This window comes from Mercenaria mercenaria, chromosome 6 (genome assembly GCF_021730395.1).
Source record: "Mercenaria mercenaria strain notata chromosome 6, MADL_Memer_1, whole genome shotgun sequence".
NCBI lineage: Eukaryota > Metazoa > Mollusca > Bivalvia > Venerida > Veneridae > Mercenaria > Mercenaria mercenaria.
Genome location: NC_069366.1, coordinates 13,241,498 through 13,302,445, shown reverse-complemented (window position 1 = coordinate 13,302,445; position 60,948 = coordinate 13,241,498). Strand labels below are relative to the sequence as shown.

The 60,948-nt window shown below is 36.0% G+C and overlaps 4 protein-coding genes across 4 annotated transcripts; 2 read left to right on the top strand and 2 right to left on the bottom strand.

The window, feature by feature from the left end:
• Nucleotides 1-1,743: 1,743 nt before the first annotated feature.
• Nucleotides 1,744-8,148, top strand: LOC128557602 (apolipoprotein D-like). Its single transcript, XM_053545138.1, has 4 exons — nucleotides 1,744-1,893; nucleotides 3,397-3,527; nucleotides 5,988-6,070; nucleotides 7,643-8,148. Exons 1-4 carry the CDS (start codon nucleotides 1,774-1,776, stop codon nucleotides 7,879-7,881), a joined length of 573 nt encoding a protein of 190 aa, XP_053401113.1. The 5' UTR covers nucleotides 1,744-1,773; the 3' UTR covers nucleotides 7,882-8,148.
• A 56-nt stretch (nucleotides 8,149-8,204) lies between these two features.
• Nucleotides 8,205-13,590, bottom strand: LOC123549638 (uncharacterized). The gene is made up of 4 exons (XM_045337891.2): nucleotides 13,446-13,590; nucleotides 12,685-12,863; nucleotides 9,690-9,825; nucleotides 8,205-9,097 (listed from the first exon to the last, which is right to left on the bottom strand). Exons 1-4 carry the CDS (start codon nucleotides 13,574-13,576, stop codon nucleotides 8,848-8,850), a joined length of 696 nt encoding a protein of 231 aa, XP_045193826.2. The 5' UTR covers nucleotides 13,577-13,590; the 3' UTR covers nucleotides 8,205-8,847.
• A 527-nt stretch (nucleotides 13,591-14,117) lies between these two features.
• On the bottom strand, nucleotides 14,118-16,776 carry LOC128557601 (uncharacterized). Its single transcript, XM_053545137.1, has 3 exons — nucleotides 16,618-16,776; nucleotides 15,794-15,854; nucleotides 14,118-15,322 (listed from the first exon to the last, which is right to left on the bottom strand). Exons 2-3 carry the CDS (start codon nucleotides 15,834-15,836, stop codon nucleotides 14,118-14,120), a joined length of 1,248 nt encoding a protein of 415 aa, XP_053401112.1. The 5' UTR covers nucleotides 15,837-15,854; nucleotides 16,618-16,776.
• Nucleotides 16,777-28,411: 11,635 nt separating this feature from the next.
• Nucleotides 28,412-50,003, top strand: LOC128557600 (DNA (cytosine-5)-methyltransferase 3B-like). Its single transcript, XM_053545136.1, has 5 exons — nucleotides 28,412-28,543; nucleotides 42,857-43,005; nucleotides 45,284-45,454; nucleotides 46,385-46,506; nucleotides 49,483-50,003. The coding sequence occupies exons 2-5, from the start codon at nucleotides 42,964-42,966 to the stop codon at nucleotides 49,649-49,651; spliced, it is 504 nt and encodes a 167-aa protein (XP_053401111.1). The 5' UTR covers nucleotides 28,412-28,543; nucleotides 42,857-42,963; the 3' UTR covers nucleotides 49,652-50,003.
• The last annotated feature ends 10,945 nt before the right edge of the window (nucleotides 50,004-60,948 follow it).

Here is a 60,948-nt window from a genome sequence, read left to right as displayed (position 1 = left end):
AGTCAGTTAATTTGATAAATTTTAGTCAGTAAGAGATATTGTTGGTGGATGTTTACTTATTCAAACATCAAATAAATATAAATCATTATTAATTGATTTGTGATTTATTTAAAACACTCAGTCTAAACTGTAACGATTTATATATAAACTAGAACCATTGTATCATCATGTTTTGCGAATATACCTTTATTATTAAAATGATGTACAGGTCTACTATGTTCTGTTTTGCTATATTTCAAGTAGAAAATCTGCAAAAACTGTTGCAAAATACAAGGCCTTGGGTATTGACAGAGCATACAGAAAAAAATATGTCTCTTAAAACGTATACTAACGAATAATTCATTTACTTTTAAGCACCCGATCAAGAGCAAAAAAATCGGTTTTGGGACATGGTGTATGTCATACATTGCCGAGGCAACTGTTTCAAGTTAGTCAGACCTTGTGATCAGCTTCTTATGAAACAGGCCCCGCCAAAGTAGGGTTCACCATTAATCCATTTTCCACCGACAGATTGCTGTTACACCTCACAATGAAGCTTTAAATTTTTACGGAAGGATTGTATTTACAGTCGCAATTTTCTGTAAAGCTTTAAAGGTGGTCAATCACATTTAAACAACATTTAATGACATTTTTTACTTTTTGTATATTCTGGTAGAGAATTATTTAAGGAACAAAAAGACCGATTACATAGAGTTAGATTCCTATTTGAAATGTATATTTTATTATTTTTATAAAATTTTGTAATTACTCCCCTTTAATATGAAAGTATACAAAAAGCTGGGTATTTCTTTTTTATTCGATACAATGTCTAGTTTTACATTTGCATTTGATAGACATATCAACTATTGAACAATCTGAACCAAAATGCAAGTTTAAAAGCTGTGTGTAGCTTCTGAATTCATTGATTTCCAATCTATCTTGGTTGCGCAACCAAGATAGGCAAAGGGAGGTAATAATAATTTTTCAAACTTGCGTTTCTAATGAATTCCATCTAAATACATAATTTTTAATGCAAATATTTAACAAATGTATTACAATATGTCTAATATTTAAACATTTCCTTAGGCAAAGTATGTTTATCAAATTTATACTTATGATAAAATAACTCTATCTTGGTTGGGCAACCAGGATAGGAAAATGAAATTTTAAAAATACCTCCAGTGAAAATCTAATTTGTATTAAGTGTTAAGTGAACATAAATGAGTGTAAATGATCAGATGCTAAAGTTTCGAACAAATCCGTTACATCGCCAAAATCTGATTATCCACCTTTAAATACGTATTAGAATAGTCTCTATCATTCCTAACGTTGTAAGAAGCACTTTAAGCAACACTTTCAGGTATATGGAGCTGATTAGCAAGTCAAGATCAAATTAGAAAATAATTCAAACATTAACGGAAACAGTTTTTATTATATTTCTCGATATTAATGTGAATTATTCCTCGACATTCCGTTTGTGTTTGTGTTTATGGTGAGGTATACGGTGAATATTTTTACGTTTAATGTGGCGGACGCTGAACATTCAACATCCCTGACTAAGCATAATTTGGGTCTCTTACCAGTGACCCGAAAAAAAATGTTCACAAGATCTCCGTCCATTTAATGTAGCACTGCCACGACCTAGGCACAGATAAACAAGACGTTTAAATTTTAGAAACGTGGTCAGTTACGTAAAAGTTGTGTAATAGCCTTATCACAATGTTCCAAAACGACTGAAACTATATAAAGTTTAAAAATATCCAATCCACTTAAAAACTCTGTAATTGTTTGAAGATGTATGCAGTATGCACCTTAGTACATGTGTCCTTGCTGACAGTAGCCGTTATTGCACAAGTGCCGGAAAAAGGGAAATGTCCAGATGTAGAAGTTCAAAAAGATTTTGATCCAACAAAAGTAAGTTGCTGTAATAGAAAATGCGTGATGACTCAGCAATATGGCGTACACAAATTTTCAAAATTGTTTAAATCATAGTATCCGAGTAAAACCTATTTATTTTTTATGTCTTCATAGAAAACTGCTTAAGTTTGAATAGTATGCAAAACGTACTTTGGCCACAGACTTTCAACATCAAGGTTTGGTGTTTTGTTTCTGGCGAACGTGTGTTTATAGGAACTTTCTTCAAGGGGATTTTGTCTACTCCCATTGATAACCAGGTCACACATATCTTATGATCTATATATGGATCTCGAGTGGTTCTTAATAAAAACAAAAAATGCCTTTCATTCATTACAAATGATATGAAAAATGAAAACATTTAAAACGACGCTTAATTATATTTGCAAGCATGTGCCATCGAAGGATGTTCAACTATTTCGATCAGGAAGTTGATTCTTGATTTTAATGGTAATTTCAGATGCTTTTTATTACCTCTGTATTTTTGTTAGTAATCCTAATGCACCATGAACATTGTTCCCGTTATAAAATAATGCACGTGGTATGCTTTCTTTACAGGTAAAAGCTGTCATTTTATTTCTTGAAATTAATCTTTCTTTGCAGTTCTCTTTTGTTTGTTATGTTCAGTTGTAGAAATCTTTCGCTTATAAGATATGATAAGACCCACTTATCTCGCCTGCAAAAACGAAAGTTGGCTGTCTTACTAAAACAAGTTTCACTTGTTTAACGTCAGTTAAAATTGTATAGATGAGCAATATATAATAGGCCTATCAATCTTAGATATATAGAGGATATTTGTTTGTTTTAAGTGAATATGGTATATACATGTATCTCACTGAGAAGTGAGAAAATTTCAAATATTTTCACGAGCTTTTATTTTATGCTAACTAATGAAATACTGTATTCTATCAGTTAAATATTTTCATATTTCATCATTCACACTGTAAAAATATGAAATCTATATTTTCACACTGTGAGAGATATAGCTCCGCCCCCTCATTACATTGTGTATGAATTTTAAATTATTTGCTTAAAACAGGATGAAAATTGTAGCCGCACTTTATTCTTTATAGTATATTTCTCGATTCAAATTATTTTACTTAAAGAGAATTTCATACCGTTATGCAGCAAGAAATAAAACAAAATGGAACTTTATGTTGCATGCGTCTTTATAACGTCACAGCACGTCTGACGTCATGTCTGTTTACGCGCGTCTGTTTCCCGCGCTGAGATTAAAATAGTTGCAAAATGCACATCTCAACGTAATTGAGCATAAAATAAAAAGAAAATTTGTTTGTTTTTTCGTGAATATAGAATATATGTCACCTCGAAGTGAGAAAATTTTCAAATTTTCACTCGCGCTACGCGCTCGTGAAAATATTTGAAATTTTCTCACTTCTCAGTGAGATATATTCCATATTCACTCAAAACAAACAAATTTCCTCTATATCATCCATGTATATGCAATTTAAACACAAGTAACACTGTATTTTTGTTTTACAGTATTTTGGAAAATGGTACGAGATAGCAAAATTTTACACGAGTTTTGAAACTGGACAGAAATGTAATACTGCTACCTATACACCGAAGGTTAACGGTCATTTTACTGTCTACAACACTGGTTTGGACTCTAGGTAACATAAATATATTTTATATCCATCAGCAAAGAGAAGTAGTCGCAACATGTAATCCCTGAACAAATTAGATCTGTTGTGCAGGAGCAGGTTTAAATTGGGATCCAATAATTTAGCGGGTTGAACGGAAAACTGTCATAACTCATATTGAATAAAGAATGAGTTACGGTATTATTTTCGTTCAGCTCTTGAAATAGTATTATTACAAATTGTCGTTTGCATTATCTCAGTAAAATAATTGCTTTGCTACTACAATTTACAACAATCCCAATATTTTAATATCAGCCGAAACATTCTTATTAAAAAAAGTTTATATGTGTATTTCAATACTTTCATATATAGACATATATTGAAAAGGGCTTTTGTTAACTTTCAACCAAAGACTTTGGGGACTATCAGGTTGCAGTTTGAGATCATTGCATTCTTGAAAACGTGGCTTATCATGCAGGATATGTCCTTAATAATGTTTTCATGATTTACAATGTCCTGTAAATTGAACATGGTGGAGGTTAAGACGTGGAGTTTGGTACCTGCCTTCAACCGGTTGAAACTCTCCAGAATTTTCTTTATTTCCTTATTATTTGATTACTTTGCTTACTGCAACGGATGCTTATTGATACAACTTTACTCAGGAAAATGTCAACCTGTTTAGCTTTCTGTCAAATCCCTTTCTCACTGTTATTGTAAATTATTCATGAAATGACTGAAATGAAATTTGAGCCGCGCCATGAGAAAACCAACATAGTGCGTTTGCGACCAGCATGGATCCAAACCAGCCTACGCATCCGCGCAGTCTGGTCAGGATCCATGCTGTCCGCTTTCAAAGCCTATTGCAATTAGAGAAACCGTTAGCGAACAGCATGGATCCTGACCAGACTGCGCGGATGCGCAGGCTGGTCTGGATCCATGCTGGTCGCAAACGCACTATGTTGGTTTTCTCATTGTGCGGCTCAAATATGTTTAATAGGGAAAAGTGGAAACTTCACAGGTCGCTCAACACGACAAAAACGAAAATGTTGCAGGCTCGGTTTGATTGAGCCTGTTCATGGACGGTAGTGGAAATGCATGCTACCGTCCACGCCCTCTAGCCCCGGGTTGGGCAGAACTCAACATTTACACATACTATGCTAAAAGTACAAAAAAAAGCAATTTAGAGACCTCTCTAGTTGCTTAATTAAAATTGCAATTGGCTGTTTGAAACGGTTGCCCACTGTGTTCCTTTTATTTGCTTTTTTGTCTTTGCTGTTTAACTGTTTTACTTTGTCTAAGTGTTATGTAGTATTTTATGTAGATGTCAGTCATTTATGCGGGAAGTCAGCGTTCTTTGACGCATCTATATCTACAGGATCTCTGTCTTTCTAAACTATTTCTAAACAAACCGCCTTGGTAGCCTAGTGGTAGAACGCCCGCTTCGAAAGCGGGAGGTCGGGGGTTCGATCCTTGGCCGCGTTATACCAAAGACGTAAAAATGGTACTAATGACTTCCTCGCTTGGCGCTCAGCATTAAGAAGATAGTGCTAGGACTGGTCGGCCCGGTGTCAGTATAATGTGACTGGGTGGGATATCATGTCACGTGTCTACGGCGTGATATGCCAGTGAGGCAGCACTATAAAGATGGGCATTGTGCTCACTGCTACAAGTAGATACCGTCGTTTGTATGACTGAAAAAATGTTGAAAACGACGTTAAACCCGAACACACACATTTCTAAACAATATATGAAGTGTTTCGATAACAAGCAAGAAGTTATCTCTAAGGCGTGTTTCAAAAAAAAAGGGGGAATCTAAATATGTATGTATGTGTGTACACTGTAACAACGAAAATACATTCAAAAGACTTTTTATTTTCATCATTTGAACAATATTAACTTCAACTTATTTACGATGACACCGACAAGAAAATACTAACTCCGGTCATTTGTTTTCGGATCATCTGTTTTGGAATATAATAGGAAGGTCGTATTTGTTGTTGGAGTTAACCCTAACCTGCTAAATTTCTATAATGAACTTGTCCATCTTCCAATTTGGACAGTACCATTAACTGTTAAAAGGGGTGCTTACCAAAAAGATACTGGCTGAATAGCGAACAGTGCAGATCATGATCTACACTGGTCGCAAAGGCAGAATCAGTCGTGTCCAGCATGGTAAGGGTTAACACACAAACATGTAAATAATTATTGAAACATACTTTTACTTTGGTATTACGCTTAAAACGCCTTATAAGTCTGCATTTTTTCGAAATTTGTGCAGTAAATACAAAGCATAGTTCTATGCAAAATAACATACAATACTTTAGCATTAAAGTTCAATTTGTGGTACCTCTCACATGACATAACTCATCCTCATCATCGTCATCGTCATCGTCATAACTGCATTCATCTATTTCTGACATGACATTATCATCATCGCATTTATCGTAAGCATCATATAGTCATATTGTATTGTAACCATTTCTTTTACAGTGACAAGGAAGTGAATGCAACTGGAGACGCATATAGTCCTGATGAGAACGAAAAAGCGAAGATCAAGGTCCAGTTTAGTGAAAGTATGTACTTATAGCGAGCTCGAAGAGCAGGCCCGAAGGGCTTGCTCGAGAATCGAGCTTTACGGTAACGCAAGTATACTTGCACACTTGGTGATGGATTTGAAAAGTTTCGTCGGAAGTTTTTAAAAAGCGCACCCTAGCGGATAGGTGCTCACAGGAAGTACTTCTTTCCGGAGTGAATACAGAACTTCATTCAATTGCTAAAAAATATTCACCACTCAACAATAATGAAAGAATGCTTTCCAGTTGTTTGAAAAAAAATATTATTTTCATTTAAAAGAGCAAGCATCGGCCAGAAAATGGATAAAATGTCATTATTAGGCAGAAAGAAACGGGAACGCGGTAATGACGTCACCGTGACACCGGCTTCCCATAATTTTTGCAACGTATGATATTCACTGTTACAGATATGGTGACACTAAATGTAGACTTTTTCAAGTGAATGGTTTCTCCTGAATTCTTGTGAGTAGGGAATAGTTTCTTTGTGACAAGAAAATGATGCATAATATTTTTAGCTAAATCCGATTTCTTTGAGCTCGCTTTGAGGCTTTGCCTTATTTCATATTAGGTTACTGGATTTGTATAGAGCAACATGCACGAGTTCTGTAGTGGAAATATTGCGGGACTTTAGGATCGCGGAAGAACGAGTGCATATATGTAAATATTTTTTTATTATATATGCATACAACACTTATAATTGTTATATTTAATTACAAATTTGTTTTTAGCGCGAGTTCATAGAAAATATCCTCGTTAAAAAACTTTTAAACGCGACAACACACATAAAACCGCCGCCACAAATGACGTCACACATCCGAAACTTGAACGTCAATATCGAAAAATATTGACGTTTCAGGTTCCAGTGTAATTTAACAGAGTTCATAAATGAATGAGTATGTTAAATATTTTACTTGATTCGCTTGATTCTAAAATCATTCTTGTGTCGTGATACTGGCGTTATCAGATAAAAAAAACTCTTAACACCGTGGTATGGTTGTGATTTATGATTGTACGGCCTAATTTTTAAATCTTTGCTGTAAAAAGTCTCCTCGAACTTTGACTCAGTATTGTTGTATTGTCTGAGCGGCTATGTGATAGAATTCCGTTTCAGCTACTGCTACTGCGTGAGTGTGTTGCAATGTTTATTACCTCTCATGAACAGACTCAATGAAACCGAGTCGGCAGACCTTTTTTAAATATGCGCATTGCGTGATCGTGTAAACATGTTACGGCCCCATGACGGATTATTCAAAAGGAAATTCAAGTCAACGTGATCAAACAACGCTGAAATTCCCACTCATTTCATAAACATGAATGATGGACAATATATTCAGTTACAGCATTTTGCTCGTTTTATGCTAGAATAGCGTTAACGCAAGTTTGTTTCATGTTATAATATCAGCAGAATATTTCTGGATACGTTTGTACCGTCGCCCTACCGGAATCGGGCATCAGTCAATCTCTCAGGATTCTGCGGATGTTATAACACGAAAAAAACATAAGTTATCCCTACATTATATTCCGAGTTTGACATCTTTTTCCACTTCTGAATGATATTTTTCCCTGTTACAGAATCACCGTATGCGGATTACTGGGTGTTGGACACAGACTATGAGACGTATACCTTGATCTATTCTTGTATCAACATACTTGACGTCACCCATCTTGATTTCTCTTGGATTTTGAGCCGGAAGCCAACACTAGATCCGGAAATCAAAGCGAGACTCTTCCAGAAAGTGGAATCATACGGAATTAAATCGAAAAACTACAAAGATGATGACCAATTAAGCTGTCCGTGGAATATTTACTGAATTTATTAAAATTACTTTTCATATATAACTGCTCCGCTTGTAAATGTCCTTGAAAAAATAAAACATTTATTCTGACTTGAAAATGTCAAAACAAACAAAAAAATATTGTTTACTAGTGGTTTATATTTTGCTAAAAGGTACAAAAAACATGGAAAACTTTATTTTGATCGACTGAAATGTAGCCGTGAACTAAACTTTTATTTTTGTCATCATTTCCTTTGTAGTGCAAATTTACTGTCGGAAATGTGCATACCATTTATGTAATAAAAAGAACGGCAACCTAACATTAATATATGATTCGTAACAAAGACTGTATCCATTTAATAAAACAGAGAAAATGAAAATTCTGCATTTTAAAGACTGTAAGATTAATTTAATTCGCAACAACGTTCCTATCATATATATCTCTACAAATGATATTATCATCGTCTTGAATTTTGAAGATACAAATGTATCTTAAAATAAATTTAATTGTATGATCAAAACTGGGCAAAAGTTTGACCCACGACAATCATAAATAAAATACAGTATTTTTTTTTACATGAGCTATGCTAGGATATCCTGCAAGGCTATAAGTATCCAGGAATATAATGTTTATGGTGTCAATCTTGCAGCTTTTCGAAATATATATAGTGGAATACCGTAACAAGGATGTTTCAATGATTTAAAAGTTCATCATTTTCTATAATCGCCTTTGCTATCTCTAATGGTAGTACGTAGTAATCAGGCCTAACCATGTTACAGAGTACGTAAATCATGCATCAAAAATGTAAAAGAAAAATGAAGACTGTCTGGAAACATTAAGAACAGCAAGTATAACCAGAATAGAACAAACAGCTTACCATTTCACAGGATACTGTCGATAAAGCCTAACCGTTAGTTCAACATGACATGACTCGAGTTATGAAAAGAACAACAGCATATTTATATAAGAATGAATACCCATTTATTCCGATCCATTTAATATCACAATTTTCCTGCAAGTTTTTCTTGCACGACATAATTATTGTATATATCACTTTTCATGTCATTAAAGAAACCCCTAGTCAAAGATAACTTTCCTATTGCATTTCTAAGTGTTTTCTTAGCTTCATTCATCAAATAGCTTTCTGATGTAGCCAAATCAACAATCCCTAGTGACTTTGCTGACTCCGCATCTAGACGTTTACCAAACACTAACGCTTCCCGTACTGCAGCGCCATTTTGTACCTTAACACTGAAATATAAATTTATATTAAGTTAACGGAAGTAGGAATATACAAAGAGCAATTACAAGTTTATTTTGCACACGGAGCTTGTCGAACGCTTTAATTTAAACAGAAACCGAATGTTTCTTCAGACGCCCATAGCTACGAAGAAAATGTTTCGGAATGTACTTTGCATATAAGCTGTCTAATTAATTTATTAAAGCAACTAATAACGTTCCAAGTAATACTCAGAGTATGTGGCCCGTTTTTCCAGAAAATTGCTTTCAATCTCTTTATCAAAGACTGATAAAATATGTAATAAAATAATGAAATAACAACTTAAACATCAGGCACTGCTCTCTAACAGTACTGTTTCCAACAGCTTTTAAGATAAATGTTTTACAGGATTTTCCCCCAGTGAACACCTTCAATACTGGATAATGCTTCGACTCTGTTTTCTGACTATATTTCAGTATACTGTTATTTGGCATTACAATAATTCATGAAAGTTTATGAAATGCACATGATGTTATTACCCCCACCAATAACGTCTACACTAAAGTTCCAAAATCATAGAGGAACGTTTCTAAAACAGTCATCATTTAATAAAAAACTACATACCGGAAGAGATCAATCATTGTTTTTGTGAAAGGTAATTTCACATGTACCTCTGGCCAGTTGATCCAGCACCGACCCTGTTTCATGATCCTATAATCATGCATAAGGGCAATAAACGCACCTTCCGCTATAGCATGACCTGAAATAAGTCACGGCATTTTAAAACAATCCATGATGTTTTTAAATACGCCACACTATTTTGAAATATGTCGCAATACTTTTTAATACGTTAAATAACTGCATGAGAAAACTTTATATCAAGATTCAAGATGAATGCAAGGCCATTATCTTATTCTGCAGCATTTTGTGCCAAAGAGCAAACCACTATTGCAACCTGCGGCAGTCGTGGATACATAGATAGATAGATTTATTTCAACATAAAATGTACAATTTACATGGCGACTTATAATTAAAACATACAATCAAACAATAAACAAACATGTATGAATTAATATAGCCATGTCAATCAACATTATATGTTAAGGATTACACAAAAAAGAGTTAAAATAAACTCTTATTTCCATTGTGGTCCTTAAGATATAGTATTGTATGACATAGGAAGAATAATTTATCACAGTAAAAAAATAATCACAGAAAAATACCCGAAGATAAGTTTGTATAAAAATCCTATGCTTAAAAATGATTGACTAGTTTAAAAAATGATTGACTAGTAAAAAAACACAATGCAAAAATCTATCTATAATGCAATCTAACTAAAAGTCATATTAAGCTTAAAAAATGTTCCTTAACCTTACGTTTAAATGAATACATGGTTGTGGCATCCCTAACATTTTGTGGCAGACTGTTCCATAAACAACAACCATTATAAGCAAATGTTTTTTTTCCCAAAACCTTTGACCACTGGGAGAGCATATCTCTTACTATCTGACATTGAAAAACCTGTACCATCAAGGAGGCATTTGCCTTTGCTCTGAACCTTGTGGATAATCATGAACAGTATTGATAGGGGTAAAGTGTTCACTTAAATATGAAGGAGCAATATTAGAATTTATTTTATAAACATGACAAGAGTTATTTGATTAACTCTACTTGAAACTGGTAACCAGTTAAGACGTGAAAAATGCTCAATTCCAATGTGTGACATGGGATTTAAATTCAACACAAAACGTATAAGTTTATTTTGTGTGACCTGTAACTTGTGTTTTAATTCCTGTGTTAAACTATTAAACCAAGTAGAAGAGGCATAGTCGAAATGACATTGTACAAGTGATGTAACTAAGAGCTTTTTTTGTGTGCAAAGTGAGGAATTCACTTTTACGGTAGAGGAATTTTAACCGAGCATTGGATTTCTTAATAACAGACCTAGCCACTGACTCAAATGACAAACTTTGATCAATGGTTGCACCAAGATATTTAACTGAAGATTTGGATTCAATAGTTTGACCATTGCAATTTATATCAAGATTACCATGTTTTTTAACCTTTGTACTGACCCAAATAAAATAGATTCTGTCTTACCAAGGTGAAGAGATAGTTTATTACATACAAGCCATTGACTGACAATATTCAGATCCTGACTTAAGAGATTTTCAATATCACACTTGTTTTTGGCAGACACAAGAATTGCTGAGTCATCAGCATAGAGAAGCAGCTTGTTTTTTACAACAGCTGACATGTCATTCACATAAATAAGAAAAAGCAGAGGCCCTAATATAGATCCCTGGGGCACACCACATGTTATATTGGCAGAAGAAGACAAAGTACATGATATTTCAACCAATTGGCGTCTATCAGACAAATACGAAGAAAACCATCTGATAGAGGACTCTGTGAGACCCAATGCTCTTAGTTTCATTAAAAGAATTGAGTGGTTGACGGTATCAAATGCCTTTTGTAGATCTAAAAGAACCATACCCACAAGATGACCTTTATCCATCTGAAAACGAATATAATCTGTGAGGTGAATAAGGCATGTATCAGTTGAAAACCCATGTCTAAAACCTGACTGATATTCATACAAAAGACTATTTTGCACAAGGTACTGTTCTAACTGATCATAAATGACTCGCTCAAAGATCTTAGATACAATACTAAGGATAGAAACTGGACGATAATTCCCAACATCCGTCTTATCATTCTTTTTGTACAAAGGCACTACACGAGCAGACTTAAGTTCATCAGGGACAGTACCTTGTATAATTGACAAGTTTATAACATGTGAAAGTGGACCAGCAATAATAGAGGCCGAGTCTTTAACAAACGTGAGGGAATCCCGTCTAAACCTGTCGCCTTATTTGGACAAAGATTGTTTAGGTATTTCAAAACCTTATTTTCAGAAACAACTGAAAATGAAAAACTATCAGGCTTTACACCTTTAGAAGAATAAAAATTAAAAACAAAATTCATACCAAAATTATTAACACAGTTTGGTAATTTGCTCACAAGTTTATCTGCAACAGAGGTGTAAAATGAGTTAAATTTTTCTGCCACCTTAAGTTTATCAAAACAAATGTTACCATCAATGGTCAGACCAATATTACTTGAGCACTGATTATTCTTACTTGGTAAACCTAGATCTTTTAGGCTTTTCCATAAAGACTTAGAGTCATTTTTATTGTTTTCAAGAGAAGATTTAAAGAAGTTCTTTGTTACCAAAAAGTATGTCTCAGAAAGGTCGGTATTCAACTGGGTACAAAACATATTTGTTTTTGTTGGGTTTTAGGTCACACCGACACACATTTAGGTCATATGATGAATTATTCAGCTTTAGGTCATGGAGGAAGACCCCAGGCCAGGTATCCTAAGTACCTGTCATTATTTCAGCACAGGCGGGCAACCGGGTAAAATCATCTAAATTCCATAGGCCAGACAAACGGCTTCCTCAAATGAAAGAATTCTACACCCAAGAAAAGTTTCGAAGTCAAGGAGTTGAGGGACGAATGATCCGAATTTAGCGATCTTAACAACTGGGTCATGCATCTCTATTTGCCTTTCCTAATTTGCACATAAATAAGCAAACATGTGCCGGGTAGCTTACCATTTATTACCGCCACCGTAGTTAGTCCAAGGGACATAAGGCGTTTATAAAGCTTATGAAGTTCGTCATGATATTCATCAAGAGTTGTCGGACTTTGTGTTTTCAGCCAGTTTATATCGAGTCCTGTACTAAAAGCTCTCCCTTCGCCAATTGTTATAAGCCCAGTTATATCTTCATTTCTAAAATTAAAAAAAAATCATGTTATGTGAAAATAAGTTCTTTATCAATTACCAGTGATTAATTTCTGATGACATCTTTAGATTAAGTGTCACAAACACAAAAGTATATTAATAAATAAGAGATTTTTAATTGAAAATACCTAAAAGCACCCAAAACAATTGCTTCTATTAATTGCGAATTCTGCACTACTAAAGAAGCTGCTCATTACACAAAAGTCTGAAACTACATGTATATCATGTTCAAATAACACTGTTACCCCTATTTCAAGTGTCGGCCGCTCAATCCAGGGGTCGTGGGTTCAAGCCCCACTGGGGTCACGATCAAGACTTCTCATATGACACCAGTACTGGGTTTTCCAGGAAGCGGACTCGAGAGTGGTTCCAATTAGCTTAAAGCTTTCATCACAATCGAGCTAAAACAAATTAGTATAAACTAAACTACTCCTATTTCAAATCAATGACATCACAGATGGTTATTGAAAGATCGGCGTGAAATTGGCAGTACAGCAGTAGCAGCAGTAGGGAGATTCTTCTTACTATTTTATACTTTACACACAGTAGAATGAGTGACTTATAACTTACTTTTCGATGTCGTCCAAAACTTGATGCCATGTTCTCACAAAGTCCATGGTAAATTTGTTATCGCCATTACACATTATAACCACAGCAATTCCATCTGTGTCTATTTGCAACCGTATTCCATTGTAGTCCATTATGTCAACTGATGTTTGTCAACAAGTGTTTAGTCCTGTTATTTTTATTATTCCCTTGGTAAAGGATATTGAATATTCCGCTCGCAGCTACACCATCCACAAATCTACTTTAAACGCTTACCATTTAGTAAGCTATTCATAGTATAAATAACCTATATGATACATTAAAATTTTGCTTGATAAATTCTAAATATTGACCTCCCTGTGTTGATATGATAGCGTATTTATTTACAATTTATAATGTATGCCGCTTCGACTGTCCGCAAGTTTTTCTATCGTTAATCTGCAAACCACATGCAGTTTTATGATTATCAACAAGTTTTGTACACACAGTCGTCAAATCTTCCTTAACAATGTTGATAACGGTAGCCGGAAACATCTAGTTAATCTCACTCCTGACTTTGTCTATACGCCTTCACGGTAGGTTTTCTAAGTTTTTATCATACTTGTTTCATTCTTATTTTTATTAGGTTAAAAGTCACATTGAAAAAGTTTAAGGTCATTTAACGACTTTTTCTTCTTTTAATAAAGACAATTTAGGTCAGTTGCAATACTGGCTGACCATTCTATCACCTAGGACAAAAGTGTCATTCACAAAGTCCGTGAACTTTTCAATACATTCAATAAATCCTCTATGATATGGAAGATTGATTTTATAAATATCCATAAGTAAATTGGCATTGTGATTGACTGTATCACGCACGTGTGATCTGTGATTATTTTCGTCTAAACTCTGGTGGAGCGCTGCAATAGTCCTAGATGTATTTATCGTCAGATGTTTCTTGTCTCGTGCATTATAAACCAACCAGTTGTCGTAAGCAATTGATCCAACGACTATTTCAGGAATATCTTGCCACGGATATATCTTATTTGTAATGAAATAATCCTCGGCAGAGGTTACAAACACTTTTCCTCTACTTTTGATCAGTGCTTTTAAGTTCTGTCTTGGTGATATTTCATTTCCTAACACATTAATAACGTTCCACCTCAGTCCTGTCAGAAACACTGGTGTAGATGATAAAATATCATTGTCTAACTTGTAGACAAGGTGAACAAGTGTCTGTACCAGCCCGTCGTCAAACAGGATATCAGAATTTGCATAACAATAAAATGTTGAATCAAAGTTCTTTATTACATTAATGTACATATACTTCAGCACCGGTAATCCATTGTCTGCTGTCTTTGTTAAAGGCGTAACCGTCCATCCGGCTTTTGCAGCATCTTTCGCTAAGACCGAGTCGTTAGTGAATAAAACGGGATTTAGAACTGGCTTGAAACTGGCCCAGTTTTTCAGCGTGTTGTTGTAAATGTTAGATTTGTCTTCATTTCTACTCCATGTTGAAAATATAGTCAGCAGTGAGGTAGACTTAAGTGTCCGGTTTGTTGAATATTTTGTTTCCATGAAACTGTCTTTGGCGGCCCACTTCTTATCTATATTCATTTGCTTTAAAGTAAGCTTTATTTCATCTACATCTTTTGTCATGTTGCCAATAGCGTCCAATATTTGCTTTAGATTACGATCAGAATTATCAACACTTCGATGACTATCATCTGCTGATGAATGCCCTGAAGGTTTTATGTAATCAGATGCGAGATAAATCTGACTGGTGCGACCTAAAGTATTGTTTCCAGGTCTTTCTGTGATGAATGTTCTTCGATTGATGAAATAGAAGTGGTACAACAATAGATAAAAAACCACCGCAGTTATCGTTATTATAAACAGCGGCCTCATCTGGGTCCCTGATTCTGGAACGGAATAAATTTGGTGATGTTAGACCCACATAGCATTGGCAAAATGTTCGTGAAATTTCCCACCGTGTACAATAAAGAGTAGAAAAGATTAATTAAATCTTGAGAATGTAAGTTTGTAGACAATAGATAAACATTTTCTAAATGTTATTCTGTATTTGGACTAGCTATTTACACATGTAAACACCATATACAAATAAACATGTTTTCATTATTAATACTTTGCATACATGTACAGTTTATAACAATAGTTTCTAATGGCATTAATGATTTCCTTATGTGTATTATATGTCCGAGGCTCGATCCCGGGGCCTCTCCCTTACAGGGCGAGTGCTCTACCGACTGAGTGACACACATTCTCCCCTTACATGACCAAGTCCGTACCGTGACATACATGTATTTATATCTGGTGTAAAATTTTAATGCTTATAAATGGAAATAGAAAAGAAAAAGCAAAAAGCGTTATACTTGCACAGGAGTTCAGACACCGGCGACACTGTGACGATTCCATATCCTCAACAGATTATGTCTGCAATTATTAAACCATTGATAACAGTTAACGAAGTAGTGTTGTCAATTAATCTTTTCATGAATAAATGTGCGTCGTTTGATAAACACAGATTTTCAATTCATTTCATAACTATGATAACATTGTCTAGACATGAAATAAACCGCGGCGATTTGTTTGTTTAAATCATTTTCTAACTCGTTCAAATACATAAAGCGGACATTTTTGTACGCCAGTCGAACGAAAATGGCCAAAGGTATAGCCTGTCATTGTGTATTGAGTCGTGACTGGACTTTAAATATAGACAATTTTTGTTTAAAATAAAAGCGTCTAAAGGTAAGGAGGGTAAATTGACACTGTTAAAAGAATGTTAGACCTGATAATATCCGTGTACCCGTCATGTATGAAAACGAATCGTAAAGGGAGGTCAGTATTGAAAACTTTTAGTAGTCACATATACGGTCACATTACACGGTCTTTTTTTTTTTTATCTCAAACAAGATTAAATTTATGTTCACAATAAAAAAATTGACAGCCCCACGATAAACATTATGGGCATTATGACCCTTTAAGAAGCAGCTAGTGCGCGATGCCCTCGCAAACGACAACTTTTTAATCTCAGTATATATTAATCTTATGTACATTCTCACTAAAGCGTTAATAACAAGATATAGATACCTTTTGTATAAACCATTTTGCTTGTTACTTACGATTTTTCAGACAGTCTGAAATAGAATAATAATGCAGCTTTAAAACTACCAAAAGGAAAAAGACGTGTTCTCACCTGGCGTACTTAAATATCCTGAAAAAGAGTTCCTCATTAGCTAGGAATCCTGTATTATGCGTGGGTTAATGTAATATGTCCATATGTTATTTATCGTCTTAACGATAAATCAATCCGCTTACTTAATTATTCAACCCCACATATGTTGCACTGATCTTCCGTTGAATGTTTTTCAATCCCTGTGGACAATCTGCTCGCTATTTATCAATTTTCACATGATTACGGATCAACAATCGATGTCTTGGATGTGCTTTAAATCGATCATGCCAGTTATATTGAAAGATTATACTAAATGTGTTGTATGTAGTAAATTCAGGGGGGAAAAAAGACTTGATAGTTCGCTTACATATTTTATTTAATACATGTATTCTTATTAAAACAACAACAACAATAACAGCACAACAACTGCACCATTTCATGACAGCCAAGAAGAAAAATCATTTCGAAAGTTTTCCTGTCTTTATCATCTATGTACGATTGTATTGCATACCCAGTGTACGTTGTTATTTCAAATTTTCTAAGAGCAAAAGCTTCAGAAAGCTGAAGTTTAATCATCATTTCTACAAGAATGATACGACAAGAACATTATGAACCCTGATAATTTATTGGTCCCTACAGAGAACAAGGTATGGTAGCCTATACACATTCAAGAACATTCAAAGATCCATACAAGTTCTTATTCTTTCCAAAGGACCGTTAGCCAGTGGAACATGTTGCCTATTACATGAAGGAGCCACACGCTTAAAACCATCGTCACTGTCCCTGTTATTGTCTGAACCATAGGACATTAAACAGCAACTATTTGTATCCAAACATTTAAGAAAAAACTTTTAGGACTTGTACTTTAATGTCCGTACGTACAAACAAACACCATACAGTTATAGTCTTTTAATTCACCAGCGCCTACACATAATCCTCATTGTTATGTGAGGGAGTGTAGAATAAAGATACACTAAATTTGTTTGATTACACCTGGAAAACTTGTACAGAACGTCTATTGAGATTCCACAGAGAATTCGCCGATTTGGATGTGTCCTATTCCCGTCAGTTTCACTGCCTATATCGAAAAGTTAATTGGAGCTTGGGCATCTAGGGCCATCTTAGAATAAATTGCATGCCAAAAATCGGGGTCCGAAATTTCGACCCAAAACTGCTATTCTTCCTGACCCCCCTGGTAGGAAATTTCGCCGATTTGGGAGGGTCCTATTCCCGTCAGTTTCACTGCCTATATGGAAAAGTTAATTGGTGCTTGGGCATCTAGGACCATCCTAGCATCAGTTGCATGCCAAAAATCGGGGTCCGAAATTTCGACCCAAAACTGCTGTTTTTCCTGACCCCGCTGGTAGGAAAATTCGCCGATATAGGAGGGCTTATTCCAGTCAGTTACACTGCCTATATGGAAAAGTTAATTGGTGCTTGGGCATCTAGGACCATCACAGCATCAGTTGCATGCCAAAAATCGGGGTCCGAAATTTCGACCCAAAACTGCTATTTTTCCTGACCCCCCTGGTAGGAAATTTCGCCGATTTGGGAGGGTCCTATTCCCGTCAGTTTCACTGCCTATATCGAAAAGTTAATTGGTGCTTGGGCATCTAGGACCATCCTAGCATCAGTTGCATGCCAAAAATCGGGGTCCGAAATTTCGACCCAAAATTGCTATTTTTCCTGACCACTTGGTAGGAAAATTCGCCGATTTGGGTGTGTCCTATTCCCGTCAGTTTCACTGCCTATATGGAAAAGTTAATTGGTGCTTGGGCATCTAGGACCATCCTAGCATCAGTTGCATGCCAAAAATCGGGGTCCGAAATTTCGACCCAAAACTGCTATTTTTCCTGACCCCACTGGTACGAAAATTCGCCGATTTGGGAGGGTTCTATTCCCGTCAGTTTCACTACCTATATGGAAAAGTTAATTGGTGCTTGGGCATCTAGGACCATCCTAGCATCAGTTACATGCCAAAAATCGGGGTCCGGAATTTCGACCCAAAACTGCTATTTTTCCTGACCCCGCTGGTAGGAACATTCGCCGATTTGGTAGGGTCCTATTCCCGTCAGTTACACTGCCTATATGGAAAGTTAATTGGTGCTTGGGCATCTAGGACCATCCTAGCATCAGTTGCATGCCAAAAACCGGGGTCCGAAATTTCGACCCAAAACTGCTATTTTTCCTGACCACCCTTGGTAGGAAAATTCGACGATTTGGTAGGGTCCTATTCCCGTCAGTTTCACTGCCTATATGGAAAAGTTAATTGGTGCTTGGGCATCTGGGACCATCCTAGCATCAGTTGCATGCCAAAAACCGGGGTCCGGAATTTCGACCCAAAACTGCTATTTTTCCTGACCCCGCTGGTAGGAAAATTCGCCGATTTGGGAGGGTCCTATTCCCGTCAGTTACACTGCCTATATGGAAAGTTAATTGGTGCTTGGGCATCTAGGACCATCCTAGCATCAGTTGCATGCCAAAAATCGGGGTCCGAAATTTCGACCCAAAACTGCTATTTTTCCTGACCCCCCTGGTAGGAAATTTCGCCGATTTGGGAGGGTCCTATTCCCGTCAGTTTCACTGCCTATATCGAAAAGTTAATTGGTGCTTGGGCATCTAGGACCATCCTAGCATCAGTTGCATGCCAAAAACCGGGGTCCGAAATTTCGACCCAAAACTGCTATTTTTCCTGACCCCGCTGGTAGGAAAATTCGCCGATTTGGGAGGGTCCTATTCCCGTCAGTTACACTGCCTATATGGAAAAGTTAATTGGTGCTTGGGCATCTTGGACCATCCTAGCATCAGTTGCATGCTAAAAATCGGGGTCCGAAATTTCGACCTAAAACTGCTATTTGTCCTGACCGACCTGGTAGGAAAATTCGCCGATTTGGGTGTGTCCTATTCCCGTCAGTTTCACTGCCTATATTGAAAAGTTAATTGGTGCTTGGGCATCTAGGACCATCCTAGCAAGAGTTGTATGCCAAAAATCGTGGTCCGAAATTTCGACCCAAAACTGCTATTTTTCCTGACCCCTCTGCTAGGAATGTGTCTTAACGCGTTTTGACAAGACTGTGTTTGTTTCTGAATTTACATTTATCAGTTGATACATATATCGAATCCAATCGTCTCTATATTGAATAGAATTGTTGAATTCCTAAGAAGCTGGTATTATTGGGCAAGGGACAGTAAATTTGAAAATTCCCCAAATCGGCGCTGATACCAGTGCGAAAAAAATCATGAAAAATTCCAGGGAATTTTTGCGCGGATGTATTGCATATACTTAGCATTTCTTCATGTGACATTTTCAGCCTTCCGATTCTGTTGTTTCTATTATAAAAACGAGTAAAACGCCGGTTACAGGACACTAAATTTTCAGGCAAAAATGGCCCAAAATGTACACCTTGCGCGACATGTGTCGTATTATCTGCAAATGACTGACCTAAAACATATGTATATTTTAAAGCACGTGACCAGACGGAAATAATGGTGGGAAGAAAACGTCTAATAACCGTTTACTTTTTCCGCAATTTTGAGCTGAATCTGGATGGATGGATGGATGACCGTTTCCATTTCGTCTGACTTCCGTTACCTCAGGTAAGATTTTAGACCCGGCCGTTTACACGGAGCTAGGAAAATCGATACAAGCATATATGGTTAGAGACCACCAATTGTTTTCCCATAGACTTACATTGTAACATTATGGCGGGTACGGCCTTCCATACATCGAAACATGTATATCTAATTACAAGTTTTTCAAGAACTATCTTAGTTCTACCAAAATATCGGACGAAAAACATATGAATAGTGATACTTTATTTAAGTAATTTTCGTGTGAATGAGACGACCCCCTGTTTACACCATTGACATGGCGGGAGAAATTCGTTTGATAAAACTTTTTTTCAATACACATAAAATGTAGCAAAGTTTGTCAAAATGTATAATAAAATACTGTAAATGCAGTGAAAAAATATGAATTTTGATAAAATAATCACTTCCTGGGTTTGTTTACATGACTGACCAATCAGAACGCACAGACGTTACCTTAATTATTCCCAGGTATACACTTACCTCATTCCCAGTAAGTCCCCTGTACTTTTTTGAATTGGTGGTATCTGACCATATAGGCATCCTTAGTTCTATAAACATCATAAATAACCGGTTGAATATAAATGCCTTTAAAGTGCATCTGTCGATTTTACTAGTATTTAGAAAACGTACCCGGGCCAAATACGTAACTGTCCCCTGCCATTATATGTTCTATATTTTACTATATCTTCTATGTAGACACTGGACACTATTGCAATTTTACAACCCCTAAAAATACTTGAACTCAACAGCACTATTCAAGAGAGAAAAAAATCCAGCCATGGGGTTGACCGGCTCTTTTTTTCCACCATTTTGAACCAAATCACATGCGTATGAAGAATACTCTCTAGATGGCCGCAAACAGGCAAAAGTCATGCTATGCATATTTTGACATTCTCATTCTTACAAACTGTACATGTACCTACATGTACCTACTATTTCATATCTCTTCTATTCAATTATGCCAGTTATTGCAGGTCTTTCACTCAAAAATTCACCAATATTCACCGCCAAACAGAGGAACTATTTTCCGCCTAACAACTTCCTTATTGTGGTCGACCAAGGGCAAGTAACTGTGATCTTGTTCCAGGTTACACTCTACCAATTCAAGTCCTTATTTATTTCATATTAATAACAAAACATTCAGACCTCATTTTCAGCACTTTAGAGCATTTCAATGATATGAAAACCATATATGGTCATTTAGTATAACATGTCTTCTTATCAAAAATAGAAAAATATTGACATGTTATGTTGAATATAAGAAAAATAATCTGTTCTGAGAAACATCACCCTCTAAAAATGCCCCCATGAAAACAGCCGTTTAGCAGTTACGCGTAGGTAGACATTTTCGCAAAGAATAAAACTTATCCAAAAATTTACAATGAAAATGGTTAAAACCTATGATAGAACATGTCTTCTTATCAAATAGAAAATTTTTTGAAAAAAAAAAAATTTCTAGAAAACCTAAAAATCCATGAACACTAGCATTCGCAGTAACATTCGCAGAAATATCAGAATTTACAATGAAAATGGTCTAGATCTATTCTCAATACTATAAGCAATAAACATAAGCCAAAAATTTAACTGTCACCTCCTCATGTCACTCATTATACCAGATTTCATCCATAGCATGGAACTACATTTTGGACTACTTCACATGTAACACTGAGTAGTCACTTCCGGTTTGGTGTAATCCGTCCTTAAAGAAACATTTTTCATACTCAAAATGTGTTATTTTCACTTAAATTGTACCAGTAACATAAATGCATGAAAAAAATACCAGTTTCAGTTTGATACAATCAATTTTCAAGGTTTTATGGCTTTTTCAGTAACGTATGCTAGCGCGCCAAATTTCCTGGAAATTAGCTGTCGCGACATCATTTTTGACCACTTTTCCTTGCTTGAGCTTATTTTTGCCATATTTTATCAAGTTTTACCATAAACTGAACTCAAGTCACACACTGTTACTGTAAAATATACCCAAACTCACCCCTGACACCTAAAACATACCAATATTTAGTCAATAAATATGCATTTTTTGACAAAAATACACCCAAAACAGTGATTTTGAAATATTTTTAGTTTTTCTTCTTTTTCTCTGCTAAATTGCACTGAAATTGTCATCTTCTATCATAATCTGGCCAATCTAGCCTGTTTACAGCCACATCTAAACAAGTTTAAATTTTTACCCCTGCACAACTTATAGGTTACACTCTACCAATTCAAGTCCTTATTTATTTCATATTAATAACAAAACATTCAGACCTCATTTTCAGCACTTTAGAGCATTTCAATGATATGAAAACCATATATGGTCATTTAGTATAACATGTCTTCTTATCAAAAATAGAAAAATATTGACATGTTATGTTGAATATAAGAAAAATAATCTGTTCTGAGAAACATCACCCTCTAAAAATGCCCCCATGAAAACAGCCGTTTAGCAGTTACGCGTAGGTAGACAATTTTCGCAAAGAATAAAACTTATTCCAAGAAATTTACAATGAAAATGGTCTAGATCTATTCTCAATACTATAAGCAATAAACATAAGCCAAAAATTTAACTGTCACCTCCTCATGTCACTCATTATACCAGATTTCATCCATAGCATGGAACTACATTTTGGACTACTTCACATGTAACACTGAGTAGTCACTTCCGGTTTGGTGTAATCCGTCCTCCACCTGCTGTATTTTTCTCCCAGTCTAGTCTGCGCCGTTTGAAAACACGAGATGCCTGGCGAGAATTTTAAGCCTTAGCCGCTCGATTTTTTTTCAAGATTACCGAATCGGACAGCAGTTACTTTTCCTGACGTTTCTTTCAGCTAGATTGTGAGGAAACATAACACAAATGCAGAAATAATTGTCTGTCTACGAGTTGCCGATAAACCGATATGCAATCAAATGGATCGACTAACTGACCAAAGAAACTGATTGAATTAATTATGAAACAAGTTTTGTGTCGATTCCATAGATGTCGATCTTTCTTACTATGACATATGAAGACAATCTGCGCAAAACTTATTTGTCGGTGATCATTATACAAAACAGAGTCGCTAGAATTAAATGCCAGACACCTTTTTCGTTATGTTTTCATTTTGTGTAGGTTGATTGTAACTCATTTCAAATCCAATACATTCGAAAACACTTCATAATTATGTGTGCGATTTTTATCGCATTTCGCCTACAGTCAAACTTGTTTTAAAGACCACCTCCGAACAAAGACCACCCTATGAATAAAACCCAACTGGGATAAAACAGTGCACTATTCATTTAAAGTAGAAGCACATATGAACAAAGATCACATGTCAACAAAGGCCGCTTCAGCTTCTTCCGGAAAGTGGTTTTACTGAATTTGCAAAATGATAAAAAACGAAAGGGAATGACAGAAGACTATATATTTGGAGTAAGGACACTGGACAACTTGAGTAATCATTATCTCAATTACTATGAACATACATATCCTTACCTAGACTTACAGTCTGCTGAGACCAAGTAATCTGTAATAAAGTTTATTTCTTTCTTCATAATGACACTGATAATTTCTAAAACACACACACACACACACACGCACACACACACGCACACACGCACACACACACATTTTTTTTCTCTAGGTTCATCTCAACAGACTTTTTAAATGCGATTCTGAGGTTATATAACGTATCTTGCATATATACATATGTCCTTCCTTCTTTAGCAAGGTTGATGTGGTTCTAAACATTCAGAACCTGTGAAATGCATTGATTTTGGAGCTTTTCTTGCTGTAATTTTGTTTATATTTTCAACAGCATTTGTTGACTGTAAGCACTCGTAAATTAACGACGGAAAGTAATGTTGGGAAACGTAACAGCGAAAAATCTTATGCACTGACCCCATTTTTTTCGTTTATCATTTTGTTTATAAAAATGTAGTCAGTGCTGAAACTATCTACGGATTCAAATCAGCACTGGCTGCATCGATGTTCCAACCATAATTACTATATATACTTGCTTTTATCCTGTTTTTAACCCTACTTATATTTCCCTTTTCCTGCACAACAGGTTATGTATGTACATGTTTTACATTTAGGGCTATAAGATGTTAGGTTTTGCGCCTTTTTATCAACAACTGTCGGGGAATACTAGGTGGACCGAGTAGCTTGGGAATCCTGATAGTCTTTCACTTCTTAACCCCGGCCCCATGCATGACCAAAATTTATCAGTAAATTAATTGAACGAGGCCATTATCATAAAAGAAGAAGAAGAAATATGACCCTGTCTTGAATAATATTTAACAGTGGATCTTTTAGCTGGACCTTTTATAGATCTATTTAATTTGGCAAATTCATGGTTTGCAACAATTTTGTAATAACTGAATATTAATGGCAACGTGGAGTCGGAGAAATTAAAGAACTAAATACCCAATTCTTGGGTGGGGCGTGATGGGTGTTGTACATTTCATTGCCTCTTAAGAACAGACTCTGCAAAGTTTGCCTAAACGGAAGCGGTTGCTGTCGCACCCGCCTCACCCCTTTTGAATAAACCCTTGCAGATGAATTATATAATGTACAGATCCTCGCAACATGTTCAGTAAGGAAGCAAACGCGAATAATTCAAAGGAGCATTACAATGAACCCCTTTCGAGGATGGAAACAGGCTGATTCGGACCATGGCTGATTCGGACCAGGCTTCGGTCCAAATATTGGCTGATTCGGACCAAATAATCTGGCTGATTCGGACCACCTACTTTGAAATAAAAGTAGAGAATGTGCATATATTTTAAATGATTCGGACCACGTATTTCGAAATAAGAGTAGATAATTAGCATAAAGGTTGGCTGATTCGGACCACATACTTTGAAATAAGAGTACATAATGTGCATATATTTGTACTGATTTTGAAATTATAGTAGATAATTAGCATAAACGTTGGCTGATTCGGACCGTCTACTTAAAATTTGAAATAAGAGTAGATATAATGAGCATATATGTTGGCTGATTTAGACCACATACTTAAAATTTGAAATAAGAGTAGATAATTAGCATATATGTTGGCTGATTCGGACCAAATACTTTGAAATAAGAGTTCATAATGTGCATATATTTTAACTGATTCGGATCACGTATTTTGAAATAAGAGTAGGTAATTAGCATAAAAGTTGGCGGATTCGGACCAAATATTTTGAAATAAGAGTAGATCTAGATGATTAATGAGCATATTTGCCAAGTTGGCTGATTCGGACCACGCCTTTGGATTTTTTTATCTTGGATCACAACTCACTAGATTGTTAAGCAAAGAAAAGAAAAAGGTTTATTTCAATAAATTTTATTTCTATTTATTATTATTTACATAATAATCATAATGGATCCCAGCAGGTATGCAAATTTTGATTTCATACCTCATGTTTTTATTTCGATGTAAATGAGATGTGGAACCAAAATTTGTAGTCCTGTTTGGCGCCATATAACCTATACTGTGTTGGTGCGCCGTAAAACCCAAATAAATAAAACTCTTTATCTGAATATTGAGTAGATCTACTAATTTAACCATATGAAATGCTTTATTATCAAGTGGATGATCCGTTTTACATAAAAAATAATACTCATCACATTTGACTTGTTTTCAACACTTTTCGGCATTTTTCTTTACGCAAGTACATCTTTTATCGACTTGAGATCAAAATCCGAGTCATTAGTTCAAGTGCTAGCTGATGATTTTTAATTACACGCAGTTCGCACCTACCGAAAACAAGACAATTTGTAACAGATTTACATCAGTGTGGGACCAATAAAATTTTCTAAAGGTAAGCAATTAGCGGTACTTACTACAGGGTACGATGTCATCACCATAGCGATGTACAATATCGGCACGCTAATATACAAAATGACATGTCTGACAGCGACAGAAGCCATTTTCGCGCGTATTTATAAGGAAAGCGGATTTTGGCAAATTGGATAAACGAACATTTGGTTCTTTCATTTGGCTTTTATTTATTTCTTATGATCTTATATTTTTTCCCAATATTCGAACAGTGAAACCTTATTCGAATATTCATGTCTTGAACGAATATTCAAATACTCGAATATTCATTGCCATCCCTAATTCTTGCATATTGTTATAGACCAGAAACTGTAAAGTTTAGAGTCTAATAAAATATTCTTCTTCTTCTACATTGTCAACTTATCAAAATTATGGCCTCACTTAAAAGCCATTATCCTTAATTAGTGAAAGGATATTCTAGCACTAATACATGTACATCTTTGACTTTTAGGTGAAAACTTTTACCATAAAGACTAGAGAGTGCATGGCCCGAGTCCACAGGTCCATGACCTTGAGTCCAAATGGACATAGCCCACCAGTCCAGCCTTGGTTTTTCAGCCTGCCATCTGAGACTGGTCAGACAAAAGCACAACAGAATAACAGTCAAATCAACCTTGTTCATTTAGTATCTCCAATATGTCAATAAAGTCCAATAGTGTACATCTCCACACAAAAAAATCTTGTTGTCACTAATTCTTATGAATATCAAATTGGTCATTACCCTACAAACTGTTAGGTCATTAATTTATGTGGAAAGGTTATTGAACTTTATATCATTTGAATGTAAGCAATAGCAGTGTGACGTTAGTTATGTATTATGGTTAGTTATTGAAAAAATATGTGTGCCGGCTCATTTGTGTCTAATGAAAATAAGATTTGAAAGTGGAAGGTGGTTACAATCAGATATATGTGAAGTCAGAAATATTTGTGGGGGATGAAATATTGCGGATTATGTTGTTGCAAAAAGTGACCAAGGTTTAGTCTGAACAAAACAAACAAATTTCGCATTTATTTTACTATCAGAATTTGAAATCAGGGAACTCATATTCCCACAAAATAACAGTTTTGATCAAAACCACTAAATTTCATGCCTATGGGATTAAATGATGGGAACACATTCAACACATCATTTTATTACTTGACTATTACATTTCTTTAATGTATGATGTTAATGTGGAGTTATGCTCATAGCCCTGTCTGTCTGCTCATACAGACAATGACCTTTCTTATTGCCCCCCAAAGGTGGGCATATTAAAATCGCACTGTCGGTGCTTGCATCCGTTCGTCCATCCGAATTCTTGTCCGGGCTGTAACTCTGCCATCCATAAAGGGATTTTGAAATAATTTTTACCATAATGAGACGACATGTCATGCACAAGACCCAGACCCCTAGCTCTAAGGTGAAGGTCACACTTGGGTCAAAGGATAACAGGGTCTGTTTTGTGTCCGGTCCATAACTCTGCCATCCATGAAGGGATTTTGAAATAACTTGGCATTAATGTTTACCATAATGAGACAATATGTCATTCACAAGACCCAGACCCCTAGCTCTAATGTCAAGGTCATACTTAGAAGTCAGATGTTAACAGGTGTCCAGTTCATAACTCTGCCATTCATTAAGGGATTTTGAAGTTACTTGGCATAAATGTTTCATAATGAGATGCAAGATCCAGCAGACCCCTAGCTCTAAGGTCAAGGTCACACTTAGAGGTTAAAGGTTAACATTGTTTGTTTCTTGTCCGATCCATAACTCTGCCATTGATGAAGGGATTTTTAAATTACTTTGCATAAATGTTCCCTATAAGGAGATGACATGTCATGCGCAAGGCCCAGACCCCTAGCTCCAAGGTCAAGGTCACAATTAGAAGTCAAAGGTTAACATGGTCTGTTACTTGTGTGGACCATAACTGCCATTTTTCAAGGAATTTGAAAATAATTTGACACAAATGTTAACCATATTAAGTAGGTGTGTTGCACTCAAGACCCTGGCCTCTCAGGTCAAGCTCAAGGTCACAAAGTGATTCATAACCAAATTATTCTGGCATATTTTGAGCAACTTTAGCTTTCTTGGGCATGCTTTGGGGGCATTTGTCACTAATAGTGACAGTTTGTCTTCTCTTATAGAGATTTTTTTACAATAATGATTTCTAATATTTGTATCTTAGCATAGTGATGGAGCGCCTTCTTTAAGAGCCGTCATAGGTTCCCTCCCAGGCAGCGTCATACCAAAGGCGTGAAAAATGGTACTTGCAGCTTTCTGACTTGTTTTTAATATCCATAACTTGGGGGCACAAATCAACAACTCTACCAAAAGCATACATTCAATGTTTTTGAACAAATTTTTTATTGCGTTATTGCCAACTTGACATTAACCAGATTCGAGCTGATGCTATACAAAGGTTTATCCCAATCCTCTGATTTATCCCAGCATCAAGTAAATACAGTTAGTTTTCTATTTTACTTTCAGCTTGAGACGTTATGTCCTATAGACCTTGTACTTGGAGGACCGCCATGCAATGATTTATCTATCGTAAATCCAGCCAGGAAAGGATTCAGTAAGTTTCTGTAAAATTATTTCTGAATAGAGTATTATTTAGTTATGTAATTGCTTTATATCCAGCAATTTTTCATTTTCCTACCTGGAAAGCCAGCAATGTAAACATATTCCTAACTGTATACTGCTCGTATGCCAAGGCTGTGTAGTTTCATATGATAATTGTATGCCACAAGTATATGTTATAGTCTTGTAGTTGTTTGTTTATTTATTTTATTTTGTTGGGTTTAACGTCGCACTGACACAATTATAAGTCATATGGTGACTTTCCACCTTTGATGGTGGAAGAAGACCCCAGGTGCCCCTCCGTGCATCATTTCATCACAAGCGGGCACCTGGATAGAACCACCGACCTTCCGTAAGCCAGCTGGATGGCTTCCTCACATGAAGAATTCAATGCCCGAGTGAGGCTCAAACCCACATCGATGAGGGGAAAGTGAAGTCGAGGACCTTATAACCACTCGGCCATGGAGGCCCCTCTTGTAGTTGAGGAGCTGTTAAGGAGTTTATCATGGAAGCATTATGCAACTAAATTTCAGATAGTCATCACATGTTGAATAGTCAGCCTTTCCAACTATATATCATAGAGGGAAGCTCACGGCAGCCATCACACTTTGTGCCTTTAGTCAAGATTTATATGCTAATTTGTTATCCCCCGACGAAAGTCGGAGGGATATAGTTTTGGCGTTGTCCGTCCGTCCGTCCGTCCGTCCTTCCGTCTTTCCGTCCGTCCGTCCGGAGCCATATCTAGGAAATGGTTGGTAGTATTTATTTAAAACTTCATATATGTGTTCACCACTATGAGTTCTTGCGGCCCGTCAAGTTTCAGTCAGATTGCCCAAGTAACACCAGAGTTATGGCCCTTAGAAGTTTCTAGTGTTAACTGTATAGGGTACTATAAATATGGCAATTTTTGCATCATAACTTTTGATATATTTGACCTAGAACTATGAAACTTAAACAGAATTTAGATCACCATAATGTGGTTTTGCACAGACAATTTTGTACGGATTTCTTTTGTAACTTCAGAGTTATTGCCCTTTAATTGTCTAAAAATCCACATATTTGTACATAACAAAATTACCATTTGGCAGAATTTCATTAAATTTCTTTCATTCTTTTCTGTGAACATTTATTATAAACATGTGAAGTTGTGTACCCACACCTGGTCACCCCCTTACCTTGATCACACACCCCCCCCCCCCCCCCCCCCCCCCCCCCCCCCCCCCCCCCCCCCCCCCCCCCCAGTCATTCCTTATTTTAGATTTTTTTCAAACAAACTTCATATACATGTTCACCACTATGAGGTTATGGGGCACATCAAGTTTCAGACGGATTGCCTAAGTAACACCAGAGTTATGGCCCTTAGAAGTTTCTAGTGTTAACTATACTGGGTACTATAGATCTATAGATATGGCAATTTCTGCATCATAACTTTTGATATATTTGACCTAGAACTATGAAACTTTAACAGAATTTAGAGCACTATAATGTGGTTGTGCACAGACAATTTTATACGGATTTCTTTTGTAACTTCAGAGTTATTGCCCTTTAATTGTCTAAAAATCCACATATTTGTACATAACAAACTTACCATTTGGCAGAATATCATTAAATTTCTTTTATTCTTTTCTGTGAACATTTATTATAAACATGTGAAGTTGCGCACCCACACCTGGTCACCCACTTGCCTTGGTCACACCCCCTCCCCCTTCCAACCCCCCCCCCCCCCCCCCACCAAAAATATTTTTTTTTTTTTTTTTTCATTTATTTTAGATTTTTTTCAAACCTACCAAGTTGTACCATTCCCCCACCTCACTTCTCCCCCCAGTCATGCCCACCACTGATCATGCATCCTCTGCCCCCCCCCCCCCCCCCAACTTCCCCCTTATACCCTTTTTTTTTTTTTTTTTTTTTTTTTTTCATTTTTAATTTTCAATCAATATTTATAATCAACATGTGAAATTTTGTTTCCTCTCCCGTTCCCCTGCACCCCCTAAAAAAATAAATATGTACATATATCTATATATATACATATATATATTTCCATTCCTTTTTTTTTTTTTTTAAATGTTCAAACCTTCAACATGTTAAGTTGTGACTGCACAAACCTTGCCCTCAGCCATGTTCAAGATATCTTACCTGTGTTCTCTTAAGGACAACTGTTCTTTTAAGTTCAAATGTACATGTTAAACAGCAACACCTGGTGCCAAACCACTCGAAGACAATATTTCGTTCCAGTTAAACTTCAAGCTCACATTTCAATTAACTGCATTTAATTTTAAAAAGCTAAGCTTATTACAGTAAGCATATCCCATCAAAATAATTCTTTAGTCAGGATCAAAGTATCATGCATTTATTATGTACTCTTTAATTAAACATTTGTTTCTGTTAAATTGATTTTGACTAATGAAATTATTTGCTTCTTATTAACATCCTTAACTTTTTGCCGGATATATCTTTTTGCCATTCCTCACCACAGACCTTTTCGGCGGGGGATACCAATTCATCGAATTTGCTTGTTCCATTTACCTTTAGCCTGCTAAATTTCTAAAATGAACTGGTCTATCATTCAATTTTGGCAGTACCATTTATTATTTGAAAGGCTGTTCACCTTTTAGATAGGAAACTGGGGTTTGCACATGACACTTGTCTCATTGACGTAAACATTCATGCAAAATATAAAGTATTACTCCATGATGTCTGGACAAAAATGCAAACTCAAGAAAACAAAAGAACCCAGGTCACTGCTGCAATAAAGATTTTTCTTCTTACTCAACACAGGAATACATTGCTTTCCTTTTTCAAAAACATATCACTTACTATGAGAAAAATTTATCTTCAAACCTTATTTTACATAATAATGATATCAGCTGTCAATTTGGGATTGAAAGTATTCAACCTAGATACTATCTCAGCAGTGAGTACCAGTAACATTAAAGGCACTGACCTCCAGATCATACGACAACAAAAAAAAAGAGAAAATTTTTAGGTGCTCTATTCCTTAAGAAGGATTTCAAACTTAGTTCTGACAGGTTATATCTTATGGAAAACACATAAGTTCTAGTTGTTTATACCAATTTTTCCATCCAAAATATGTGACCTTAGGACAGCAATTCTTATTTCTTGTGTTAAGAGCAGGTAGACAATTTTACTTATCTAAATGTCACAGGATTGTTGTCTGATCAAGCATTAGGGGTTTATCACAATTTGTTACCATTCTTGCATACCAGACGGGGATAACTGGTATTTTCAGCAGTTCTGTAAAACAGCATCTTACACCCGATGTTGAATGATGATAATCATGGTGTAAATAAGATTTTACAAACTGCATATACTGTATAGGGGGTTTATTCACGGTGCCAAATGATCGCGATTTTTGAAGAGTTTTGAATTCACGGTGTCTTAATTTCGTGGAAACTACTTTGACCGCTAATTATAAACCTTAGTTGTAAACAACAGAAAGGGAGGTCACTCTTCCTAGTCATGCAAATAATAATATACACGCGAATAAGTCTGTCGTCATCTAAATAGAGACATATAGCATATAATAATAATTCAACACTTGTGCGAAATTAAGTTCTGTAATGCATTGAAATAAAATCTCACCACTGTTTTACAGATTTATATGTAAATTAAGAGTTATTGCCCTTTAATTGTATAAAAATCCACATATTTGTACATAACAAACTTACCATTTGGTAGAATTTCATTAAATTTCTTTCATTCTTTTCCACGAACAGTTATTGTAAACATGTGAAGTTGTGTACCCACACCTGGTCACCCCCTTACCTTGATCACACCCCTCCCAATCCCCCGACCCCCTCCCCTCGAAAAAAAAAAAAAAATCATTCCTTATTTTAGATTTTTTTCAAACAAACTTCATATACATGTTTATCACTATGAGGTTATGGGGCCCATCAAGTTTCAGACAGATTGCCCAAGTAACACCAGAGTTATGGCCCTTAGAAGTTTCTAGTGTTAACTATATAGGGTACTATAAATATGGCAATTTCTGCATCATAACTTTTGATATATTTGACCTAGAACTATAAAACCTAAACAGAATTTAGATCACCATAATGTGGTTTTGTACACACAATTTCATTCGGATTTATATGTAAAATAAGAGTTATTGCCCTTTAATTGTATAAAAATCCACATATTTGTACATAACAAACTTACCATTTGGTAGAATTTCATTAAATTTCTTTCATTCTTTTCCACGAACATTTATTGTAAACATGTGAAGTTGTGTACCACACCTGGTCACCCCTTACCTTTATCACACCCCCCCCGACCCCCCCCCCCCCAAAAAAAAAAAAAAAATCATTCCTTATTTTAGATTTTTTTCAAACAAACTTCAATATACATGTTGAGGTTATGGGGCCCATCAAGTTTCAGACAGATTGCCCAAGTAACACCAGAGTTATGGCCCTTAGAAGTTTCTAGTGTTAACTATATAGGGTACTATAAATATGGCAATTTCTGCATCATAACTTTTGATATATTTGACCTAGAACTATAAAACCTAAACAGAATTTAGATCACCATAATGTGGTTTTGTACACACAATTTCATTCGGGTTTATATGTAAATTAAGAGTTATTGCCCTTTAATTGTATAAAAATCCACATATTTGTACATAACAAACTTACCATTTGGTAGAATTTCATTAAATTTCTTTCATTCTTTTCCACGAACATTTATTGTAAACATGTGAAGTTGTGTACCCACACCTGGTCACCCCCTTACCTTGATCACACCCTCCCCCCCCCCCCCCCCACCCCCCCCCCCCCCCCCCCCCCCAAAAAAAAAAAAAAAAAAAAAAAAATCCTTATTTTAGATTTTTTTCAAACAAACTTCATATACATTTGACCTTGAACTATGAAACTTTAACAGAATTTAGAGTACTATAATGTGGTTGAGCACAGACAATTTTGTACGGATTTCTTTTGTAACTTCTGAGTTATTGCCCTTTAATTGTCTAAAAATCCACATATTTGTACATAACAAACTTACCATTTGGCAGAATTTCATTAAATTTCTTTCATTCTTTTCTGTGAACATTTATTGTAAACATGTGAAGTTGCGCACCCACACCTGGTCACCCACTTGCCTTGGTTACACCCCCTCCCCCTCCAAAAAAAATTTTTATTTTTTTTCATTTCTTATTTTAGATTTTTTTCAAACCTTCCAAGTTGTACCATTCCCCCACCTCACTTCTCCACCCAGTCATGCCCACCACTGATCATGCATCCTCTGCCCCCTACCCCCCAACGTCACCCTTTTACCCTTTTTTCTTTTTTTTTTTCTTTTTTTTTTTTTTTTTCATTTTTAATTTTCAATCAATATTTATAATCAACATGTGAAATTTTGTTTCCTCTCCCGTTCCCCTGCACCCCCACCCCCTAAAAAAAAAATATATATATATTTCCATTCCTTTTTTTTTTTTTTTTTTTTTTTAATATTCAAACCTTCAACATGTTAAGTTGTGACTGCACAAACCTTGCCCTCAGACATGTTCAAGATATCTTATCTGTGTTCTCTTAAGGACATCTGTTCTTTTAAGTACATGTTAAACAGCAACACCTGGTGCCAAACCACTCAAAGACAATATTTCGTTCCAGTTAAACTTCAAGCTCACATTTTAATTAACTGCATTTAATTTTAAAAGCTAAGCTTATTACAGTAAGCATATCCCATTCAAAATAAATTCTTTAGTCAGGATCAAAGTATCATACATTTATTATGTACTCTTTAATTAAACATTTGTTTCCTGTTAAATTGATTTTGACTAATGAAATTTTTTGCTTCTTATTAAAATTCTTAACTTTTTTCCGGATATATTTTTTTGCCATTCCTCACCACAAACCCTTTCGGCGGGGGATACCAATTCATCGAATTTGCTTGTTTAATCACATATCGAAACACATGGTAGGTAGCTTCTTACGACACACTCATACAAACTCCCTTGTTTATATATTATTGAGCAATTACAATGAAAAAGAATAGAAATAAAATTATCTCACCACGTCTGCTAAGCCTATTATTTGACTGATTAATAATCATGTATCAATACGCATGACAAATTGTACTCGTACAATTTCCCTGTCTTTGGTGAACGTGTTTGTGCTGATAACTTATTATGCCTCCCTTCGAAGAAGGAGGGGTATATTGTTTTGCAGATGTCAGTCGGTCGGAATGTAGACCAATCCGTTTCCGGATGATAACTCAAGAACTCTTGGGCCTAGGATCATGAAAGTTGATAGGGAGGTTGATCATCACCAGCAGATGACCCATATTGATTTTGAGGTCTGTATGTCAAAGGTCAAGGTCACAGTGACCCTGAATAGTAAAACGGTTTCCGGATGATAACTCAAGAACTCTTGGGCCTAGGATCATGAAAGTTGATAGGGAGGTTGGTCATCACCAGCAGATGACCCCTATTGATTTTGAGGTCAGTATGGTAAAGGTCAAGGTCACAGTGTCCCTGAACAGTTAAACGGTTTCCGTATGATAACTCAAGAACGCTTAGGCCTAGGGTCACAAAAGTTGATATGGAGATTGGTCATGATCAGCAGATGACTCCTATTGATTTTGAGGTCAGTATATCAAAGGTCAAGGTCACAGTGACCAGGAACAGTAAAATGGTTTCCGGGCAGTAACTCAAGAAGGCTTGGGCCTAGTATCAGGAAAATTGTAAGTTAGGTTGGCCATGACCAGTAGATGACCCCTATTGATTTTGAGGTCAAAAGTCAAGGTCACATTGGCCAGGAACAGTTAAACGGTTTCTGATCTTTTTGTCCAGAGCCTAGGGCTTTGATATTTGGTATGTAGCACAATCTAGTGGTCCTCTACCAAGATTGTTCAGATTATTTCCCTGTGGTCAAATATGGCCCCACCACGGGGGTCACATGGTTTATATAGACTTATATAGGAAAAAACTTTGAAAAACCTCTTATCCAAACCACAGGACCTAGGGCTTTGATATTTTGTATATGAAATCATGTAGTGGTCCTCTACTAATTTTTCAAATTATTCCCCTAGGGTCAAATGTGGCTCTGCCCTGGGGGTCACATGGTTTACTTAGACTTATACAGGGAAAAGCTTTGAAAATCTTCTTGTCGAAACCACAAAGACTGGCTTTGATATTTTGTAATGTAGCATCATCTAGTGGTTCTCTACCAAGTTTGTTCAAATTATCCCTCTAGGGTCTAATATGGCCCCGCCCCAGGGGTCACATGGTTCATATAGACTTATATAGGGAGAAACTTAGAATCTTCATGTCCATAACTTACATCATTCATATTTGGACCACATGTATAGTTTTGAGTGGCAAGATGAACCTTGACATGATTTGACCTTGATCTTGACCTAGTGACCTACTTTCACTTTTCTGTAGCTACAGTCTTCAAATTTGGACCACATGCATAGGTTTGTGTACCGAAAAAACTTTGACCTTGTTATTGACCTAGTGACCTACTTTCACATTTTTGAAGATACAGGCTTCAAATTTGGACCACCTGCATAGTTTTTTGTTCCAAAATAAAATTTGACCTTGATTTGGACCTAGTGACCTACTTTCACATTTCTCAAGCTACAGCCTTCAAATTTGAACCACCAGCATAGTTTTTTGTACTGAAATGTACTTTGATCTCGAGATTGACCTAGTGACCTACTTTCACATTTCTGAAGGTACAGGCTTCAAATTTGGACCACTTGCATAGTTTTGTGTTCCGAAATAAAATTTGACCTTGATTTTGACCTAGTAACCTACTTTCACATTTCTCAAGCTACAGCCTTCAAATTTGAACCACAAGCATAGTTTTTTGTACTGAAATGTACTTTGATCTTGAGATTGACCTAGTGACCTTCTGTCACATTTCTGAAGGTACAGGCTTCGAATTTGGACCACTTGCAAAGTTTTGTGTTCCGAAATAAAATTTGACCTTGATTTTGACCTAGTGACCTACTTTCACATCTCTCAAGCCACAGCTTTCAAATTTGGACCACATACACATCGTTTTGTACCGGAATGAAATTTGACCTTGATTTTGACCTTGATCTAGTCTTGAAATTTGGAACATTCAAAAATGGCTCAGTGGATGGCTCCAAGATCACTCTGTAATCTCTCGTTAGGTTAATAGGTTAAAGGTCAAGGTCAGATTAGACCAGAATGGTAGAAGTTTTGTTTACAGTGAGCATATAATTTCTGTTCCTATTGCAATTACTGCATGCATCAAGGAGGGCATTTCGTGTTCGACGAGCTCTTGTTTTTATTTTAGTTGCTTTGTGCACAATTTGTATGTTTTTAACACTGATATTGAAAGTCCTTTATGCTAGGGCAAAAAGACAAGTTTTCTTCTTTTTTTTTGTAACTGCTATAATCATAAACAGACAATACTATGAATAGAAAGTTGTTTGTAAAATACAGTACGGTGATTGTATTAATCAAAGTACTAATAAACTTTGATAATGTGGCAGTTGAGTCCAATAAGTCCAGGGGTGTCCAAAAATAATCCATCATAGATCTATTGTAAAGCAAATATTAGATTTACCTGTATTGGAAAATAAACAGTGTCGATTGGATTGAGGTCAACTGCCACATTATCAAAGTTTTTTAGTATAATAGCGTAAGATGCAATTATCAAAAATCGATTTGTAATGTATAACAGCTGTATAACAATATGATGTTTTTCCCAGCTTTATTTCTCATGTGCATAATTTCTATATTTGTAGGATGGAAAGGGAGTATTTGGTGAATAACATTGATTACATGTATTATATTTGTGTTTCTGTTATTGTGCTCCATCTATCATACTGATTTTCTTTTCAATAAATCAATGGTTCATCGTCTGTGAGAATGTTTCGTGTTTGTCAGGGGAAGTAAGAATGAGTAAAGTTTGTACTAGAGTTTTCTCCCTTAGTGAAATATGTATATTCCCGGTAACAAAAAATCGCGGTGTTTAGATTTCGCCTTGCCAATATTAACTGCGAATTTAGCGAAAATTAAACCTCTGTGAATTTAACCTGCTATACAGTATTTATTTTATTTCATAAAACATAATATAATCCAGTATCTTGATACTTTCTCTTTGTTTCTTACAGCATATTTCTCAATTCAGTTTACATTATTTTATCCAAAATACATAACATGATGCTACAAACACAACTGGAATTAAGCATTAATATTTGTCTTTATAACATGACGTCTTTCCTGTTTACGGACATTGGTTAATGGCACTTTGTTTCATTATGCTGCCTTTATAAAATAGTTCTGAAAAGAAGGTCGTTAGTTTGCTTTCATGTTTTTTCAAAGAAAAGGATTTTATCACTGATTGTAGCTGCAGATGGGAATATATGATTCTTGGGTAACTATTTATGCAGTAACTCGGCAGAGCCCTGTTACCATCTTAAACAGTTACCCTTTAGCCAGATATTCTCATATGCACATACAACCAGTGAAAGAATCGTATATTAATTTATAGGGTTAACCTAGATATTAAGCCAAAACTGCATTTATTTATTTCTACTGTAATTCCAGTTTTATTAGCTCGACTATATGAAGTATAAGGAGAGCTATCCTACTCGCCCCGGCGTCGGCGTCTTTCCGCGTCCCCACCTTGGTTAAAGTTTTGGTGCACTTTCTCTTTTTTCAACTTGTCTCTGTAATTACTTGATGGATTTGATTCAAACTTGAAATACTTATTCCTCATCATCATCCACATCATCTGACATAAGGGCCATAACTCTGGCACCAATATTTCATGTATTATCCCCCCTTTTCACTTAGATTTTCAGGTTAAAGTTTTGATGCACTTTCACTCTATCTCTGTTATTACTGAATGGATTTGATTCAAACTTAAAATAGTTGTTCAACATCATCACCCACATCATATGACACAAGGTGCATAACTCTGGCACCATTTTTTCATGAATTATTCCCCCTTTTACTTAGAATTTCAGGTTAAAGTTTTGGTGCACTTTCACTCTACCTCTGTTATTACTGAATGGATTTGATTCAAACTTAAAATAGTTGTTCAGCATCATCACCCACATCATATGACACAAGATGTATAACTCTGGCACAATATTTCATGAATTATTCCCCTTTTTACTTAGAATTTCAGGTTAAAGTTTTATGCACTTTCACTCTATCTCTGTTATTACTGAATGGATCTGATTCAGACTTAAGCAATTGTTCAGCATCATTACCCTTATCATATGACACAAGGTGCATGACTCTGGGACCAATTTTTCATGAATTATTTCCCCTTTTTACTTAGAATTTTAGGTTAAAGTTTTGATGCACTTTCACTCTGTCTATGTTATTACTGAATGGATTTGATTCAAACTTAAGCAATTGTTCAACATCATTACCCACACCATATGATGCAAGGTGCATAACTCTGGCACCAATTTTTCATTTATTATTCCCCCTTTTTACTTAGAATTTTAAGTTAAAGTTTTGATACACTTTCACTCTGTCTCTGTTATTACTGAATGGATTTGATTCAAACTTAAAATAGTTGTTCAACGTCATCACCCACACTATATGACACAAGCTGCATAATTCTGGCACCAATATTTAATGAATTATGCTCCTTTTTGCTTAGGACATACTTATATAGTGTTGTGGTACATTTTCTCTTTACCTCTGTTATTACTTAAGTTGATATTTTTGACATAGACTCAGGCTATTGTGCAATATCTTCGTCCACAATTGGAGTCATTAAACACTCCATTGACAGCTCTAGTTTCCTCAGATGTGCCCAGTTTCACTATCCAGCATCGAAATAGTCGAGCGCGCTGTCTCCTGTGACAGCTCTTGTTGTATTAGGAGAAGAAAGATGGTATATATATAAAATTAAAGAAATTGATAAGCTATATATTAGATTTTGTAAATGCATTTTAGGAGTAAGAAAAACAAACACCAAATTTTACTGTAAATTTAGAGCTTTGTAAGTGTTTTGTCAGTTCTGTTTAAAGGACGAGCACATATATTTCGACGTAAGAATACTAGTTCTGCAGCATACACTGTATGTTGATGCAACATACACTGTATGTTGATAATTATAATACAATGTAGTTCCAATCCCAAGTCTTGGTGTAAATTTATATAATAAGTTATTGACAGTATCATATTTTTCTATTATTAAAAAGGCATTAATCCATGTGTAAACTATATACAGTCTAACCTGTCTTAAGCAGCCAGCCAAGGGAAGCAGACAATTTGGCCGCTTAAGCCAGGTGACCGCTGATTGGAGGTGCAGCCAGTATATGTATTTTTCAGACTTCTGACCAGTTTAGCCTTTAGGTCCATTTGTTTTTGGGTTTTCCATTATTATTTTTCCAGAATACAATGACGTGCATTTGCCTTCGCAATACGAATGGTCTTCTTAGCAATCTAAAACTGACCAGCGTGGTTTTTTTACTACACAAATAGTTACAGACAATTTTCCAACTTCAAAACAAGTTTGTTTACAATTTTCGCCATTTTGGTAAGGGAAACTACTCTCCGCGCTTATTGTCTACGCTAAATCTAAGATTGCCGTTACGTTCCGTAAAAGATAGAGTGATTTATTTATTTTTATTCAAACACAATTAATTTCATATAAATTTAGTAGTATTTTGATGACAGAAGTATAAAAAAATCACAAATATTATGCTACCAATTAGTTATCGAGTATTATCTTTAACCGAGGTCAAACTGTAAACAACAAAATTGACACTAGGTGACATGCTAATTGCCAATAATTACTGGCCATTTGATCATAACAAAAAGGGGACTACACCTTTGGTCCTTCTTGTGGTGAAGTCACACGAAACTTAGCAATCACATGCTTCTCAAATATCGGGTATCTTCGGCGATAATTGCCTAAAAATAATTGGTTTTGGAAGAAAAATGGCCGCTAAAAGGGGTCAAATACGGCGGTCGGGAGGCAATTTCGGTGGCCGCTGACCGGGGACGGCAGGTGACTGCTGAATAAAGTGATAAAATAGAATATCCATCGGGGGCATCATAAAATGGCCGCTGAACGGAGGTGACTGTTAGTACAGGTTAGACTGTATATTTATTTGAAAGACTATTAAGGGACCATTTCAGTATAAAACTGGCTTTTCTATCTCTGATATATCGAAAATTGAATACTGTAGAAAAAACATATGTGTTGGGCCAAATTCTTAACTATCATTAAACAAATTCTCATCAATTATGTCAACAAATAGTAAGAATCTGTTGTTTCAGAGCGTAGTCCACTAACTTCATGCCCTGCACAAAGTGAGTTGTATACTATGAGCATGCAAGTACACATCATGAGTATTGTCCACTTTCTTTGTGCCAGACACAGTCTTGTGATATGAGTAGTATACAGGTAGGAATATGTTAACATTGCTGGCTTTCCAGGTAAGAACACAACCTGAAAAATTACAGGTTATGAAATAATTACATAATTCAATAATTCACTGTTATCATTGATCTGTTCAGATACACGATAAAATGCATATAAAAAAATGTTTGTTTAACCCTTAGCCTGCTGCAGGCGAATTTAACAGCCTTTGCAAACAGCTTGGAACCAGATCAGACGCCGATTAAATCGGCGTCTGATCAGGTTCCAAGCTATTTGCTACTCTGACAGTATTTCTTCCAATTTTGGAGCAAATTGAATGAACTTTACAATTTTAGCAGACGACATTTCCAGCAGACGACAATTTATCTAGCATGCTAAAGGTTAAGGTGAAGATTTATTTTCATAAAGGAAACATTTCAAACAAATATAATTCAAGTCTAAAGCTGTAAAAGTAATACATGTTAAAACAAGAGATTGATTAGAAAAATTGTGAATGAACTTAATTTGAAATAAGGGCTGTCTTTTTTAATCAGGAAAAAGATATTCTGACAGTACAGACAAGTTGATGAAATATCTATACAGAATTAAATTGGAGAATTGGTACTATCAAATATGAAAAAATTAGCCCAGATTAGTGGAAGGAAGCAAAGAAGTTTCTCCTTGATTTTCAAAAGAAAAAAAATACTTTAAAAACATGTCGGTACACGAGATATGCTTGCTTTATTCAAAATTTCTGTTGGGATTTTAATTGTTAAAATGTTTCCCTTTCTTTTATGGTTTTGTTTCAACTTGTCATAAGTTCTGCTGCATGCCTAGCGCAGATCTATGGATCATGGGGTAGTGAGTTCGATCCCCAGGTGAGGCGAATGTTCTCCGTGATAATTTGATTAAAGACATTGTGTCTGAATGATCCATCCTCCACCTCTGATTCATGTGGAGAAGTTGGCAGTTGCTTGCGGAGAACAGGTTTATACTAGTGCAGAATCCAGGAACACTGGTTAGGTTAACAGCCCACTGTTACATAATCTGAAATACTGTTAAAAATGGCGTTAAACTGAAAACAAAACCAAGTTCTGCATACTAGTACTCTGATATATTGATATATCATGTATACTTGCCAGTTGGTGTATCTATGCAAAATTTTCAATCAATTACAGCCCTATTTAAGACCCTTGTAAGTACCTAGTGTGATTTCTGTGGAGAAAATCGGTCCTAATGGATTGGTTTATAGGCTCACATTTTCCTCACCAGGCCTTGGTTACTTGCATCACATGATCACACCCTAGGTTATGTATTGACTGGGAGGGACAATATAATGCCATTGTAGTTTTTGCATAATACTTTGCCAGAACATAAAATTCCAAATTGTAAATCTTTTAACCATCTATCTATCTGTCTGTCTTTAAAATTGTTTATCAACTGTTTCCACATTGTATCAAGTTATTTGTGTTTAACATGATGTCAGTGCAAATCATTCCTAAAGCTCATACTTGAACAGTTAAGTTCATACATACTTTTTGCATTAGGAAGTTAGAACTTTACTCAATACTTTCTTATTAACCGGTTTTTTCCCTGACATCAAGCAATTACAGTAAATGTAACTGTACTAAATCATGAAATAACATTGCTTGAGTGTTCGCATCATTAGTACAAATTGATAAATAGGTTCAGTATAGAATGACACTATTTTGTTTTACATTATTGTTAACCCTTAACGTGCTGTACACGCTTGATTCTACCTTTGTGGCCAGTGCAGATCATGATCAGCCTGCACATTTGTGCAGTCTGATCATGATCTGCACTGTTCGCTATTCAGTCAGTATCTTTTTGGTATGCACCCCTTTTAACAGTTAATGGTACTGTCCAAATTGAAAGATGGACAAGTTCATTATAGAAATTTAGCAGGGTAAGGGTTGAATATTTGCAAACCAAGAGTGTAACAATTTATTTTGATATCGCAGATGGGACAGGAATACTGGTGCTGAAGTTTCTGTCCATACTGAAGGACATTGAGGCCCTGTGTAGAGGAAAAAGTCATGTATTTTGGTTGTTGGAGAATACAGGCTCAATGCTTACTGAGTACAAAGAGGTCATTTGTAAAATGCTTGGGGTAAGTTATCTTCACTAAGGCTTTTCCATAGAGAAACAGTGTCTCTAATTCCAGGAACTTTGTGATTGTATGTAAATTCCAGTTCCAAAGTAATTTAATACATTACTTAGCTTTGTCTGTCTTTCTTGATATTTATAAAAGTCCTTTTAGTACATATAAGTTGATGTTTTAGGCATATTTACATAAATGTACCCCCACCCCCCAACAATGAAGTTGTAAGGGGCATATACTGGTTTCAGGTTTGTCTGTCCCTAGACACAGTCCTGTGTGCACCAACTCTCCTCCTGATAATGACCCCTTGACACAATTTAATGAAATTTCACACAAGTGATCAGTAACAACAGTGGTTGCATTTTAGGTTCTTTCAGGAAAAAAAAGTTGCAGAGTTATGGGACTTCGTTTTTTGTTACTAAACTATATACATAGAGTCTTCATAATTATGCAAGCTTGTGTGCACCTAAACTCCTGAACCCATGCACACAATTTAATGAAACTTAATACAAGTGATCAGTAGTAACCCTAGTTGTGCATGTAAAATCCTTCACAGTTATGGGACTTTGTTATTTGTTAATATACTATATACATACAGTCTGCATATGCAATCTTGTGGGCGCCTGATCTCCCGAAACCTTGCACACAATTTACTAGTAATTAAACTTAACACAAGTGCTCAGTACCAGCTCTTGTTGTGCATGGTTACGCTCTTTAGATAAATATTCTGCAGAGTTACGGGACTTTGTTTTTTGTTACTATGCTATATACATAGAGTCTGCATATGCAGTCTTGTGCACCCTAATCTCCCAAACCATTGCACACAATTTAACCTTACTTGTGCATGGCAATTTTTGTTACTATACTATATACATACAGTCCACATAATTATGCAATCTTGTGTGGGTCAAATTGCAATGTACTGTCAGTGCGTGCGAGGGATAGATTCATCACCTTCAGTGATAGCTCTAGTTTAAATTGTCTTATTCCTCTGCCTCTGAGTACAGGTCAGGAGTCTGGTAGACTGTAATGTTGACCTCAACAAGTGGTGAAAATCTTATCCTCTCATCTAAAATATTTTAGTTGCTCAGTCACTTTTTGTCAGTTTGTAACATTTTTTTTATTGAAACAGGATGGGTGAACTGTTTGCTCTGTAGTTCCATGGTATACTTGCTGATAGAATAGTAGCTGTTTTGAAACAAGAATTTTGGATGATCATTTAACTAAGATGTCCTTGGATGAATTCTTAACAAAAACCAAGGACAAAAGTTCAAACAGGAAAAGCTACATTCAAAAAACAAAGCCACACATACAGCCCTCCACATAGATATAGGGGTATAATATTATGTAAATTTGTATACATGTATATTGACTTAAACACCAAGAGAAATGCTATTGAGGGCATGACTAAGCCAGCCGGGTGACAGTTATCAAACCAGTTCATCACTGTGATGGATTTCAGAGCTGATTGTCAGGGATCCCTATCATCAAATAGCTCTTTTTCAATTGGTCTAAAGTTTCCCAACTAGTCAGAAGTATTGTCTCAGAAGCTGAAATCTGTGGAGAAGAGTTTGCGTCACCTGAACCTTGGAACAATTTCTGTCCAGTAACTTTGAAACCACTTGATCTAGAATGTTCAGACTTGATAGGGTGATTAGGCTAAGTAGATGACCTCTATAGTTTCGGGGGTCAGTAGGTCAAAGGTCATTAAGAGGTCACAGGGGCCGTACTTTGAAAAAGGTTTATGCTCAAAAGCTTGAGAATCACTTGACCCAGTATCTTCAAATTTGATAGCCTGATTTGGCTTAGGAAGTAGATGACTCCTAATGCTTTTGGGATTAGTAAGTCAAGGTCATAGTGATCATTGGACTGGAAATGGGACAACCTATCATGGGATGTAGGTGGGGAGTGCTACATGTATTACAGGCAACTCTTGTTTTACAAAAACTTTACATTTTCATGTTTAGCCTGCCTAGAGAATATGGATAACAACATTGTGTTACAAATTATTTTCTACTTTTTAAAATGTTTGCTGATGTTCTACATAAACATGTAACCATAGAATGTTAGACATGAAGGTAACTTTGCCTGCTTGAATATAATGTAATAAGAATTTTTCATTCTGTCTTCTAATTTAACTTCTGCTTTATTAACTAAATTCCATTATTTATACCTGCTTAACATTTTGCTTTACAGATTGGGAACCAGTGTTAAGGAGTTACATGTCTTTAGGCTACCTGCCTTATAAGTCTATTCATGTTTACTTTAAATTTGTTTCCTTTTATAGATGGAACCAGCTGTGTGGGATGCTAAACACTTTACTGGACAGAAACGAGCGAGAAATTTCTGGGGCAATATCCCAGGAATGTACAGTACAGCCCAGTATTGTAGACATCTTGACAGGGATAAGAAAGATCTTGACTCGGCCCTCATATCCAACTGTAATAGAAAAGCTCGGGTATGATAGTTTTAGTTATATTACAAAAAGACACATTTCAATAGAAAAAAAGCAGTTTATTCTTATTCCTGAAATTTCCATTGTACAATTTTTACTTTGAGAGAAGACAAAGTTACATTCGATAAATTTTTAGCTCGACTATTCAAAGAATAGTCTGAGCCTACACACCCTGGAGTCGGTGTCAGCGTCACACTTTGGTTAAAGTTTTGCATGCAAGTATGTATAGCTATCATTTAAAGGCATATAGCTTTGAAATTTATTTTTTAGCTCAACTATTCCAAGCTATTCTACTCACCCTGGCATCAGCGTCACACCTTGGTTAAAATTTTGCATGCAGGTACATATAGGTCATAATAAGCTAAATAGTTTTCCCTATATATTCTATATAAAACTGACCTTTTTTAAAGAGCTACCAAACATAACTAGACCCATTTCAGAGAACAAATCCTTACCTCATGTTAAAGAGTTATGATAAAACTGATATAAAATGAAGAGAAAAGTAGGGGTCATGTATCTTCTAAGAGAGATTTTTCTGGTCACATTTGCTTACTGTAAACTGACATCAAAATCACACTGCTGTGACCTGGAAGTACTACTCATACTAAAATTGAGCTTGACTTCACCAAATACAACCTGCTCTCCCATTTTTCCTACCAAAATGTCAAAAATACATCCACAATGAAATTTAAACAGAAACTAGCTTCAATTTAGACCTCTGTTGCCATGCCAAGTGAAAAATTAGTGTTCAAATACCTGGCAGCCATTAGGCGACTAGACCAGATGGCTCCCACGCTGGTTCCTATAGTTTAGTTAGGCCTATAGCTATCACTTAAAGCCTTTGTCTTCTAATGTACTGTTTAACATGATTTAAAGGAGCTCTTGGGGTTGTGATATTTTGTGATCTTATGATTGGTATGTGTTTATTGTTAGGTGTCTCACAGTCGCACTATCACAACATCACGAAACTCGCTGACCGTTACAAATGGCTTTAATGATGCACTGGTTTGTATGAATGGAGAAGAGGACCACATCTGGGTGCAAGAAGTAGAGAGGTAAGTAGCTAAGATTAATGTACATGAAATTTAAGGAAAATAGGTAAAATATAGAGAGAGGTTCTTCTCCCTGTTTCTGCAGCTGAAGTGTTTGCAGTTGGTATATGTAATTGCGTCCTATTAATGTGGACGCATTGGTCGAGAGGGCTAAGATTCTTTCCTATGGAGGTGAAGCCCCGAGTTCGATTCCTGGCTACTCCCATTGTGGTGTGTCCTTGGGCAAAGCACTTTATCACGATTGCCTCAGTCAACCCAGCTGTAAACCAGTAAATTGCTGAGGGTAAGGTATAAATGGTTTTAACTGTTCTTAAAATAGGGTCACTCAAAAGCTCTACAGAGCTTATGTTCATTGTTTCACAAGGTGTCGGTAAATAAATTAAGCTTTATATCTCTGGCATGTTTCAGTTCAGTGATCTTCAGCAGAGTTATGACCCTTGATATGTCATATTTTACAGTGTTTGCACTACTTTCTGTATACTGTTTGTCTGAATTTCACCAAACTTCATGAATGATAAGTGTGAAGCGACTAGTTGTGGATGTTATCGTCATGTTCTGATAAATTTGAGTCATGACCCACTATTTGTTAAATTCTTTGATCTGTGCTGCTTCTCCTATACTGCTGGTTGGAATTCCACAAAATTTCACATCACTGCCAGGTCTAATTGTGTTTGTTGGAATGTTATGATTCAGTGATTTTCCTGGAGTTATGGCCCTTAGATTTTGGCATTTTTTACAATTTCTGCATGGTATGTGTTGGGAGACGTATGTTTGTCATGAAAAATAATCTCTAGTTTTTCTTTGATTTCTACCAAACTTATTCAGAATACGTTATGTAAAGTTTGATAAACAGTTATTTTCTGCTAGTGTCTTAATACTTGTGGCTCTTGAATTATCGAAAATTGCCAAAGTTTTAATCTTATGGCCAAAGGTATATTGTATATGTCAATATGCCAATAAATCTGAAACTGAAACTTGATAGTAATTTATTTCCTAATTGGTCATTTCAAAATGATACTCTTCAAGAATAACAACACAACCACAGAATTAATATTCCATTTGCAAAATTAAAGTAAATTGCTATGATGGGCTATATTGTGACATTTTGGCAGTCTTATTTATAACTAAAAGTAACATTACCATGATTTGTGTTTATTACAGTCTCCTGTTTCAATGAAATGTTAAACTTTTCTGTTGTTTTTTTCATTAAAATGCTATATATAGATTACAAGTTGATCCACTGTTGTTCAGATGTCACCAGCTGCGTCTTGTAAATGTAGAATTGTAATATGAGTTATTATGTATTCTAATTTCCTGTAGCTATGACATCAGAGCTTCTAAAAATATTTTTCTTCTAATGTGTAAGTTTAGAGACTATCTGAGGTATCTTGTGGCAACAAATTTGTTAATCATGCTTTGACAAGAAAACAGTCTTGCAGTAAATAATTGATACAAAAAATGGTTTCTAATCAATAACCTGAGGAAGCGTGTGCCCATGGCCTTCAAACTTCATGCTATGATTGATTGTGGTCAGTAGATGAGGGTATGTAGGTCAAAAGTTACAGTTGAAAAGGGTTTCTGGACAATAGCTGGGACCAATTATGTATACAACTGTCAAAAAATGAAAGTTGGTACATGACTTATTGTGTTTTTTGAAAGTAGGTCAAAGTTCTATGTCACAGTTATCTTGAGATTGAAAAATTATTTATGATCAATAACAGGAAATTCTTGGATCTAAATCTGTTAAATTTCATTTTTGTCAAATAGCCTTATTTAATTAGGTCAAGGTCACAATTAGGGTTCAAATGTCATTTAAGAGTTTGTCCGTGTATAACTTTGATAAGTACGGACTCAGAGCAACCTTTTTTGTTTGGCATAGATGTTCACCTCCACAAGTGTTGCTGGCAAATCCCAGGTCCCTATCTCAAAGGTCAAGGTAACAGGGGTCAAAGGTCATTTTGGAGCTTGTAATGCAGTATTTTTGACATTCATTGAAAAATCTTATTTTTGTTTGGCATAAATGTTTGCCTCAGTGAGACGGAGTGTCATGCACATCCCAGCTATTCTGAAGGTCAAGGTCACAATTAGGGATCAAAGGTCATATAAGGTCTAATTTTGGTTTAATTGGTTGAAATGTTTGAGTTATTCAAGAGAGTTAATGAGAATAAGTTTGGACCATATAACATCAAAATGCATGTTATCAGTAAGTCGTATGGCATTACTGCTTCCTTTGACCTAGAGTTTTTAAGACTCAAAGGTCATGTTTACAGGAACACCACAGCTGTTTCATGTCTGGAAATTTTATTCAGTATTGTCAATATGGTGCCTTATTCTTCAGAAAACTATGTTTGATATTTGAGCTGCGCCATGAGAAAACCAACATAGGGCCTTTGCGACCAGCATGGATCCTGACCAGGCTGCGCGGGTGCGCAGGCTGGTCTGGATCCATGCTGATCGCAAAGGCCCTATGTTGGTTTTCTCGTGACGTGGATCATTTCTACATAGACGGTTTACAAGTATACAATAATATCTCTTAGGCCTAACAAAAAAATGTTTGTTTCCGGTAATATGCTCGGAAAAATTAGGGTAGGTAGGTCGGTAAATTTTATGTGTGTGTGTGTGTGTGTGTGTGTGTGTGCGTGTGTGTGTGTGTGAACTTTTCAGAAATTATTTTTGTGTCAAAAAATGAATAAGGGGGTTATGCCTTTAGAGCATCAGTAAGTTGATTTCTAACATCACTGACCATGTTTAAAGCATAAGAAGTGCAGTTTTGCAACTTTTTGTTAAAAAATCGAAAACAAATTTCTCCAAGGCCATAAAAACATTTAGGGTTGGGCCAAAAAGTAAGGGTAGGTTGGGATACCAGAAACAAACAATTTTCTTAGGCCTTATGTTGAGATTTTTGCACTCTTTGTGTCTGGATGTTGAAGTATTTTTTTGCAAGATTTAATCACGTATTCATGTGCCTTATTCTTTCAGGTTGTTTGGATTTCCTACACATTATACAGATGTTGGTTACCTGACACATGAGCGTAGAAGGAAACTTCTTGGAAAATCCTGGAGTGTACCAGTTATCAAACACCTTCTTTCACCTTTAAAACAGTATTTCAAAGTCAAGGACAAAAAGGAAGATGTGCGGAATCCATGATTAAACAGCTAAAAGAATGTAGACTTGTTTATAAGCCAAACCGGACTGAATTACATGCTGGTGTTTTGGCGTTGATGCCATTTTCTTGTTGAAATGACTAAATTGTATGTTGCTGTTTTGATGTTAATGTCACTTTGTTTTTCAAACTAAGAATGATGCGAAAGCTTAATAATCGTTATTGTCATGTTCCCTGAAATAATTTTCCACAGTGCATTAATCTGAATTCCATCCATCCTTTTTCTAGTGTAACTGTGAATTACCAATGATTTCATCATATGTGGCATTTATAATTAGCACAAATGCCCAAAAATAATTGCACATGGTTTTCTAGATGTATTGGTTTTCTGCTTTCTATCTGTTCATCCATCTGTCTGTCTGATACAAAGCTTTTCCAGAATACTCTAAAGCTACTGATGAGATGTTAACCTATCTAGAAAGTTAGTTGCATATTTCCAGCATTATCTTCTTGAATGTTATTTAGGATTCATTAGTAACATGCCTGATTGTGCATATTTGTCTCTCCCCACTGGGGGTGGGGGGGGGACATATTGTTTTTGCCCTGTCCGTCCCGTTCCGTCCGTCACAATCCTTTCCGATCAGTAACTGGAGAACAATTTGACCTAGAGCCTTCAAACCTCATAGGATGGCAGGGCTGATGGTGTAGACGATCCCTAATGTTTTTGGGGACACTCCATCAAAGGTCAAGGTCACAGGGGCCTGAACATTGAAAACCATTTCCAGTCAATAACAAGAAAACCGCTTGACCCAGAATATTGAAACTTCATAGGATGATTGGAAATGCAGAATAGATGAATGTTTGTTTTGAGTACTAAATGGATTTGAATGAAATTTAGGATTCATTTGTAACATGCCTGATTGTGCATATTTATGTCTCTCCCCACTGGGGGCGGGGGGACATATTGTTTTTGCCCTGTCCGTCCCGTTCCGTCCGTCACAATCATTTCCGATCAGTAACTGGAGAACAATTTGACCTAGAGCCTTCAAACTTCATAGGATGGCAGGGTTGATGGTGTAGACGATCCCTAATGTTTTTGGGGACACTCCATCAAAGGTCAAGGTTACAGGGGCCTGAACATTGAAAACCATTTCCAGTCAATAACTAGAGAACCGCTTGACCCAGAATATTGAAACTTCATAGGATGATTGGAAATGCAGAATAGATGAATGTTTGTCTCGAGTACTGACTGGATTTGAATGAAATTTAGGATTCATTAGTAACATGCCTGATTGTGCATATTTATGTCTCTCCCCACTGGGGGGGGGGGGGGGACATATTGTTTTTGCCCTGTCCGTCCCGTTCCGTCCGTCACAATCATTTCCGATCAGTAACTGGAGAACAATTTGACCTAGAACCTTCAGACTTCATAGGGTGGCAGGGCTTATGGAGTAGACGATCCCTAATTTTTTTGGGGACACTCCATCAAAGGTCAAGGTCACAGGGGCCTGAACATGGAAAACCATTTCCGATCAATGACTTGAGAACCACCTGACCCAGAATGTTGAAACTTCATTGGACGATTGGACATGCAGAGTAGATAACCCCTACTGGTTTTCGGGTCACTCTAAAGGTCAAGGTCACAGGGGCCAGAACATGGAAATCCATTTCCGATCAGTAACTTGAGAAGCATTTGACCTAAAACCTTCAGACTTCATAGGGTAATAGGACGTACAAAGTAGATGACCTTTATTGTTTTTTTTGGGGTCACTCCTTCAAAGGTCAAGATCACAGGGGCCGTGCGTTCGTCAAACTTCATTTTCTATCAATAAATGGAGAACCATTTGACCTAGAACATTCACACTGCATAGGATGGTAGACTTAAAGAGTGGATAACCCCTATTATTTTTTGCCCTACTAGATCAAAATCAAGGTCACAGGGGCCTGAACATGGAAAATCGTTTCTACTCAATAACTTGAGAACCACTTGACCCAGAATGTTTAAACTTCATAGGATGATCAGACATGTAGAGTAGATGACCCCTACTGATTTTTGGATCACTTGATCAAAGGTCAAGGTCACAGGGACCAAAACATGGAAAATGGTTTCCGATCAGTAACTTAAGAACCAGTTGACCCAGAATGTTGAAACTTCATAGGATGATAGGACATAAAAGTAGATGACCCTTATTGTTTTTGGGGTCACTTGAGCAAAGGTCAAGGTCACAGGGGTCAGAACATGGAAAACCGTTTCCAGTCCATAGCTTGAGAATCACTAGGCCCAGAATGTTGAAACTTCGTATGATGATTGTGTCAGGATACGAGTTATATGACCCAGGGAAGTGCCTACGCCTTTTGGTATCTTGAACAATGAAATGGGTCCAATTGCTAAGGTGACTATGTCTTAAACTAGCTGACAAACGATGTAGAATGTCCTTTGTTAAAACGTATAGCTGGTGAGACCAAATATCTCATACATAAATTTTCCTCTGGCTACCTTGCCTAAATGATTCATGTACCAATGATTCTTAAATGATTTAAATAATGAGCTCGATAATTTCAGGGATCAGGCAAATCACTAAATGTTTCAAACTATCAGTCTTCAATTAACAATAATTTGCTCAAACTCCTATAGGCTGGACTCTATACTTGACTGGTCTTTTTGTTGAAGTTCCCGTCAGACAATGTCTTTGTATCAACAACATACAAGTCCAATCGAATAGATGCTCGGCCTCTGTCCTCTTAAGTGAAGTTATAACTTTATATGAATGCCCTGACTCCTGGAATGCTCAGCACCTATATGCTATCATATGTAGCATTCAAGTACCATAAAGGTATATCCCCTATGCCTTGCCTGTACTTTGCCAATAATGCTGAACCGTTTATAAGCTGGAACTCTCCTACTATCTCAGTAGATGACCAAACTCTGGGTCTCTGTCTCAGCTTTCTGATGCTCAGCCTATATTTGCTATCGTCTATAGCATACAACTAACCTTAAGGTAAAACTCCTATGCGCTGGCCCTATAGCTCGAAACCTTGTTGAAATTCTGCAACTCATCTTTAGTTTATGAACTTAAAACATTTTCTTTTTAATAATTTATCCATCCTGACATTGTAGTTGCAATAACTTCCTTATCAAGGTACTGGGACAAATTATTAGTTGAATCCTCGATGTGTCTTCTTCAATCTCTGGATACCGAGCACGGCATATCTTCTCCATGATGATTTTATAAAAGACATTCTGTCTGAAATCCTTCATCCTCCACTTCTGATTCATACATGTTGGGAAGTTTGCAGTTACTTGCGGAGAACAAGTTTGTACTGGTACAAAATCCAGGGACTTTGGTTAGGTTAACTGATTGAAATATGACCTAAAAACCTAAAACAAAACAAGCATACAAAACAAAAGGATTTCAATGAAATAGGTAGAATTGTTATAAAGAACATGGCCCTGCAAGTTTTAATTGGATTGCTTGAGGAAGACAAGATTTATGGCCCTTTGTACTTGTATATACATATATGGTCTGCCATGCTTTCTACCTGTTTATATTTTGCTCCATGAAATTTGACAAGCTACTAATAACAACATGTACTAAATAACCTACAGTATAACATAATGTTACAGACTTTTGAACAATAGTTTTCGATGAGGTGGCCTATAAATTTTACAAATATTTAAATCACGAGACACAAGTCATAGACTTAAAATTTGTTAGCCTTACTTAATACTGATTATCATAAGCTAATAAGCTACCTACATGTGACACAGATGTTTAATACATATGTAAATATACTAACTAAAAGTCGTAGTCCTATAATGGTACTAGATTTAGTTGATATTGGATATCTTATTATCAATACTGATTCTTAACTAATATGCCACCTGTATACTGTTTACCTTGTTCTTGATACTGATTCATAACCAATAGATGCAATTCTACAAAAGACAGTTTACTATTAGTTTTAAAAACCTTGAGTTATATAATAATATGAATTGTTATATTATTAAACGGCTTTCTAAAAAATGGAATTTTTTGCAAAGATGGCAAAAAAGAGACAAAAATATTTAAATATACTAAAAAAGTAAGTCATATAATGCTAGACTTAGCTCAAATAGGTTACTATATGATTCATAATCAATAGAAAATCTAAATGTAAACTTTCCAAACTAAAATTTCACTTTCCCTGTTCATCAGCTAAAATGCACTTCCTGGCTCACCGGCCGGACGTCATCGTCCAAATCGTTCATGTTAGCCTTGGCATGAATGTACTTTTAATTAACCCTTCAATTTAGTTTGATGCATGGTACTTAGAATTCAGTTGCCTTACTAGCAAAAAGTAGTATTAGCAATGAAGATTTATGTTTTTAATATCCAGGATTGAACTGAAGCATTTCATTCACATTGCAAGTCACATCTCTCTCTTTTTCAGATCACAGTGGGAACACCTCGTAACTTTTTATCAGATTTAAATCTGCCTTCAGAAAACATGAAGCCAAACAATTGTGGGGGGGGGTGCTCAGCATTATGTTATTGTGATATCTGTGGACAGAATGAAGTCCAGCTGCAAATAATTTGTATTCCATAGGAATAAATCACAGGTGTGTACCATTTGTAGTAAATCGCTTTCATTTGACATTGGTCACAATGAAAGTAAAAACAAAATCCGCTGTTTATGGATATGTCGGTGAAAATGCCAGAAATGAAGACCACAAAAGTAACCGTTCTTCGAGATTCTATCACTCCTGAAAGTATGCTGCAATAAGTGCAGACACGGTTTTAAACAGTTCACTGTTACGTGTGACCATTGCTGCACAGCTACAAACAGTTTGTATTAGATCAAAACTGACCTATTAAAACACGTGAAATTAATGTATGTTTGTCTCTTAAGAAACATGTTATTTTTTCAATGGAAAAATGCATAGAAATTTGGTACAGTAAAGTTTGAAAGTAGAAGCCAGTTAAAGTGAAGTGTTGTATTTTTCCATGGCAAGATCCATTATATTGCCATGAAGAACTTTTTTAGAAAAAATTGAAGGTGACTGACTACGGTACCCTATAAAACTATAAGAACAATTGTAATTTTATATAAACTTCCTTTTTTGTCTCGACTGTATATGTTGAAGTCACAGAGCCTTGTCAGTGCCTCTCGTTCCTTCTAAAACAACTTGACAGATTTTGATGAAACTTGACAGCAGTAATATAATTTATATGAAATGTTGTTTACAACACAGTCTACGAAACTTTCATGGCTTATATCAAAACATTGCCACTGTCGACAGGGTTAGCTTTTTTGATCCCATTTTGTCCATCCGTCCTCCATTCACAATTTCTTGCGAACACGATAGAGACCACATTTTGCAATCAACTTTAATCAAACTTGCACACAACTTGTACTGGCATAATATCTCAGTTCCTTATGGCCACTTAAAGGGCCAAAATTTGCTAATTTGGCTTTTGCAGCCATTTAGAGACTTCATTTATGGTTTGATTTGATACAAACTTGCAAAATATCTTCAACAACAATAAATCTTGGAGTCCATGATGAATCTGTCGGATCCAATCATAGGTTCCGGTGTTACGGCCTCTGATAGACCCCTGAAAGAGCCAAAATTTGTTAATTTTTACCTTGTGAACACTATAGAAGTGACATTTTATATTTGATTTTAACCACACTTAAACACAACTTAAACTATAAGAAATCGGTTCCTTTTGAAAACCGGCTAGAGTCCATCATGGGTTCTGAAGGTACTGCCCCCGAAAGGGGCAAAATTTTCTAGTTCAGCCCTTTCAGTCATATAGAAGTTTCATTTATGCTTTGATTCGATACAGACTTGCACAGAATGATTATCTTGATGATTTCTAGGCCTGGATTCAAACTGGGTCATGTCTGGTCAAAAACTAGGTCATCAGGTCAAATCAAAGGAAAAGCTTGTTAACAACCTAGAGGCCACATTTATAACCCTATCTTCATGAAACTTGGTCAGAATGTTTATCATAATGATTTCTAGGCCAAATTCGAAACTGGGTCATATGGGGTAAAAAACTAGGTCACCCAGTCAAATCGAAGGAAAAGCTTGTTAACACTCTTGTGCATTTAATTTGCATGAATCTTGGTCAGAATGTTTGTGTGCATGAAGTATCGCATGAATTTTTAGCTCCACTATTCGGAGAATAGGGGGTCTGTACTATTCGCCCCGGCGTTGGCGTGACCCTTCTTGGTTAAAGTTTTTCAGCAACCTTTGTTTTTCTGTCATATCTTTGTTACTATTGCTTATATCTGACTGTAACTTCAAATAAACATTGTCCAGTATACAAACAATGTATGTGTATGGTCTGAAATTGCTTATTGAAATGAGAAAATATCTAGACCATTAAGATGGGCCAGTGGTCTAGTGGTAACACGCTTGACTGTACTTTCTTTCCAGGAATGACGGCTTCGCGTATATCGGTGCTATACACCGGGCACGTTAAAGAACCAGACTGTCTATTTGCAAAGAGCTAGGCTAAGTTAGCCAGACATGTCTGTATCTAAAAAGTTCTCTCTGGCTGTTCTGGGGGCTTTATCTCACTCTGTCCCTCTGGTCAGATCGCTCTGTGTCTGTACTAGAAGAGGATGAATTTCGCGCCCTGTGTGGTTGTGTTTGCTATAATGTGTAAAGCGCATTTGAACGTGTTTATCATGAAAAGGGTGCTATATAAATCTGGTATAATAATAATAATAATAATATTTTTCATTGTGAATTTCCAGGCTTTAGTTTTATTCATTTAGAAAATGTCTACATACCAACTTTTTTCATGGGAGCATTTTCAGAGAGTGATGTTTTTTCAGAACAGATTATTTTTCTTATATGTAATATAACATGTCAATACTTTTTTTTTAATTTTGATAACAAGACATGTTATATTAAATGACCATATATGATTTTCTTCTTGAAATGCTCTAAAGTACTAAAAATGAGGTGACTTATTGATATAACTGATAACTTTCTATTTCAGGTTATTCCTTCCCTTGTATATGACTGTTGACATTTACTTTGACATTTTCTTCCTATCCATTCAGTATGCAGATGGTGACAAACGTCCATTTAAAATAAAAACACCTTTAATTTTATTATAGCTTAGAATGTTGTCAAGGCTATTGTGGATAAAAATATCTTTCGCATTAAGTTTTGAAATTATTGTTTGAGTTCCTTGTTGTGTCTAAATAGATGTATTTCCAATTGTTGAGAATATGACATAGAGATGTGCACTACTTCTTGGACAATTAGAAAATTAGGACAATAAGTGAGTAACTGGTATGACAGTTATGCAATCTTAATTAAAATGAAGATGAATTTCATTTTGTCCTTAAATGCAGAGTAAAAAAAAATCCCCTAAGGAAATATTATAGTTTGCAGTGAATTGCGATCACGCCGCAAATATCGGGCGATTATGCTGCGAACACTTTTGATACAATTGATGCAACATTCATGGGACGTTTGTTTGGTGTTCACTTTTCACATGCATATTTGATTTGCCGTAGCTATGAGCTTCCTGCGAACAAGTTGCAGCAATCATCCTGCGAAGTAGTTGCTGTGATCATCCCGCAAACTATAGTTGCTGCAATCATCCTGTTAAGTAGCTGCAATCATCCTGCGAAGTAGTTGCTGTGATCATCCTGCAAACTGTAGTTGCTGCAATCATCCTGCGACGTAGTTGCTGCTATCATCCAGCAAACTAGTTGCTGCGAACTAGCTGAAAATCATGACTACCAAATAGCATGCACAGAAAAAGTGCAAAAACAAATAAATTAACAAGAATCAGTGATATAAATTTATTGAATAAACCAGCATTGAGGCTGTAATAAATTCAAATTGTCAATGTATGGTAATACTTGGTATATTTTGAAATTTAATGATAAAATATGTATGAATTATAACTGTTAATTGTAATTTAAATAACAGTGTCTCAGTGCATGTATTCATTTCATCCCAATGTTTTTTCTTCACACTGCATGCTTACAAGTTATATGTATATGACTACAAATCTGTCATAGTTTTACATCTTACTTATCAAACTTAGGAAGCTAAAATTATCATTTTTATATTTCCTTTTAGATAATCTGATTCAGCTTTGCAAAAGTTCAAGCATCTATTTCATTTTCAAAATTCCTCATGTTCACGGTGCCTATACCACGTGATTTTTATGGCTATGTGTGGGTATAAAAAACATAAACAGTCGTCGATTCAGGTAACATTTTTCATGATTACTTTCTTAATCCTGCACCAATTTTATTCAAATAAAGACGAGGGCCCGGCCATAAGAAAGATACAATCACGGCCCATCAGTTTGAAAAGAATAAATTCGTATTTTTGTCGAAAAGTGCAACCGCGCATTTTTTTGTCAGATTGCCGACGTGCTATGTGTGGGTGCATTCTGTTAAAATCGTTTATAAAACTCTTAAAAATGCGTTCAGCGACAGGGCAAATGGAACCGAGAATGTAATTTTACCTTGTTTGACAGTTGCAAAATGATCGTTAAGAAATATAGCGTATTCTTCTCGTTTTTTAAATAAATAAAAACATGCTATGTGTGGGTGCCGCTAAATTTATGCTATGTGTGGGAGTAAACTCATAAAAATGATACCGTTGCTTGAGATACTTGCACTAAGTGAGTTTTAACTTACTCGTGTTACGTTCATAGAAGAAATGAGTATATATCCATCTAGAATAACTGATCTTTTTTATATTTATTTAGAAAGTCGCTGTGTTATAGAGAATAGCGCGTCAGATTCATTGTTGTTATTGATTACGAGCGCGTGTTATCAAACATCTTTGTAGGGATAACGCATGTTTTTTCGTGTTATAACATCTGCAGAATCTCGAGGGATTGGTTGGTATCCGAGCCCGTTACGGCGAGGGTACCAACGATTCCCAAGGGATTCTAAAGATGTTATAACACGAAAAGAATATGCGCTAACGCTATTCTAGCATAAAACGCGTTAAAAACGGGAAAATGAATATATTGTTCCTCAATGTCATTGAATTTCCATGAAATGCGCGGTAAAGTCTACGTTGTTTTGTCAGCTTGACGTCATTTCATTTTGAATTATCCGTTTTGGGGCTGTAATCAGGTAATGCGTTACGCTCTGCCATGGAACGTGCATATATATAAAGGTGTTATAACAGCACGTGAGCGCAAGAATCTCTCTCTTAACACACGTTTTCTCTCCTGTTAAAACACCCCCGAAAAGTGACAATAACAGCAGTTTTATTCTAGAATAAACGGTAGTTTTAAAGGGCAGTATGTGTGACAATATAGTGTAGAGCATAGATCGTAGCCTTGGATGCTGCTCCATTGTAAATTCCACTGCTCACCTAGTTCGTGGTTAGTTGCAGCTAAAATGGCATTTATTGTAGCTTTGCGCTATACGTTTGAAACAACACAAATTACTACTACTTCAGGGTTGTAGTTCAAACCACTTTTCAAGCATAAAGAAAGGGCTTCAATCCCTCGAACGAAAGTAAAGTACCTGCGGTAGTGCATGTAAAAAACTGCTATTAAATTCATACCACACACATAACACATGGAGTCATTTCATCAGAGCCGCTAGCCTAGTAAAATTACATTCTCGGTTCCATTTGCCCTGTCGCTGAACGCATTTTTAAGAGTTTTATAAACGATTTTAACAGAATGCACCCACACATAGCACGTCGGCAATCTGACTGAAAAATGTGCGGTTGCACTTTTCGACAAAAATACGAATTTATTCTTCTCAAACTGATGGGCCGTGATTGTATCTTTCTTATGGCCGGGCCCTCGTCTTTATTTGAATAAAATTGGTGCAGGATTAAGAAAGTTATCATGTCAAATGTTCCTTGAATCGACGGCTGTTTATGTTTTTTATACCCACACATAGCCATAAAAGTCACGTGGTATAGGCACCGTGATGTTTATTCAGACATAGTTAAGATATTTAACATAAATTTTCTGACTTGCCACAAATAAGAATATATTCCTATCATCCTCTAAGAATCACCATTTACATATGAAAAATGTCTGTAATGCATACAGATTTCCCTCTAAACATGCCCAAAATATCTGGTTGTAATTAACTTATCAGACTCGTACTGTGACTACAAATTAATTGATCTACAATTACCTGCTCTTATCAAAGCTCTTCATGAACAGTTTACCAAAAGATTACAATCTTCTAAGTTCTCGCAAACAAGTATCAAATCAATTGATCATGGCATGATCGCGGGTAGCACTGAATATCACGCAAATACTTCCTGCGAATAGGTATGTTCGCGGCATGTTCTCATCTTTTTTGTCATTTCGTAAGGGTTATAAAGAATTACGTACTTTAAACGTTATTAAAATACTCGTACAAGTATGAATACGCAAGGGACATATTATGTTATGATGCCAGTGTTCGTCTGTCCATCCGTCCATTAGCAATTTCGTGTCTGCTTTGTAACTCTTCAACCCCTTGAAGGATTCTGAAGAAACTTGAGACAAATGTTGACCACACCGAAACAACGTGCAGAGTGCATTGTTTGGATGGCTCGCTTCAAGGACAATGTCAAACTTAGGGGTCAAAGGTCATATGAGTTTGTTTCTTGTCTGATCTGTAAGTCTTCAGCTGCTCAAAGGACTTAAAGAAACTTTGCACAAATGTTCACCAAATCGAGACGAAGTCCAGAGCGCATGTTTTGGATGGCTCGATTTGAGGTCAAGGTCACACTTAAGGGTCAAAGGTCATACCTTTGGGCGTATATTGCTCTGCATTGCTGTGCTCTGAATTGCTACACTATGATCAAGTAACAAATCTACGTAAATATATTATAACATTAGCTGATAACTAGAGAAACGATTTATTGCAACAAATTAAATGTCATGTATTGGAAATGTTTAGTGCGTTTGTTTGTAATTACATTTGTTAGTATATACTGCTATTCAGTTGATCACCATGTAGCATACAACTTACTTTTCTTAAATTCGTAAACTTTATTCAGATTATCTTTGTATATTTATGTCTCCGTCCGTCACGCTTCATTTCTGATCAATAACTGGAGGATCATTTGACCTAGAACCATCAAACTTCATAGGTGGTAGGGCTTATGGAGTAGACGAACCCTATTGTTTTTGAGTTCACTCCATCAAAGGTCAAGGTCACAGGGGCCTGAACATGGAAAACCATTTCCAATCAATAACTTGAGAACCACTTGACCCAGAATGTTGAAACTTCATGGAATGATTAATCATGCAGAGTAGATGACCCCTATTGATTTTGGGGTCACTCTAGTAAAGGTCAATGTCACATGGGCCTGAACATGCAAAAATATTTACGATCAATA

What these genes read in the sequence shown, in the direction of transcription:
- LOC128557602 (XM_053545138.1), top strand. Translation starts at nt 1,774, where the DNA reads ATGTATGCAGTATGCACCTTAGTACATGTGTCCTTGCTGACAGTAGCC. An exon ending in AACACTGGTTTGGACTCTAG is followed by an intron (nt 3,528 to 5,987) that starts GTAACATAAATA and finishes TTTCTTTTACAG; the next exon opens with TGACAAGGAAGTGAATGCAA. An exon ending in CAAGGTCCAGTTTAGTGAAA is followed by an intron (nt 6,071 to 7,642) that starts GTATGTACTTAT and finishes TCCCTGTTACAG; the next exon opens with AATCACCGTATGCGGATTAC.
- LOC123549638 (XM_045337891.2), bottom strand. Translation starts at nt 13,576, where the DNA reads ATGGACTACAATGGAATACGGTTGCAAATAGACACAGATGGAATTGCT. An exon ending in GTTTTGGACGACATCGAAAA is followed by an intron (nt 12,864 to 13,445) that starts GTAAGTTATAAG and finishes TTTTAATTTTAG; the next exon opens with AAATGAAGATATAACTGGGC. An exon ending in TACGGTGGCGGTAATAAATG is followed by an intron (nt 9,826 to 12,684) that starts GTAAGCTACCCG and finishes GACTTATTTCAG; the next exon opens with GTCATGCTATAGCGGAAGGT.
- LOC128557601 (XM_053545137.1), bottom strand. Translation starts at nt 15,836, where the DNA reads ATGGAATCGTCACAGTGTCGCCGGTGTCTGAACTCCTGTGCAA. An exon ending in GTGTCTGAACTCCTGTGCAA is followed by an intron (nt 15,323 to 15,793) that starts GTATAACGCTTT and finishes ATTCCGTTCCAG; the next exon opens with AATCAGGGACCCAGATGAGG.
- LOC128557600 (XM_053545136.1), top strand. Translation starts at nt 42,964, where the DNA reads ATGCTTACTGAGTACAAAGAGGTCATTTGTAAAATGCTTGGG. An exon ending in TCATTTGTAAAATGCTTGGG is followed by an intron (nt 43,006 to 45,283) that starts GTAAGTTATCTT and finishes TTCCTTTTATAG; the next exon opens with ATGGAACCAGCTGTGTGGGA. An exon ending in ACTGTAATAGAAAAGCTCGG is followed by an intron (nt 45,455 to 46,384) that starts GTATGATAGTTT and finishes GTTTATTGTTAG; the next exon opens with GTGTCTCACAGTCGCACTAT.